This window comes from Camellia sinensis, chromosome 5 (genome assembly GCF_055761805.1).
Source record: "Camellia sinensis isolate YWXY chromosome 5, ASM5576180v1, whole genome shotgun sequence".
Classification (NCBI taxonomy): domain Eukaryota; kingdom Viridiplantae; phylum Streptophyta; class Magnoliopsida; order Ericales; family Theaceae; genus Camellia; species Camellia sinensis.
Window position 1 is genome coordinate 193,578,698 of NC_138965.1, and position 72,089 is coordinate 193,650,786.

General features: G+C 33.1%; 3 protein-coding genes and 1 long non-coding RNA gene across 9 annotated transcripts; 1 reads left to right on the top strand and 3 right to left on the bottom strand.

Annotated features, from left to right (window-relative positions):
- Positions 1–8,257: 8,257 nt before the first annotated feature.
- LOC114268104 (protein MIZU-KUSSEI 1) lies at positions 8,258–9,855 on the bottom strand. Its single transcript, XM_028209219.2, has one exon. The coding sequence runs from the start codon at positions 9,282–9,284 to the stop codon at positions 8,511–8,513; it is 774 nt and encodes a 257-aa protein (XP_028065020.1). The 5' UTR covers positions 9,285–9,855; the 3' UTR covers positions 8,258–8,510.
- A 4,929-nt stretch (positions 9,856–14,784) lies between these two features.
- On the bottom strand, positions 14,785–19,336 carry LOC114302710 (nudix hydrolase 1). Its single transcript, XM_028247780.2, has 2 exons — positions 18,859–19,336; positions 14,785–15,350 (listed from the first exon to the last, which is right to left on the bottom strand). Exons 1-2 carry the CDS (start codon positions 19,199–19,201, stop codon positions 15,031–15,033), a joined length of 663 nt encoding a protein of 220 aa, XP_028103581.1. The 5' UTR covers positions 19,202–19,336; the 3' UTR covers positions 14,785–15,030.
- Positions 19,337–24,133: 4,797 nt separating this feature from the next.
- LOC114302711 (uncharacterized) lies at positions 24,134–32,241 on the bottom strand. Of its 6 annotated transcripts, none has more exons than XR_014330753.1 (6): positions 31,858–32,215; positions 31,408–31,535; positions 26,299–26,328; positions 25,192–25,243; positions 24,455–24,659; positions 24,134–24,355 (listed from the first exon to the last, which is right to left on the bottom strand). It is a non-coding gene; the product is annotated as an uncharacterized LOC114302711 (long non-coding RNA). The 6 variants fall into 6 exon arrangements; XR_014330750.1 differs by having other exon boundaries at positions 25,756–26,328; XR_014330754.1 differs by having other exon boundaries at positions 31,854–32,138.
- Positions 32,242–47,596: 15,355 nt separating this feature from the next.
- LOC145791980 (uncharacterized) lies at positions 47,597–49,324 on the top strand. Its single transcript, XM_082872444.1, has 3 exons — positions 47,597–47,897; positions 48,651–48,778; positions 48,986–49,324. Exons 1-3 carry the CDS (start codon positions 47,597–47,599, stop codon positions 49,322–49,324), a joined length of 768 nt encoding a protein of 255 aa, XP_082728570.1.
- The last annotated feature ends 22,765 nt before the right edge of the window (positions 49,325–72,089 follow it).

Sequence of the window (72,089 nt, forward strand, 5' to 3'; positions counted from 1 at the left end):
AGGTACAAGCGACGGTGAGGGAGGATCGACGGTGACGGATGATCGGCGCTGTCGTTGTGTGAAAGAGAGAGAGAGGAAGGCGAAACCCTAGATGGAGAAAGAGAGAGAGCAGGAGAAGAGACGGCTCTATTGTTGTGTTTGTGTTGTGTGTGTTCTCAAACAAAACCCTACATGTTATATATAAACAGAGGTAAAAGGGTAATTTCATGTCGGGGGACAATTGGGCTGGGGCGGGTCAGGGGCTGAAACATGTATCCCCGTCCCCGGCCCGAATACCATCGGGGATCTAATTTTTAATACCATCCCTGACCCGTCGGGGGTATTTTTGGGGGAATAACCGCTTAATTCAGGGTCAGGGGATTGGGTCCCCGTGGGGCCGGGTTCCGATTGCCATCTCTAAGTGTGACTTTGGTTACAGGTACAACTGCTAAAGCTTGAGTTGTATTAGTTAGAGCTCGAGCTTTAGCTAAAGACTCTGATAGCTGCTGCTACTGTGGCTGTGTGAGATGTTACTTATCATGCTCCCTCAAGCTTAGTGGACTAGGAAGGACATTGAGTTAGTGTTGAAAATATTGAAATCAAGCCATAAATAAGGATTTTGTAAACACATCAGCAATCTGATCAGAAGTGGAAATATGACAAATATGAAGCTTCTTGGAGGCAACCTTTTCGCGAACAAAGTGATAATCGACTTCAATGTGTTTAGTACGGGCATGAAAAATAGGGTTGTTACTCATAGCAATTGTAAATAAGTTGTCACACCATAAAGTAGGCATAGGAACAGAGATATGAAGCTCAGCAAGCAGTATCCCAAGCCAGCTGAGTTTAGTTGAAGTTTGAGCTAAAGCCCGATATTCAGCCTCAGAAGATGATCTAGACATAGTTGGTTGTTTCTTGGGAGACCAAGAGATGAGGTTAGGACCAAGATATACATAGTAACTAGTGGTGGACTTTCGATCAAGCACATTACCTGCCCAATCTGAGTCTGAGTATGCATTGAGAATAAGAGGTCGAGGAGAGAAATGAAAGCCATGAGATGAGGTGCCTTTAAGACACCTTAGTAACCGTTTGACTGCGGTAAAATGACTAGTCAAGGGTGAGTACATGAACTGACAAAGATGATTAACCACAAAGGCTAAATTTGGTTTGGTAAGAGTAAGATATTGAAGTGCTCTTACCAAACTTATGTACAAAGCTGGCTGAGAAAAGGGACAATCATCTACTGTAGTAAGAGAAGTGAACGTGGACTTAGTAGCCATGGGAGAAGAATAAGATTTGCGGTCACTCATGCTAGCTTTGGCCAATAATTCTGAGGCATACTTTTGCTGAGAAAGGACATAACCAGAAGCAGTTTTAGTGACAAAGATACCCAAGAAATAATTGACAAAGCCAAGCTCTTTCATGGAAAAGGTTGTATGCATGTGGGTAATGAGAAAACTAATATAAAGATGATCACTTCCTATAAGAAGAATGTCATCTACATAGATGAGAATAATGGTGACAGCAGTAGAAGTTTTCTTGATAAAAAGAAAAGAGTCACAATGGCTTTGAACAAATTGATGAGTAAGAAGAAAATTGGAGAAAGTAGAGAACCAAGCTCTAGGAGCTTGCTTTAAACCATGCTCTAGGAGCTTGCTTTAAACCATAGAGGGCTTTGTGTAACTTGCAAACAAGCTGAGGCTTATTAGATTGAACAAAACCTTGAGGTTGAACTATGTAAACTTCTTCTTTAAGAACACCATGGAGAAAGGCATTAGATATGTCAAGCTGCATGATTGGCCAATCAAAATGAAGAGCAAGACATAAAAGAATTCTGATAGTTAGTTGCTTAGCCACAGGACTAAAGGTCTCATAATAGTCCACCCCTTCAGTTTGAAGAAAGCCCTCGGCAACTAGCCGAGCCTTATACCTAGCTACAGTACCATCTGAATTCTTCTTGATTCTATAAACCCATTTGCAGCCTATGGCTTGTTTGCTAGGTAGAAGAACAACCAAAGACCAAGTGCCTTGTTTTTGTAAGGCTTGAAATTCTTCAAGCATAGCAGATTTCCAAACAAAGGAAGAAGCTGCTTGCTGATAATTTTGTGGCTCAGACTGATCAGGAGAAAAAGGAAGACTAGCAGTGAGAAAAGAATGAGGAAAAGTTGATTTGGATCTGGTAATCATGGGGATGAGCATTGGAAGGAATATAAGGAAGATCAATATAAATTTTAGAAATAAGAATCTGATCAAAAGGAGCTGTGGATAGTAGAGGAACAGAAATAGGGGAAGAAGAGACTGGCTGAGCTGCTGAGTAAGTTTCAGCAGCAGAGGAAGAAGCTGGCCGGGATGCTGAGTGAGGGACAGCAGCATGAGAGGAAGTTGGTTGAGCTACTGAGCGAGTGACAACAGTAGGAAAAGAAGCTGGCTGGGCTGCTGAGGTACCTGTAGTATGGGATGAGGAGAAAGGAGAAGACCAGAAAAACTGCTGTAAAGAAGCAGATGTTGCAGAAAAAGACAACTTAGAAGAAGACTGGAAAAGAAAAGAAGACTCATCAAACACCACATGTCTGGAAATGTAGATTTTGCCTGTGATGGGATCAAGACACCTATAACCTTTAATTAAAGGTTGATAACCAAGAAAGACACATGCAATAGATCTAGGTTGGAGCTTATTAGCGGTGTATGGTTTGAGCCAAGGATAGCACCTACACCTAAAGGATCTCAAGATCATATAATCAGGTTTCTGTTTGAACAAGACCTCATAGGGAGTAAGATTATTAAGCTTGAGAGTAGAATGTTTATTGATCAAATAGACAGCAGTGGCAAGAGCATCAAACCAATAAATCAAAGGAAGAGAAGAATGATGCATGAGAGTAATAATAGTTTCAATGAGATGTCTATGTTTCCTTTCAGCTACACTATTTTGTGAAGGTGTATGTAGACAAGTTAATTGGTGATCAATACCTTTACTTTTGAGAAAAGTTTGAAATGGTGTACTTAGATATTCTCCCCCATTATCACTTCTAAGAATCTGAAGAGTAGTGTAAAATTGTGTCTCAACAAATACTTTAAATTCGAGGAATTTAGTGAAAACTTCACTCTTATAGTGAAGAGAAAATAGCTAAGTAAATTTTCTAAAATCATCAATGAAAAGTACATAGTACTTAAAGCCTGAAACAGAGGGAGCAAAAGGGCCCCAAACATCTGTATGGATAAGAGCTAAAGGCTTATTAACAGTAGAGTTAGACAAATGAAAAGGCAATCTATGGCTCTTTGAAACATAACAATGTTCACACAAACTAGAGCCTTTATTAGACAAAAGCTTAGAACCTAGATGATTATGAGAAAGAATATGATAAAGCTTCTTAGATGAAGGATAACCAAGTCTAAAATGCCAATTAGGTGAAGCTGCAGATGATGAAGAGCAAGAAGAGCAAGCTTGAGAAGTTACAGATGCAGCAGATATGAATGCAGCAGAAGCAGATGCACTGAATGGATAAAGTCTATTTGAGTAGCAGCCTTTATTCAAGATTTTCTGAGTGATCTTGCCCTGAATAACAAAAGAGCTCTCATCAAAAGTGATAGTGCGGTGATTATCCATGGCCAATTAGTGAACAAAGAGTAAATTGGAAGATAGTATAGCCACATGAAGTAGTTTTGTAAGATGAAAAGAAAAAGAAGGAGTTGGAAGAAGACCTATTCCAATGTGAGCAATGAAATGAGTAGAACCATTACCAACTACAACTTGATCTTGGCCATAGTATGGTTGAGGAAAAGATAGCTGACTTAGATCATGTGTCATTTGACTGGTGGCTCCGGAGTCAAGAAACCAGTTATCAGACTGTGGCTGATTTGAAGATGATGCAACATAAGCTTTGGACTGTGACTGAGTGGGAGAAGACTGCTGAAAAGTTGTGTCTAACCTATACCAGTGGTCTAGAGCAGTGTGATTACCTTTTCCACAGATTTGACAAATCACATTTGAAGAATTAGTATTAGTAACAGCTTGAGGATTGTAAGTATTGTAGCTGGATTTGGCTCTCCGAGATTGTGAGCCTCTTTGATAGTGACTCATCTATTCTCTAGGCCTATCTCCATCTCTGCCTCTGAAAGAACCTCTGTCTCTATAATAGCCTCTAGAACCTTCTCGATTAGAGTGATTTCCTCTGTGTGCAGTATAAGCAATAGAACCTGGAAGATCTGAGGCATGTGCATGTTTAAGAGAGGACTCCACATGAATAGACCCTGGACAGAGTAAAGAACATAGTTGATCGAAGGAAATAGGATCTGATCTTGTGCGTATAATGGTTTTTGCAGCATTGTACTCCTCAGACAGTCCATTCAAAATCAAGAGAACTAGGTCTTCATCATCAACAGGAGATGATGCCAGAGCAAGTTGATCAGATAAGATCTTGAATTGATTCAGATATTCTTCCATTGTTGTTCCTTTCTTAACAATCTTACTCAATTTGTTCTTTAATTGATGTATGTGAGATCTGGAAAGTGAAGTAAATCGTTTGGCAAGAACAGTCCAAATTTCATGACTGGTTTGGCAATGAATGACAGTAGCAAAAATAGATGGAGACATAGTTGCAATGATGCAACTTAATAGATGAGCATCAACAATAGTCCATAAGACATGATTTGGATTAGAAATTTCAAGGTTATTGGAATCTAACACAACTGCAGGAGGACATACCTCTGATCCGTCTACATAGCCAAGAAGCTTTGTTGCTCTCAAGATGTTCTGCAATTGATTCTTCCAAACTATGTAATTAGATGAATTAAGCTTTGTAGAAACAAAAGAATTGAGATTGGAAATCAATAATGTGAGATTAGAAGGTAAGGCAATAGATGAAGGCATTATGAAAGAAGAAGCAGCAGTTGCAGGTATGGAGTTTGAAGAAGCAGCAGTTGCAGGTATGGAGTTTGGAGAAGCCATTGATGAAGCTCTGAAGCTTTCTTGCTTGTAAGAGCCTAGGGCTTTGATACCATAAAGAGAATGAATATCTTTTGTATTGAATGAATATAATTGTTACAGAGAGAAGATTTATTTATACACTCAATGAAACCTAACCATAACTACCTAACCTTGAATCTAACTACTTAACCAAACTGCAGTTAACCTTTAATAGTTAACTTCTAACAAACTAACAACTTATGTACAGCTGTAGATTACTACACAAGTGTGACTTTGGCTGCAAGTGCAACTGCTGGAGCTTTAGCTGTATCAGTTGGAGCTCAAGCTTTAGCTGAAGACTCTGATAGCTGCTGCTGCTGCAATGGCTGTGTGAGCTGTTGCTTATCAATGCTTTGCTTAGTAAAATTGTATCCTTGGGTTAATGTAACCCCAAGTCCATTACTAGAGTTCAAGTAGTAAGAAGTTTGGTACAGATAAAAAATTAAACTTGGAAATCTTTTAGTTGAAATAAATGCTCGATAAAAAAAAAATATATATTCACAATAAATTGGGGGAGGGAGAAAATGAAGCATTTTGCCTCTTGGGCTTTTTACCGTCACTCCTTGTGCTTACAAAAAAACAAACAAAAAAAAAGTTTGGAACACACAGCAACACTTCTTTTGGGTGTGAATAAAAAAATTCTTACTTACAAAAAAAAACTGATAGGAGGAGCTTAGATGGGTTCGACAAAGAAAAGTTACTGCACATTAGAGATCTGCATGTATTCTTTTAAGATTTGCCTACGTTGTGTTTAATTGAGATATTTGAGAAGAAATTTAGAAAATAAAAATGAAAGAAAAAAAATTGAGAACTCTAAATTAAGAGCTCTAATCAGCTTGTTTGGTTTCGTTTTTCTAAAAATAGTTTTCAGAAAATTTTACCTTCTTATTTTTCGTGTTTTTTTGGTTTTTAATGAATTTTTTTAATATTTTAAACAATTTTTTTAATTTTTAGATATACCTAACATAAATATACCTAAAAAGTAAAAAAATTGTGAAAAAAATCTTTTAAAAATTCACTAAATACCAGAAATACAAAAAAAAATACGAGAATTCAGTACATTTTTTGTATTTTTATGTATTTATTAATTTTTTAAAATATTTTTTCACAAATTTTTTACTTTTTAGATACATCTAAGTAAAGTGCATCTAAAAAACTAAAAAAATGTTTAAAATTTTAAAAATATTCACTAAAAATAAAAAACACGAAAAACAAAAAACTCAGTTTTCAAAAAACTTAATTCAGAAAACTCAAACCAAACACACTGAATAGCTCTAATTGGTGTGTGGGTTCCATGTGATGTGATATTTTGACCTTGAATTTTTTTTACAAAAATGTTTAAGATCACTAAAAGTAGAGCTCTACTTATGTGGCAGTGGGTCCACTCATAAATGATTTGATGTATGTTTCTTTCTTTTTTTTTTTTTTTTTGCTCTATGCCACATCATTAAAGCCATTGTTAGAGTTCCAAATTTAGAGAGCTATGAATCATTGCTTTTCTTTCAACAATGATTCATCCCATTAAAAACATCACCACTAATAGCACTAATGCATTAAAAAAGTAAAAAAAAAAAATACAACTCCAAGACTAAAACATCACATCATTAATGACGGGACCCACTGCCACCTAATTAGTAGGAGCACTAATTAGTGCTCCCAAGCATTTTTCCTTTTCTTTTTCTTTTTCTTTTTTTGATTTTTCACATCATTAGTGCTTTTTTAGAGCTTTCAAATTAGAAAGATGTATCATTTCTGGAAAGGAAAAATCTAGGTGAAATATGAATAAAATATATTTACATTCCATATAATTTCACACACGTTTTCCCTTTTCCTTTCCAAATCCCTTCCTAAATTCATCAACCAAACACAACATTAGATTATAACTTAACTCTAGCATAAATGAATAAAATCTAAATCACTCTTATGAAGATTCAGAATCTAAAGCACTTAAAGGAATATTTAACATAACTATATAAGTGTATTTATTTAGATAAGTATAATTATTTGAGTCACATCACTTATATAATTTTTTATATTTCTTTTTGTAAAAGAAAAATGCTTCGGACTCCCACTGGGGGTCGACCCCCAGTGAGGTGGCGCGCCGTGATTGGACAAAAAAAAATTGTTTTATTTATTATTTTTTTTTTTTTGAGTTTCAGTCAGTGGGGGCTCGCCACCTCACTGGGGGTCTGCAGCATGGTTGTTTATAAAAAGTCAAAAAAATATACTTATTTAGATTATTCCAAATACTCTATTACTTACCAAACCCAATGAGAATGGCACAAACAACATCCTTTTAATTCATTATCTTACAGGTTGCAGGAAACAAATGTGCATTTTTTTCTAAACAAAGCATAAAAAGGGGCCAAGTATGAAGGACTCAAATACCAACAAATTTTATTTATTTATTTATTTGTCATTTTATTCTTCGGAGTTAGCGGAAAACAAAACTTTGTTTTAGATGTGTGTGGCTTTAGTTTCCTTGGATTTCATTCTCTCAACTCTCATTTTGGTGTTTCCAATACAAGTATTTTAGTCTTGTTTGAATTTAAATCCACAACACAACTAGAACCATTTCAGGATTGCAATTGTGCATCTCTTCTTAAAAACAGGAGTTTTGGGATGGTAAGTCTCTGAACAAAATGATTCTCCTCTCTATATGAAGGCTCTATCTGGGTGAAGTTAAAAATATTTTTTTTGAATTTTTTAAATCTAAATAAATTAAAAGGACAAAAATATGTTTGTTTCCACAAAAATAGTTAAGGACTCACTCAACTTCGCACTCAAGCCAAAAAATAAAACAAAACAAAAAAATAAATAAAAAATCAAACGCATCAAATTTTTTAAACAAAAAAGTAAATAATTCACATGACAAAATGCACCATAAATTGTAGTCATATTAGCAAACTCATTTTCATGGATAACACCAAATGAAGAGTTTGTCCTTGGAAAACTATAGAGATAGAATTTGAGTTAAGAAATATACTCAAAAGATTAACGTGTGAGATTTAATTGTGTTGTATAATTGCTTTTCATTTACTTGGTGTACAATTTTTTCTTCCTTCTCCATTAATTAACACGCATTAGTACTACTAAGTATATCTAATTTTTTCATTAATGATATATAAAAAAAAAAAAATTTACAAAATACATAGTCTAAATTGTCAAAATAAAATCCGTCATATACTGGCCAACCATAAATAATAATTTTAACATAAGGATTGAAGATGATATCATCCAACTTCATCCAAAACAAAGGTATTTATTCTGATAATTCAAAATAATTAATTCCAGCATCAAAGACAAAGAAAGATATTATTTTAACATTTGCCTATTATTTTTCAAAAAGTCAGTACAAAAAGTAGAACCCCAAATGTCCCATTCCCAAAATGAACCGAAAGGCAAAAAGCTTCATAACTCCATCATTTCAACGGAGTTCATATCATGATTACCTTAAGAACCAAAAGCTATAAATGTAAACATTAAAAACTTGATGAAAGAGCTCAAAACATGGCACACCAATTGGATCATACTCTCTTGCCTCCTCAGTTTGCCCCTTTTTTTCCCTTCAAACTCTAAGCAAGTAAATGCTAAGCTCAGGACCTCCATGCCCATCAGGGTTCATCATATAGAAAGCATCAGAGTCCTTAGACCCAACAACTCTCTCAAACTTAGCTCTCATGTACATGACTTCACCTTCAGACCCAGTTTCATTATTTCCAGTCTCTGGCAACACTCCGGCCCCCATCGACACCGGTCCCACTGCCCCCAACACCTTCCACTCCTCCGCCCCGCATTCTCGCCTCATCGCATATCCACATTTCTTTCCATTGCAATATGTTCTCCAAATTGGCTCCTCAATTAATTTCATTCCTTTCTTCTCTGTTTTCTTTTCGCATTCAAGCGCAATTCGAACCAGCCCCGAAGCCATTTCTCTCACCAACACACTTGTCGGTGTTGCGAGTTCCACCAGAAAGGCTGGGCTCGACTTGGGATCCTCCTGGAATGCCAGGTGGACGTGCCCGCGCCTGTACCCAAACAGGGTACCTACCACTCGCGTGCCTAGACGCGAGTGTGACCCGCTCTTGCTATTGCTGAAAATAGCAAGAGCGGATCGGAGCTTGGAGACTTTCTTTCTCGGTGCCTGTAGTGTTGTTGGCATTGGAAAGTCAAGCTCGTTAACTTTCAGCTCCTCCTCGTCGCATGCTAGCGAGGAGGAGCTGAAAGTTAAGATTTCTTCTTCGTTGTCTTCTCCGTCTTCGACCTTCTTCTTCCAGTGGAAGTATCTTCTAGAGAATGAGAAGGAAGAGTCATGAGGGGATTTTGCTGTGATTGTCTTCATGTGGATGAGAAAGTCAAAAGAAAGAAAGAACAGAAGAGAAGTCCTTGAAGATTGGGGGTTACTTCTAAGAAGAGGAAAAAGATTGTGATTTGGTTATTATGCTATTGTCTTCTATATAGTGGTTGTATATGCTGATTTTATTCTTGGCTTTTCTATAGGGACTGCAAAGGAGAATCCTGCGACAAAAGGAAGGTGAGCAGCCACATCTACCAGTATTAGAAAAATGGAGAGAGAGAGAGAGAGAGAGACAAGAACAGGAGTGGTGTGAGATGGGAGGAGCATAGTGGAATCTAAGGAGACAAAGGCTGTGTGTTGTTGTATGTAACTTACCTTGGGGGTGGGGCTTGACTGATGAGTAATATGACTTTGCATTGGAAATAGTTGAGGGCAGGTAAAGCCACACCAAACTGTACCCACCGGGACCAAACCAAACACACCCAACCTCAAGTGTCCCCACCCCACTGCATTTTCATAAACATATTCATGAACCACCATAGATTTTTTTTTTTTTTTTTAATTTATGATTGTTGGTATTACTTATTAGTTAGATTAATGCCTAGGAACACTAAAAAAAGAACACTAATGAAGTGGCTCTCTATTTGATGTGATGGTTGTCTTTTGTATTTTTTTTTTTTTTTTTTTTTTATATTTTCTAACTCATTAAAATTATTGGAGATGAAATTTTTAATGATCTTTATCATTGCTGTATTAGTTATTACCCACCAATTAGTCTGCTGGTCCGTCCTATGTAATGTGCACAACCTATAGTTTCCCTAGAGAGGTTAGTGGACTCTAGAAAATTATTGGAGGGAAGAGATATTCTTTTAATATACAAGATTATTTATTAAAATGATAGGACAATAGTCAAATTAATAGATTATTTTATTCTAAATATTTATTAAAATGATAGGACAATAGTCAAATTAATAGATTATTTTATTCTAAAGTGATTGATTCATAAACCGTCATAAGTATCGTTTATTCTAAAGTATTTTTCCTTATGTTTGTATAGTATTAGATATTAAATACTTTGGGATAGAGAAATTAGTCAGTGCTTTTACTAATTGACACTATAACTATTACTTTTAAGTATCACTTAAACCTGCTGCAAGGAATATTGAGTAATTTCTCTTTTGGAATATCATGTGTTATTTCTTATCTTCATTGACAAGTGAAAATATGAAATCTTGAACTCTATTTTTATTAATTTAATTAATCATAATTAATCAAAAACAAGTCTAATGTATGATCCGCAATTACTAAATAATTTTTTTTCCTGAAAATTTGTCCACTGCCCTTTGCCTCTCATACTGCCATTGCACCAGTTCACACATATTAATGAGCCACCGTAGTGTTTTGTATAGTTTGGCCACTTAGTTAGGACTAAAAAAATATTAAAAAAATAAAATATATTAAATAAGTTAATAAAATAAAATGTTACATTTGAATCATAATTATTTTACTTTTTTTCTCATAAAAGTTAAAAAAATTAAAAAAACTAATCTAAACGAATTTTTTAATCACAAATTAAAAATTCTCTAACTTAAAAAAACTAATTAATTTTTTTTTTATCAGACAATAACTTTATTAATCATATTTCAAGAGTGAATTGCACAAGCTCTAGTTTAGCTAGATTCAGAGGTTTGTGGACTCTGAGCTGTCTTTAGTGTCTACAAGCCTATCCAAATACAACAATGATTTAGACCACTAAAAAATGTATCACTAATAGCACTAATATATTGGGAATGGCAAAACAAATAATAAAAAAATAAAAACAAGGCATAGAAAGTGAGTGGGGCCCACTGCCACATCATTAGTGTTCCCTCTAGTGATCCCTTTTTAGTGCTCCCAAGCATTTTTCATCGAAATACCCACAACACTCTGCTCTTTTCCTTCTACCCTTTTAGAGCATCTAGTGGTGAAATGTTTTTTATTTTATTTATAAAAATACCAAATTTAATTTTATTTGTAGCCTCCTCATTAAGATATAAATACAGTCTAGACTTTTGTGAAAATTTGACAATTTAGCAAAAATTTAAAAATTTGTGCCAAATACATAAGATTCAAAATTTAGCAATTCCAATGAAACTTGCGTAGTATTTTTTAACCTCAAATTACTACATTTTATCAAGGGCAGGTTATAGAAAAATTATATTCATAAAATTTCATAGAAAATGATGTAACAATATTGTTGTTGTAAATAAATTCATCTTTATATTTGTTTGGTTGTAAGTGAATGATCCTCCTTAAACCTACTATTCAATATTTCTCAAATGTTTCTGGATCAAGTGTAGTGTTATTTCAAATTAATAAATATTGATTCAAACTAAAAATTCATTATTTTGGTATTTGAATTTTAAGAGATAATGGGAGTGTTCAGAAAGAAGGTTGGGTTAAAATAACCCACTAAAAGATAAATAAGTTAAAATAGTCAATAAGATAAAATGTCACATTCAATTCATAACCATTTTATTTTTTCTTTCATCAAATTAATTAAAAAAAAACTAACTAACTTCTCAAACGCAACTATCTTAGTCAGATTAAAATAATCAAAAAAATCAAATAAGTAACTCAAATAATCAATTTCTCAAACAAGATGAATATAAAAAACATCAATCCATTTACTTTTTCTAAAAAAAAAAAAAAAGCTTTTACAGACTAGAATGTCAAAAAAAAAAAAAAAAAAAAAAGTGGGCTAATGATGATTAATCTACATTGAGCCAATAAACATTACCTAAAATAGAACATGCCAGATAGTGATAAATTCCAAAGAAAAAATTAAAAATTAAGAATTAGTACGAAGAAAGGAAAGTAATTATGAGACCTAATCTAGATTAGCATATGGTTAAATAAAAAAAATTTAAAAATTTAAAAAAAAAAAAAAAGAGGGGGAAGAGATTAGCATATGGTTAAATAAAGACCAATTGATTTGATTTTGTTGCACCGTCCTACGTATGCACCCACCAAATTTGGTGTGACACAACGCCTCATAATCAAGACTTGCTGAATTTTAAGAATGCATGACCATGGATCCCCAATATAAAAATATCTATATATTTATTTAATAAAAAATAATATATAGAACCCAAATAATAAGATAATGTTTTATCATGTGAACTATCAAGTTCACAGATCAACTAATCATGAGCTAAAACCAGCTAAAAAGTAATAATTTATTAAGCAGCTTTAATCCCCCCCACGAAACCTACAAATTTTCATCAGAAAAGCTATGCAATCAAAATATAAATCTACAATTTTGTATCAAAAATTTAAGGGGGATTTACATGAAGGTTCTAATAAATAAATTTATTGTCCAATAGTTTTTATAATAATCAATGAAGTTTTTTTATTAAACACTATTAAAAAACGTCACTAATTGTTAATTTTCAGCGACAATTTAAAATTTTTGTTGCAAAAAAATCACTAATTATATGTTTTAGTGATAGTTTAAAAAATTGTCACAAAAAACGATGCTACTTTTCAATTTTCAATGACAATTTGAAAATTTTGTCGCATAAAATTTTTACTAATTGTAATTTTTAGTGATATATGAAAAAAAAGTCATAAAAAATGATTTTTAGCAACAATTTTATTAAGAATAATTTTAATTAAGATTTAATAAGAATTAAATTTAATTATTAGAACCTATTGATAGTCCCTTCAAAATTTACGTGTGGTCCAAATTTAATTTTTGGATAGTGGAATCATCATATAAAATGAATACCCACTATGGATTTTTTGAATAAATTTTTTCTTTAAATTTCTAAAATTTGTATATTGCTGAATTTTATATTTGAAAATCTATCACCAATGACCATGGCTAAACTTAGGTCCGTTTGTTTTCATAGATAGAATGGAGGAAATTGATAGTGAAGGAATTTATAGTAAGGAGATTGTTAGTGAGGAGATTAAATTCAATAAAATTGAACTTATTTTTATCTTTTTATTTTTTTTTTATTTTTTAGTTTTCAGTCCAATTTAGATGGACTAAAAAAAAAAAAAACACTAACATAATTTTTTAAGAAAGTAATTAAAGACAGAAATAAAATAAAATAAAAAATTTAAGGGCAAATTACACAAATAGTCTCTATAGTTTGGGGCTTGTGTCACTTTGGTCCCTGACTTTTCAATTGTGACACATTTGACCCTGAATTTTGAATGTTGTTCCAAATAAGGACAATTGAAGATATTATTAGATTTTTCAAGGGTAAAATTGTCAATTTAATAAAATATAAACTAATTTCACAAAAATAAATGCCAAACAAATATTTTTGAATTTTTAAAAATTATTTCTACCTACTAAAAATAAAATTATGTAAAATTGATAAATCTTTTATACATTTATTTATTTTTACCACATTAATTTTTATTATGTGTTTGGATGATGATTATGTAAAATTAATTTAAAAAAATTAATCATGTAATTTTTATTAATTTTACATAATTTTATCATTGATGGATAAAAATAATTTTTAAAAAATTAAAAATATTTTTTTGACATTTATTTTTGTCAAATTAGTTTATATTTTATCAAATTGACGATTTTACCCTTGAAAAATCTAATGATATTTTCAATTGTGCTTATTTGAAACAAGATTCAAAATTCATGGTCAAATGTGTCACAAATGAAAAGTTAGGGACCAAAGTGACACAAGCCCCCAAACTACAGAGACTATTAGTGTAATTAACCCAAAATTTAAAATCAATTCAAAACTGATGACAGAAGAAATCTACGGCTCAATAGAATAAGATGGCAATTAGGAAATAAGTAAATAAATTTTCTGTAATCACTATCATAGACAGATTTCGCCTACATAATTGGCAAGTTGGTTCAACTTCAACCCATTAACAATATTCAAGCTGTCAATATCCAAGAAAATCATGAGATTGACATTAACCTAGCAATATTCAAACATTCAAAATCCGAGAAAATCACAAAGATTGGAATTAACTTCATGGGAAATGTTCTAATATGCACCACTTCAAAGGGATGCATTTATAAGAAGAGTTTAGTTTTTGTGATTGAAGTTACTAATTTTTGTTATAGAAGTTATTATTTTTACGGTAAAGTTAGAAATTGTGAAGGTATAGTGTGGACGCTAAGGTTATATATGACAAAATTATACACTTTTTTTATGGTAAAAATTATACTTTTTGTATAAGGTGCATACCATATATAACTAAAAATTATATAATTTCTACCACAAAATGTATAATTTTTAATACAAAAAATATAACTTTTTACTCATTACAAAAATATAACCTTTTGCCTATCACAAGAAGTATAAATTTATTATTCATAACACCATAACTTCGCTATTTATAACTTTTACCACAAAAATTATAACTTCCACCACAAAAATTGATAACCTTCACTACAAAAATTGCAACTTTTCCTACAATGTGATTGTACCATTTCCTGATAGCCTTTCCCTAACTTCGTTAGTCTTTGCACTCCATAGCATACAGTACAAAAATTTGAGCTGCATAAGAAGAGCACTAGGGTGTCAAGGAAATATTCCACTAACATTTTTAATCAGCTGGAAAGGGATTAAAACCACCCTGCAACACATTTTCTAGCTAGCCAAACAGTGGTTTCGGAAGGTTGTTCCAATCATACCAATCCAGACTGTCAAAATCCAAGAAAACCATAAGATTGACATTAACTTGGCAATATTCAAACTGCTAAAATCCAAGAAAAACATAAGATTGACATTTAACTTCATTAGCCCTTTGCGCTCCCATATCATTTTTGATCAGCTGGAAAGGGATTAAAACCACCCTGCAGCATATTTTCTAGCTGGCCAAACAGTGGTTTTGGGAGGTCGTTCCAGTCATACCAGTCCCAGCCACCACACTTCTCAGGCTCATGATTTTGGGGCACTTGATCATGATCAGGAACTGGCAAGATTGGTAGTGCACGCATGAAGATGACAACACGATGTTCTGGTGGATTTGCTCCATCAGAGAAGATGTCGTTGGCGACAGTTAAGAACTCTATGTTGTGTATGTCTAAACCAGTCTCCTCCTTCACCTCTCTTGCTGCACATTCCTCAAAGCTCTCCCCTGAACCCAAATGTGAAATTTCACTGAGTAAACTAGCACATTACAAAGTGCATTACAATTGCAAATTGGCAAAAGAGATGTGAGAATGAGTGTGAGGACGGAACAAATATTGGGGGTGATGGTGGCAATTCTACGTGATAGTATTGATTAATGACACCGTCGACCAAAAAGAAAAAGAACTTCACATGAAATATCAATTTAATTTGCTATAGTAAGCATACAATGAAGCATTACATGATACATGACAAAAAAAACTCACAAACTAACAAACTAACAATATTCTTATTTATGTGAGTAGTTCTTATCATATTATTTGTGTAGTTTTCATTTTAAATACCAAAGTTTCATAACTTCATCCAGCGGCAGAGCAACAAAATTGAACTAGGAGCAAAAACAATTTAAAAGAAAAGTACAATGCACTTCACATTCTAACTATAATATAGAATCTAACTCTTCCTCGTCACCTAAACCCTCCTATTCCAAAACACTTGAACCAGCAACTTTCCCCGTTTAGTTTTTGATCGATGTCACTCATTTTTGTCATGTTCTTTATGCCATTGGAGAATGAAACAAAGGTTCATTTACTTGGAAAGTTTGGGTGGGGCTGCTGAATTGATGGGGGAATCAACAATGTGTTTGCCCTCATTCTTTAATGGGAGGGCTTATGCAATGTTGATTTTATAATCAGTATTTTGGACAGGAAAAAGTCCTTGTGGGAAGCTATTTTCTATGCAACTGCGTGGACAATATGGAAAGTTAGGAATGATTTTGCAGTTCAACAATGTTTTGCCAAAGTGGGATGAAATTTTGGAGCTAATGAAAGTAACAGTGGGATTCTGGACAAAAGCCCATAATACGCTGGTGATGCTGCTCTTCCTTAGGCTGGATTTACGAGCAAAAAACGAGTGACGCCTCTTCTAACTAGGTGCTTTCCTCTATGTTTTGCTTTTGGTTGATGGTTCTGATTCTTAATCTGTTTTATTGATGGATGGGAGGTCTTTTGTTTCTTTTGGTTTTAGATGGTGGCTGCATTGACTGTTGCGGTCGCCCCTAGTCAACCCCCTTTGGGTGCATCGTATGTAAGGTTTTAAAAAGCGGCCGCAACCGTTACGTAACGCCGTTACGTAACGGTTGTGGTGGTTACCGCCACCCGTTACGGCTGCTTTTGCAGTGTGATTGAGATTCACTGATGTGTCGGCCGTAGCGGCCACTATAGCGGTCGTAATGGTGCCGTAACGGCCTGTTATGCACCTTTATGTAACGGTTCTGAATTGCTTCTTTTGAAAAAAAAAAAAAAAAAAATTGAAAATGGGAGAAGAGAGATAGAGAGAGAAGAGGGAAGATAAAGAAGGAAGGTGGAGGAGCAAGAGATAGAGAGAAAGAAGAGGGAAGATGAAAAACATGCTATTGATTTGTTGAAGCTGTAAGACCTATACTATTCTATTCAGCTGCTATCACTCAACCATTTTGTTTCTGTGTAATAATAATAATAATAATAATAATAATAATAATAATAATAATAATAAGTGTGGTCATTATCTATTTGGCTTGATTAAAATATATATATATATATATATATATATTTAGGCTTTTATTTATTCTCTTACTTTTGCCATTGTTTATCTTATATATAATAGTTAGTGATTGATTTTTTGTAAAATATAAAGTCATTAATTATTAAAATAAAATGTAAAAAACTCAGTTTATAGTGATTTAAAAATATGAAATATATTAGATCAAACTTAAAAATTTACAAAATTGATCAATATTTATTTTAAAACCCAATAGATATGATCATGGAAAAAAATGTGCACATCAGTAAATTTTTTTCAAATTGTGCGAAAAATAAAAAAATTCACGGTTCCGATAACCGCAACAGTTACGCTACGACCTTTACACCCCGCAACCGCAACCGTGCCACCGCCACCGTTACGACGACCGCAACCACTTTTCAAAACCTTGATCGTATGTATCGGACATGATACTTGTTGGACACTTCTTGAAACGTGCGAGTCATTCATCGAAAGGTCCTATTTTTTTTCAAAAATTAAAAAAATAGATACAGATATGTTTCACACACTTAAGGTAAACATGTGTCTATCACATAAGCACATAGGAGTATAAGTTTAAATAAAACTAGCGGGTGACACACGCAATGCATGTGCGATTCAGATAACTAATAATAACCACAAATAATAAAGAATTTAATGTCATAATATGCATGTTGCTTAACAAATAATGAAGAATTTAATATCATAATATGTATGTTGCTTAAGTTATAAGTATGTTCTTAATGAAATCTAAAGTCTTGAATATGTCCCAAATAAAACATAAAGTTTTGGGTTCAAAACTTACTTACGCTGTGCATAATAATTTTCTTATTTTAACATATATAAAGTTGTCACGTGACATGAGAAGAAAAAGATTTCACTAAACTAATTTAGGCTTCACTTAATAATAGTATAAATAATTTAGAATACAATTATAAAGGAAAAAATAATATATATTTATAAAAATTAATATCATGTTAAATTTTGTTATATTCTTAGAAAGATATATTCATATACATAATATATAATACAAATATAAAATTATATGTTTTATTTATGCTTCCCACTTGTGTGTCTTGAAATAAATATTCGTATAATAATGATACAAAAGGGCAGCATCATTGCAAGGACTGGATGACTAGACTAGTAAGAGAGAGATAGAGGATGTGAATCTAATCCATTTAAAAAAATTTATTAGTTGATAATTGCCGTTACACTTAATATTCATTCTGGGCCTTGAATTTTAAAAAATCGGTGGTGTTAAAGACACTAAATAACATATAACTAATGAGGTGATAAAAAAAAAAAAAAACAAAAACAAAAAAATAGTAACTCTAATTTCCCACTCATTTTCCTTAAAAAATTATCATATATGTATGTATACGAGTCTCATGTGTCGTGTTTGTGTCCTATCACGTGTTTGTGTTCTTCTTCGACTCAAACTTTGATTTGCTGTCATTTATGATGAATCTTGACAAACAGGGACACGGAAGAAAAGAAGAAGGAAGAGAAAAAGACAGATGGGTAGATGAGATGAGACCATAGATGAGAAGAAAAAACAAATAAAGAAGGGAGAGATACAAACAGGTAAATTAGAAAGTAAAAAATAAAATGAGAGAAATCTAAACGAAGAGTGTGTAAGATTTTAGTACAATAAATAATTATTTAAACAAAGTAAATTGCAACAAATTTGTTTATTTAAAAATAAATAAATAAATTTGAGAGGAATATATTATACTAGTATGTAATTGTAGAGGTGGGGATCTGAACCATAATATCTCATAACTAGTAGGGACAAGGAAGTAAAATCAAATGATGATCATAGCATTACTGTTTTGGAAATCGAAGATCAATCCAATTGCATTTGAACCAAAACTTGAAACCACAAAACAACAAAGTAAAATCACTACAAACCCCAATTGAAGAGAGAGAGAGAGAAAGAGAGAGAGAGAAGTGACCAAACTCAAGGTGGCCGCCAGGGGGAAAATAGGAATCACGGCCGATGGGGGTAAGGCGCCGCCCCAAAAGCAGTTTATTCCCCTTAATCAGGAACACCGCCACCCCAACCTGCGGCGCAGCCACCGTCGACGGCGATACAGTCCCCAATTTCGATGTATTGTTGTTGTTATAGCAGTATCTGATGATAGAGCCAGAGGGGTTGTTGTTTTCACACTTCAAATTCAACTGGCCTTGCCTTTGCCTAATCTCTCTCCTTGTTCCCACGACGAGACTCGCATTTGGGATCCCCCCAGCGTAGTTTATTCCCTGCCCTAGTACCAGAGCTTGCTGATTGGGCACCATGTCTCTCTTCTTTTCTTATCTGCTTTTTCTATAAACTTTTCTACCGTAACCTTTTTTTTTAAAAAACATTTTTCTGTATCTATATCTATATCTATATCTATAAATAAATAGTACTAGTCATTTTAAAAGTGAAACGTGGAAAACATTTTATTTATTTTATTGTTATTGGCGTTGTCGATCAATCACCAAAATATTGGCAGCCTAGTCCTGTTGTTCAGCGGCAGGGGCAATAATTTTTCCTGCAGTTCTACTGCTGCTACTATATATATTTTTGTCTGAAACCGAGCACATATTCTCCCTTGCGCCCTCTCCTTGCACTCTCTCGTTGTAGAGTTTTCGGACTCATTTTTTGGTTTAATTTTGGTATTGCGCTCTCTTCTTGCACTTTCTCCTTGTAGAGTTTTCGGACTCATTTTTAGGTTTAATTTTGATAATTCGAATCATTCATATTTTAAGATTTATTCAGTATATCATACCTGTAAAAAATTAAGTTAATCGGATATCAGAAAATATGTGTTCAGAAAAATCAAACTAAAAAATATTTTTTAAAAAAATTTAATAAACAGTTTTCGAACACATGCTTTATGATATCCGATTAATTTGATTTTTTACAGGTATGATATACTGAATAAATTTTAAAATATAAACGATTCGAATTATCAAAATTAGACCTAAAAATAAATCCGAAGGCGCTGCAAGTAAGGAGTACAGGTTGAGAGTGCAAGGGGAGGATCCCAATTCCTACCTTACTTGCCTACGTAAAAACGTTGGGCTTTTGTGCTGGGCCTATAAATACTGCCTTCAAGTTTGCCGTATAAATGTTAGAATTCCTTAATGGCCTCGTACATTACATGTATTTATTAAGCCCAACACCTTATTCCATAACTAAAAATAATTAGGGCATTTATCAATAAATCTCATATATAAAGTTTAAAATTCATCTAATCCTAAAATAAAATATTTATACTAATTAATCTTACATATTTTTAATTGTTATCAAAAACTCTTTTTATTTTTTATTTTTATAACTTTAAAAATGCTGCTACATCAAACAACTTTCATTAGATTTACTGAAGACTTGCCAAAGTATTCAACATTACTAGGAAGTCGCTGAAGCATCACTGGAAGTTCGCCGGAGCGTTCTGAATGTCACTGGAAAATGTGAAGAACATTATCAGAGACTCACCGGAATATTCAGAATATTGCCAGAAAAAAAAAACAAACAAACAAATAGAGAAATTATAGCTAAAAAACATAACAACAAACAAACAATAATGAGAAAAAATATATATTATTTTTCAATTTTTCTAGAGTTTAAACAAACAATTTGTAATATTGATCAAACTGAAAAGTAAGCTTTGAAAGTGTAAAATGTTACAGTTTCAAAGTATTATTCTATTAAGCTGGAAAATATATTATGAAATTATAAAATTTTACAGTTCTAAAGAATGTTATGGAATTGCAAAATTTTACAATTTTTAAGTATGATTCATTTCAGCACCAAAAAAAGCTAAAACTATAAAATTTTACAGTTTTAAAAGCTTGTAACTAAAATTTAAAAATAACTTATTTAGAACATAAAATTCTTCTCTATTAAAATAGAAAAATAGACGTGTGTAACAGAGAGAATATAAAAAAATTGAGAAATCGAAAGAAAAAATAGATATAGAAAGAATATTGTAATTCGGCAACTATTTTTTGTTTAGATCTAATCAGATCTCATATAGATTTACTCAAATCTGATATAGATCTCATCTTCTTTGCCGTCAGTGAGGATGAAGTCACGAGTTGATGTCGGTAGTTGTCGATGAACCCCAATCAATAGTGGTCATCGGTGACTATATATTAGAAAGAGAAAGAGAATAAGGGAGGTGTGGTCATCGGTCGTCGGACATGATAAAGAGAAGGAAAAGAAAACGCAGAAAAAAAAGAGATAGAGGAAAACATAAAGAATGAGACAAAAAGCAAAGAGAGAGAGAAAAAGAGGGAAACATGTAGGACTTTTGAGTCTACTCAAAAAGTTATTAGATTAAATAGTGTACACATATTTCAAACAGGACCTACGAGTAATTTTTCCAAAATAGTTTTGGGTCATAATCCAAATCACAATGATCTCATAACTAATTTTTTTATTTTTTATTTTATTTTTTTTGATATAGTCAGACCAGCTTGCGCGCACCTTGATTAATTCTAGAGCTCTAAAGTTAACGACCGGACAAACAACAGTGGTTCCAAGGTTTGAAATGTGTGGTCTTTGTGAGATTTGAATTTACAACCTTTTGAGTGGCAAGTCTTAACGCTATGTTTGGTTTGAAAATTTGAGAAGGAATTTGAAAAGGGAAAAGAAAATGTAGATGAAATGTGAATAAAATATACCTATATTTTACTTAATTTCACACCCCTTTTCTCTTTCTCTTTCAAAATGTCTTTTCAAATCTTCCAACCAAACACGAGAGATTTGGTTTAATGGGAAGAAAATGCTACACATTGGGAGCTGATAATAAGTGAAACTTAAAAATTACCCTTTTCTCTAATTTCAGGGAATTTGTTATTTTAATTTATTTAGCTATTTTAAAATCATATGCAAAGATTAAAATTAAACAAATAACATGAATTCTCAAAATAAAAAAGTATAAGCATCTCTTAAAACTGCACTAAACAAACTCCTATCTCATAGTTAATATCACTTTATTGAGTTAACATTATTTTATATTATAATTAATACTACTTTAGTTCAGAGTCTGTTTTTTCATCTCTCAAAAAATCGCAAAAAATAAATAAAAAATAAAAACTAACTAGGGAAATATTGCATTTTAAAAGTAAACCATATTTTTAAAGTCCAATTTCATGGTAACCTAGCCACTCACCAGCATGGCAAGAGGTGCTTGAGATGCGATTCGTAATTTCAAGTTTCAATTTTAGTAAAATTGCATTTTCAATGTGATTTCATGATGATACAAAATCACTTAATCACACTTTGACTTTATTATACTCACTTTAGTAACCTTTATCATACTATATTTTATTAGACTTGGCTAGAGTCATGCAATTAAGAATGTAAAAATGGCTCGCGGTCTATGGGCAGTTCGTGGTTTGAGATGGACCCAACTCGTTTGGACCCAGGCCTGAGCCTAGTTCGATACCCTGAGCCTAAGCCATCATTTTGAAGCCTGGTCCATCGGCCTGTTTAAGGCCCACTCAAGGCCCGGCCCGCCTGAGGCCCAATGTTCTTTTTAGTAGAAAATAATAAAATTTTGATAGAAAAAATTAAAAAAATAATAAAATTTGTTCAAGCCCGCCCATAGGCCCAAATACTCCTTGAGCTTGGATCTAATTTTCTGACCCGTGAGTCAGCTCGGTCCAACCTGAATTTTGAAAAGAGCTTGCGAGACCCGACATAGGCCAGGACGGGCCAAATTTACACCCCTACATGCAATGAACTATCGAATCATGCATTGACTTGTCAAATTATTAGGGAGAGACTTATTCCATCATGTTGTGACTTGACAAATCAGGTAGTGACCTATTGAATCATATAATGACTTGTAAAATAAAAAAAAAAAAGTAAATGACTGATCAAATCAAGTAATAAATTGACAAATCAAATTAGTAATTTGTCCATTTCGTATGTCACATGGGCCCTTGGATAGAAAAAAATGTGCCAAAATAATCGGCTCTTTTGTTACAAAAGCTTGGAGAAGTAACTATTTTCAACAATAATTGTAGTATTAAAAATTATAAAATAGAAAATAAATGAGTGAGGAAAGTAGAAACGCAAGTCACATGGATAAACATTTTTGCATTTGTATGAAAATGGAAGGATCATGCATACTTTGTCCGTATAGAATGTTCTTGACATGCTCTAACAATTGTTGTAACAATTTTGCATGACTTTGATTTATTGATGTCAATATGATAAATACAATTTATCCTTAAGTTGCTTATGATTTCACCTATGCAATTTCATTACTTGAAATTGAAATGTAATTGTATGTTGAAAATATAATAATTTCCCAATGTCGTTATTTCCTTTAAAAAAAAAAATCTCATCCAACACATAACCAAACACCTTTTAAGGGTATTGTCTGATAGTAGGGACTATAACACAATCTATATATAATTGTAGAATTAAAACCCAATCAAAACACATGCTATATACATTTACATTATTGGAAAAAAGTTTGAGATCTTAAAACATGATTTTTTAATTTATTCATAATGATGTGGACTACTTTTATTTATTATTGATTTGTTTAAAAATGAATCACCACTATAAGAAATTGCACGTTTGGCGATTAAATTTTTAATCGCCAAAAGTCAAATTTTAGTCATTGAAAAATTTTCCTAACTAAAATAGTTTGGTCACCGGCTTGATCACGAGAAGATTGTCAAGGAAAGTATCGGCGACTAAAAAATATTTAGTCACCAAAAGTCCTAAATTGGCAACTAAACAATTAGTCGCCAATAAGAAAGGTATTGGCAACTAGTTTTTTTAGTCATCGAAAGTCAGTAATTGGTGACTAAAAATTTAGTTGCCCAAAAGTTTTCAATAAACGCTTTTTTTGTTTTAGCGACCAAAATATTTAGTCGCTAAAAGCGTGACACTCCTTTTTGGCTATCAATTTTTTTGTCACTAAAATCATGGTGCTCCTTTTTAGCTACTAATTACTACTAAATTTTTAGTCGCCAAAAACTTTTTTTTTTTTGGCTACTAACTAGTCGCCAACAAGTTCCTTTTTTATTTTTTGGCTACTAAATGTTTTGTCGCCAAAAGCTCTATTTATTAATTTTTTTTAAAATGCATAAATTGAATATTTTTCATTAATTTTTAAATTATATGCATTATCCATTATCAATGCAACCTATAACTTGTACATATACAGAATAATATATCTATCAATTATTATCTAAATCCATTATCAATAAGGCCCATTTCATTATCAACTATCCAAAAACTTTAACTTGTAACATCATATTCCAAATATCATATAAATCCACACCAACCAAGTATAATCCATCTAAATTAAATATTACATACAAAAACACTGAATTTTCAAAATAGAGGGTTGTAGAAAAATAAATGTCTCCCATATACAGAACATATGTTCTTCGTACACAAAAATAAATATCCACAATAGCCCACGCAAAAACAATCTGTAAAAAATAAAACAAAAAAAGAACCATTAGCACTTATTCAATAAAATTAACATTTCAAATTATAACAATTATAAAAAGAAAACTGAATTAGAATACCTTTAATGGGTTAACATGGTGCACCCAAAGAGGAGATAACATGATAAGTTTTCACTAGGCAGCAAAATTAGGTTTGGTAAAGCACAGCAGAGAAATAGTTTAAGAAAGTATTCAGCAGACTCCAAAAAATGAAATAAAATAATCAGGAAATGAATTAATTTGTAATTCTCTAAGACTGGAAGAAGTGAGTCTTCTTATTAAGCCTCTGCACAAGAAAATCAATAGTTTAACAACTCAACAAATAAAACTTACATACAGAAGAACATTATAATTAAGAAGTGTGTGAGATCCATGCATGAAGAAGCCAATAGTAGAAAACCTTTGCTTCTAAGACAACACCAACTATACATCAAACAGCAAGGCCTATCTATTAAAAAATTCCATAAAATTGAAAACAAAAAATATTGCCAAGGCCATATGATTATTAACAAAACCTTAGACATCAATCATCATCACACCACTCACAGTTGTAGTATATATAACATTAGCAATAGAGAATTTCTCACCAAAAATGATTTACACCCAAGTCGCTTGAGACTTTAAAAGGATAAGACAAAGCAAAGCTTCACAAGTTGTCTAACTAAAAAAAGCCTTCATAACTTATGCACAAGGCTGAAGAAAACCTCCATTTTCACAATACCTTTTTTTAGTCCAGGTGAAACATCATGAAAGATAAAATAAAATATAAAAGAATAATATATTTGAGTAATATAAAGCTCAAGTAGTGAACAAAGTACCTCAACATGTAATCAAGACTTCCTCCAGCTCTGTTTTTGTGCCTTTTGAATCCTGTTAATTCATTATTGCCAGATTTAACATATAAGGGCATCAACCAATTTTCTTAATGTGAATGTAATTAATTTCCCCTTAAAGTAATTTGTAACATGAGCAATTTTCACATCCCAACACAATCTATTTCTGTTCAATAAGTATCCTAGACCTTTTCCCCATTGGCCAAAAGTTTACAAAAACTGATTTGTTTACTTTGTGTTTTTCTTAACAATCACCAAGGCTGGCAACAATCTAATTATGCTGGTAATAATAATATGACAAAATAAGAAATAATTAGGTTCCAATTCAGAAGACTAGGAACCACTATTATTAAGCAATAAAGGTAATAGCTAAATTAGTTAACTTCAAGAAACAAAAGCAGTGGTAATCTGAATAGTGATATCTCAAATACTAACATAAGGTCATATCTCTATAACCACTAGACATGATGAAACTTGTTGTTTTGATCCATATTGTCAATTAATATTGCAATTTCTATCAAAAAATTATAAAACTAATAATAGTCCTACCTTAAGCTTGCATCACTAGTTGCTAATGAATCCGATCCGACAAATAGACCACAAATATTCTTCTGCAAAATCACTAAAAATCTCATTGTATGTTAATAATCATTCATGATGTGTTCCATTTATTATTTTCTTTACATCAACTTTTGCTATCATTGTATTAAACTAATATAAAAAATATAAATCCCAATACTGAATAAAATTTCATCTATTAACATAACTATGCCACCAAGGACCACACATTTTACAAAAATCATGTAAATCAATTCCATATCCAAATCTGGCTTCATTAACCACTAATGGATCACACGTATAAACTTTGTGCTCAAAGAGTATTTCTCCGGAAAACAAATTTTTAAACACACACAATTCTTGAAACAAATCATGATGAATACATCTATATGTAACCAAAAACGTACCTGTAACTTGCACAAGTTGGCGAGAATTTTGTTGGAAAGTCTAAGAGACATTTTATCAAACAGTTTGGAGGCAAGAAAAAAAAAAAAGAAAAAAAAAAAAGAGTATTCAACAGAAAGGATTCCATACCCTATATTCAACTTTTGTCCCATCTTTATTCTGAAAGGAAAAGAAAAATGACTAAGCACATCAACAAACAAGTAATGAACAAGCATTACTCAATAGCCAGTTAGAAAAGTGTCACATTGGTCAATCAAGAAACAAACACAGCAAGTAACTAAAAGAATTATAACTCAAGGTGAATGGAAATTCCAATGTAAATCAATAGCTATGAAATTACAAAACCCCAACTTGAACCCAACAAGAATCCTATACTCACAGGCATTAAGCTCATATCTACAAAAAGGTTAATCAACACTGCTTCAGTCCTCCAAAAGCCAAATCTTTGAAGCATAAATATGTGTCTTTCACATTGTATATTTGTAATACTTCATTCAGTAGCAGAATTTGCAAATACAAAGGGTTTAGTTGCAGCTTATTCTCAATTATCTCTAATCCACACTAAAGTTTCAATCAGGAAAACAGGTAGATACAACAAATCTTTCTCAAATCTTATGATGAAGGCATTTGCAAAGGGATGAATCTATTTCATAAAGAATTTAGAATGAAGCGAAAATTCTTGCATTAACAGTTATGATCCTCCTACTGTATTGGTATCTTTTCCCTCATTGTAAATAATATTTATTATCAGCAATCAAGAGAGTTTGTCATGAGAAGATAACCTGTTATGTTTAAACTTATTGATGTTTCCTTCTGGTCACCCAACAACCGCATTGCTTTAGAAATGTCCATGGGGTGATTTAATGCTTTAGTGCTATGCTTTTGTAAACTGTAAAAATTTATGTATTATTGATTGATTTATATTGATATCAATTACAATGATTCATGATTCCTATATATAGAAGAGGGTGAGTGTGTAGTAGGTAAGGAGTAGGTGAAGTGGAGGTGGTAGTGGTGTAGTGGGTTAGGTTTAGTGGAGTAGGTGAGGTGGTAGTGGTGTAGTGGGTTAGGTTTAGTGGAGTAGGTTTAAGTGGGTGAAGTAGGTGGAGAGTAGGTGGATTTTAACAGCCCCCCGCAAACTCAAGGGGGATAGGAACTAACCAACTTGAGTTTGGAGAGAGTAACAAAACAAGAAAATACATAAAAATAAAAGAGGATAAGAGACACTGTATGGTCGTGTCAGACCATTGGTGAAGACACTGGATGGTGGTGTCATAACGTTGTAGAGGACACTGTATGGGGGTGTCATAACCATGTAGAGGACACTGTATGGTGGTGTCATAACGGTGTAGAGGACACTGGATGGCGGTGTCAGACCGATGTAGAAGACAGTTTATGGGGTCATGTCGGACCGTTGTAGCAGACAATGTTGTGACAGTTGTGGTGACAGTTTACGGAGTCTTGCTGGACCCTTGTAGAAACTAACCGGAATCAATGTCGGGACAGTTTACAGAGTCTTGTCGGACCCATAAAGGAGCTAACCGGAATCAATGTCGGGACAGTTTACAGAGTCTTGTCGGACCCTTATAAAGTCGCACCCTCAAAAGGTGTGCCCAATCTTTCAAAAGGCGTGCCATCAAAAGGCGTGCCCAATCCATAAAAAGGCGTGCCATCAAAAGTTGCGCCCTCAAAAGGCGCGCCCACTTCATCAAAAGTCGTGCCCGACAGAAAGCGTCGAGCCATCAAAAGGTGAGCCGGAGACGCGGCGAGGCACGTGAGCGACAGAGTGGCGTGTCGGCCGCGTCGTCAGTGTCGATATAAACCAATGCGGAGGCTGTGCTTGAGGCAGAAGCGAAGAAAAAAAACCTGGGAAAAAACTTCTGAAAAACTCTTCATTTCTGAGAGAGATATTAGTTTTTCTGAGAGATTGCCTCTAAGAGCTGCAAATCTTGAAACACTCCCCTTCCGAACATTATCAGTCTGAAATTGCTATTTCGCTGAAACACTCAGCAACCCAAAAAACATGGCCTCTTCTTCCCGTTCAGCTACCCAGAATATGGCCTCCTCTTCCCGTGGTCTGCTCACGCTCTTTCCAGAATTGAACGAGTCCACAAGAGAAATAACTGGTGCGGTGGCCAGTGAACCGCAACCAAACACCTCTAATTTTGCTCCGTTGAACTTTCCGATGCGGTCGGTGGAGCAAAAAATGGCGGTGCAAACTGATATTGAGGCCAATCAGTATACTCTGAAGTCATGTGTGGAAACCATGACTGCGGTCACAAACCTGTCGCACCGGCTGCAGAGCAGGACAAATGAGGTGCAACAGTTAAACTCCCAGCTGGCTCTGCTCCAACGCATGTATAAGGATGCGCGAGCAGAGATAAGTGTGCTAAAGACAGAAAACAAGGAGCTGAAGCGGAAGGCCACCGTGATGTTCCGATTTGGAGGTCCACCGTATGCTGTAGTGGAGGAGCAGGGAGGAGGCAACTTGCTTGGTGGTCTAGGAAGCACGGAGGCAACACCGGCAAGGACCACCCAGGACGGAGGCAAGAAGAAAAGACCGGCGGCTGAGTAGAGAAGAAAAATCCCACTGTGGGTGTGGTAGTTTTGTTTTTGTTTGTGTGGGTTTTTTTTTTTTTTTTTTTTTGATGTAAAAGTGTGATCGGGGTTGATCCCCTGATATGAATAAAATGACAAGGTTGTGGAATGTTGTTGGTGTTATTTTGTGGTGTTGTTTTGTTTAATAAGAAAAATAAAATAAAAGAAAATAATGGATAAAGAAAATAGAGAAAAATATTTGTGGATGGGTGATAAGAAAAACAGCAGTGTGATTTTTTTTTTTTTTTTTTGGTGGAATATAAAATAAATAATAATAAGATAATGGAAAACGGGTGATGCTTACTAACAAGGGATAGGGAAAATATATTATAATAAAATATATATATATATATATATATATTAAAATAAAAGAAAAGGGTGAAAGAACGTGGATGAAATAAATTAAGAGAAAGGAGAGATATGATTAAAGTGGGTTTGAAAGTGGGAAAAGATGAGAGAGAGGGAGATAGAGTGGGTGCATGATGATGATTTTGGGTCCATGGAGAGAGAGAGAGAGGGATGTCCAAGAAGCTTGTGCTTTTGATAGTTACACATTACCCAAGCTGTATGTGAAGATGCATGTTACTGTCTTACACTTCTGCAGGCTTGGTATTCTTTGTGGGGCACTTGCAACACGTGACATTGAAAATTGTATTCGAAAATGATGACATCTCCAACATGAAACGTCTTGGAAGCAGCCCAGGCCTTGTAATCAATATTCCCAATGATGGTTCAACCAGCGGAGTCCCCAACCTTGTACACTGCTGCCATTGGAACCTTCAAGCCAGCAAACATGGCTACCAACAACAGAGCCACAGCTCTACACCCCACACCCAAATCCATGGCTAAGAGAGAGAGAGCAAATCGGGAAAAAAAACAGCAGTGACGAGCAGAAAAGCAGCGCCAGAAACGCCAACGACGACGACGAGTAAGAGTACAACCACGGATATGTGAGAGGCGAGGTGAACGGCGATAGAGGCTAGACGATGATGCGGGTGCCGCCGCCGACATAGCGGAGGAGGGGTGTAAGAAAATGTTGAAGAAGTCAAGGTATGTGTAGAAAATAAGCGGAATAGGTTGAGGTCCGGCGGGCGGCCAAGGCGAGGTTGCCGCCCGCCGGTGAAGCGAGAAATACTAAGGTCTTAACCTTGCTCTGATACCATGTAAAAATTTATGTATTATTGATTGATTTATATTGATATCAATTACAATGATTCATGATTCCTATATATAGAAGAGGGTGAGTGTGTAGTAGGTAAGGAGTAGGTGAAGTGGAGGTGGTAGTGGTGTAGTGGGTTAGGTTTAGTGGAGTAGGTGAGGTGGTAGTGGTGTAGTGGGTTAGGTTTAGTGGAGTAGGTTTAAGTGGGTGAAGTAGGTGGAGAGTAGGTGGATTTTAAACATTTTGATGACTCCTTCTCATATGCGGCATGGTTTGTGAAAGCCAATATTGCCATAAAAAACGTCATAGTAGCATGAACATAGGCTTGCGCGGCAACTTAAGGTTCTTGTTATTGCTACTAATTATTACTCAAAAAGCTTAAGCTATTAGGGATTAGGGCTGGTATAAATTCAAGTATTGTTTTCATCCACATGCCATCTCATGTGTGGTCAGACTTCCTTTCCTGTGGACTGTGTTTCATGGACTCATCTATTTCACCCCCGTGTCCACCGAATATCACAAGGGTAGAAGTGTGGGATGTGTTTGACACCCATATCCAATTTAGACACTTAGATCCTCTAAATTTTTATGATGTTTGAAAAAGAGGAAACTCTCATTTACTAGTAAATAAACATTTCTAATCTCTGACATGGATGGGAGATAAAAAAATTTATATTTTCCTAAATTCTATTTAAGTACATTTCTACACAATTTATAATATCTTATCTAAGAATATTACAAAAAATGCAATATATAAGTGTGTTGTTCATGACATGTCTCCATACCCATATCCAACTTTTAAATACATCTCCCAATATCTTAAGTTTATGAAGGTCAGACGATGGGCACTAACCTATACCCGATACTCGTACCTAGGTACATGTAATATAGCTGGTGGGCAAAACCTGTGCTTGCATTATAATTATTAGTAAAGTACCAGGGACAAGGCTTAGAGGAGTTAACTTAAGCATGCCACCGGTCATATCATGCGTTTACATTCTAATAAGTGCTGTTTTGCTAGGACTTAAGCGGGACATAGTTCTCTAGTTATTTAATTCTCACTTTCACAAAACTCAAACCAAAAGAGAGCTCCATAGTTAGGTTTTTTCCTTTCGCTAAATGTTTAGAATATATTGAATTGTATGCTCAAGTAATCTTTATTGATATTTCGATTAAGCACCCAAAAAATGTTAAAAAATTTATGCACTTCCTTTTATAGAGTGGGTGAGTAGATATTTTATGTTCTCATCTCAATTGTATCGTTCTGTAGGTTGCAAAACAACTTTTCCCAAATCTTTCTCCCAAACAGCTTTTCATTAATTTTTAAACCTAACTCAATTTCTTCATCCTCTTTCTAATTTACCTATATGACATGCAAATAAAATCTAATTTGTTTCCAATTACATGAAATTTAGCCTAATCATTTCTTGATTTTAATTATTAGATGATTAATCTACAAGAATCAAGCATGCAATCCTTACCTAGAGGTCTTTATTGATAATCTCTTGAGTAAAAGGGATCTACATCACCTCTTGAGCTCCCAGCACAAACACACGCCCGTGCACTCCGTGGGTGATGGAGATGCTTCAAAAGTCCATAACTTTTCAATCTTGAACCAGAACAGGGCACACATTCACAAATATTCACTAGTATGTATGTAGAATTTTTAAAAAAAAAAACTGAAGAAGTTAATGCTATTAGATTCAATGTTTGATTAAGAAACACAAATAGAAGTCCAAAACATTGAAATTAGAATGTAGACTAAATCAGAATCCAAAACCTAAAATCTGTAGACCATAATATAACATATCTCTAAAAATCCAAAACCTAAATTCACCATTTCTTTTCAATGAAGAGCTTGACAAGTGTAGATTTCCAAAAATCCAATACATACATAGACAAATTGAAAGAGAGAGAGAGAGGTTACTGACTGAATAAGATCTCGGAGCTGTTGAGCGCGAGAGCGACGGTTAATGCCCTTATGGAGGACATTGTGGTGCAAATGAAGTCCGTTGGCCTCGATCTAATCCTTCACCCATCTTACATCCTCTGTCGTTGGTGAGATCATCTCTCATCCAGACACGGCAGCTCCGGCGGTGGTTAAGGCCGCGGGAGAGGGGCAAGAACAAGAACGAGGAGGAGGAGAAGGAGAAAAAGAAAGAGGAGACAAGAGGACAAAGAAGAAGGTCGCGGCCGCAGCAGTAGCAGCAGCTGAGAGCTCCAGAACAGGCACCGAAGAGGGAGACAGACGCGGAAGAGAGAGAGAGAGAGAGAGGCGCTGGTTTGTTTGGTTTGGAAACCAAATATATATATATATATATTTATTACACCATTAGCGACTAAATATTTTTAGTCGCCAATTAGTTTATTTTTTTAACCCTCCAGAATTTAAAAGGTCTCCCTCCAAATATTTTAGTTTTTTAGCAATTAAATTTTTTTTTTGGTCCCTGAAATTATGTTTTTGGCAACCAAACTTTTGGTCGCCAAAAATAAAAACTATTTTTTTATTTTCCATTCGACGACTAAATGATTTTAGTAGTCAAAACTCACTATACGACGATTAATATATTTTTTTGTTGTTGAAAATATGTTTTGGTCGCCAACGATAACAAATAATTTTTTTATTTTTCATTTGGCGATTAGATGGTTTTAGTAGCCAAAACTCAATATATGATGACAAAAATATTTTTTTGTCGCTGAAAATATGTTTTTGATAAAAAAAAAATTATTTTACATTCGGCGACTAAAATAAATTTTTTGTTGCCAATTCTAATATTTTTAGCGACCAAATTTTTTTGTAGTCGCCAATAATTGATATACTCCGACTTAAAAAAATTAGTAGCTAAATATTGTACTTTTGCTGATTACAAAAATTTTTAGTCGCCAATTCCACAACTTTTGACGACTAAATAATTTTTAGTCGCCAATTTTAATTGCCAAAAGTACATTTTGTTATAGTGCACTTAAGACTCAACTCCATGTCACATTAATAAAAAAAGCATTTACGAATTAATTTTTAGAGATCTCTAATGTTTTTCTTACATTATTATAGTAGTATATCAAAATAAGATAAATTTGTTTGTCTCCCTATTAGTGAGTTTAAAAGTGGAGGGAATATATGAGACTCACCTGATTGTTAGTCTAGTGTTTAATTAGGGAATATAAATAAATAGATTAAAGATGGGGAACATGTGAGCTATACCCAATAATTCAATTCAGTGTAATCATAGATAGCGTAGTATTAGAAAAATTAGGCCTGTCCGAATTTTTTTCCCTCCATCCCACGATTAAAAATAATTATATATTTTTATTTTATTATAATCAAATATAATATTTCACTTATTTTATCTAATCATATATTATTTATATATTATCAAAAGTATTATTGTTTCTCTCTTGCTTAGGTGGCAAAATCTAAAAGTTTATTTTTTTCTAAAAAAATCTATATCAGTATGTTTTTTTCATTTACATATAAAATTCTACACAAATTCAATTTCAATTATAATAACTAATTTTATATGGACTCTATTTGAGAAATATATATTTTCCATATATATAATTATAATTTAATTATTGTAAAATTTTGAAAAAAATTATCTCGATATCCCACATCGAAAAAATAAGAAAAAAGTGAAATTTTGAAAAATTCTACACAAATTCAATTTCAATTATAATAACTAATTTTATATGGACTCTATTTGAGAAATATATATTTTCCATATATATAATTATAATTTAATTATTGTGAAATTTTGAAAAAAATTATCTCGATATCCCACATCGAAAAAATAAGAAAAAAGTGAATTGTTTCACTTATATAAAATGAACGTTATACTCCTATTTAATATTGTAGTGTTATGCATGTTTCAGTTCAATATAGTTTAAATTTTAAATAAAAATAACATTTAAAAGTTTTAATTAATTAATTTTTGTATAAGTTAATTGGTCTTTTGACCTAACCGATTAGGCTAAACCGTTTTAGGTTTAACTGATTCGCTGGTTTAACCGTAATCTTAGCAATTTTATCAAAATACATTGGTTAGATTTATTTGTTTCGAAATAAATTAAAGATTGACCTAATTAAAGATTAAATGGCTGATATAATTTGATTCAAAATAAACTTTTAGTCCGAACAATTGTTAATTTTTATTTTATATAATTCTACATAAGGATAAGAATGAAAAAGTGAGTTGTTTCACTTATATAAAGAAACATATAGTTCTATTTAATATTGTAGTGTTGTGCATATTTCAGTTGAACACAGTTTAAATTTTAAAATAAAATAAAATTTAAAAGTTTTAATTAATTAATTTTTGTGTAAGTTGGTTGATCTTTTGACCGATTTTAATGATTTTATCAAAATAAATATAATGTTTTATTTCTGAAAGGTATGTTTAAATTCTATGACAAACTTCAACATAGAAAAAAAAATAAAACTAAAAAAATTATAAATATACTTTTTTTAAAAATTTATTCTATTTTTTTCATCTTTACCAATTAAATTATGACAACTATTTCTTATTGTGGACTTAAAATATACAATTAAAGACATAACAACTGCGATATCTATTCTAATAAAATGGTTAAAATTTAATTGATTCTAAATTATTTTTATATATTTTTTAAATAAATTTTATGTTATTATTTAATTTTAAAATTATTTTTAATTATTTATTTAGCTCATGCATTTCACGGGTTCATATCATATTAAATATATATTATTAAAAGTAGCATTTTTCTTTTGTTTAGGTGGCAAAATCTAAAAGCTTACTTCTTCTTCTTTTCCCAAAAAATCCACATCAATATGCATTTTTCATTTACATATAAAGTTCTACATAAATTCAATTTCAATTGTAATAACCAATTTTATATGGATTCTATTTGAAAAATACTTATTTTCCATATATATAATCATAATTTCATTATTATGATATTTGAAAAAAATTATCTCAATATCTCCCATCGGAAAAGAATAAAAAAGTGAGTTGCTTATGTGACACATTCTAAAGATTTCAATTTTTTTCTAAAAAATCCATATCGGCATGCCTTTTCGATTTATATATAAAATTTTACACAAACTCAATTTCAATTATAATAACCAAATTTGTATGGACTATTTTTCTTTTATGTTTTTTTATTTTTTGCCTATCTCATTGATGCCTTAATATTAATTTATATTTAATTTATATATATATATATAAGTAGTGTTTAACCTCAAAATTTTTCTCTCTCCTATGTGGCATATCTCTCTTTTGTTTGTTTGTTTATTTTTTTTTGTTTCTAAGTGCCACGTAACATAACCTCATACTTAATTATTTCTAAAATCAAATAATTAACAGATTTCTACTTAATCCAAACTATCCATAAATAAAATTTAAAATAATTATATGTACTAAAAAATATTTTACGAATTAATTTTCTTCTACTTCTTCACTTTTGTTCAAGTATTCAATTTTTATATTAAAATTAAAAATATTTTTAATTTTTTTTGTCTATCTTATTTATATGTTATTATTAATTTATATTGAGTTTCCTATTTAACATGAAGTTTTTTGTTAGGAAAAATTTATAATTAATTTAAACTTTATATACATATATATAATATGCATAAACAATTTTAAAATAGATATTAAAGAAAAATTAATACTCAACGTAATTAATTTATCTATTTTTCCCTTAATCTAACCACAACACACTTATATTTAATTTTTTAAAATAATTTTTCTTATAACTTCCATTCCTATTTTTTTTATTATTATTTCCAACTGAATAAAATAAATAAATAAATAGAATCGTTTTTAATTGTATGTTACTATTTTTTTCTTTTCAATTTAACTATTATTATTAATGTCAAATTGAGTATTTATTTTACCATGTCATAAATTAATATCATATATAATCATTATATATTTATTTCAGTTATACTTTTATAGCACAATAGGGTTAAAATTATTAAAATACACATAAATAATTGAAATAAAATTATTTTATATATTTGTTTAGATAAAAATTTTATAGAACGATAAAGATAAGATTATCAAAATAAATAATTATAATTATTCTTTAATTTTAAATGACTTTTTTTTTCCAATTTAATCATTATTTTTAATATTAAAATGAATATTTATTTTATTATATTGAAATTAAGTACAAAAGTATCACATATATATATATATATATATACACATTTAAACTACACTTTCATAGTTTAACAGAACGAAAATTACACTGTTTATTTCATAATAGATTTTTTTAAATAATTATATATATACATAAATATATATTATTCTTTCGTAATACATACATTGCAACATATTTTTAAAACTAATTTATATATAGACATATAAAAATAATTTAATTTAATTTTATAAAATATTATTTAACAAGAAAAAAATTAACCCGTGTATTGCACGGGCCAACTACTAGTATATTATTAAAAATAGTGGTTTTCTCAAACTTGGGCGGCACAATATAATGGCTTACTTTTTTCTAAAAAAGCCACATCAGTATATATTTTCGGTTCTACACAAATCCAAACGTGATTTAAATTATACTAACTTTACCTATTTTATATGGACTCTATTTGACAATTTTTTTTTTCATATATTTTTCACCGTAAATTGAGATAATCCACAAACCTAATACCAATTTTGCGTTTCACGTTTTTCTTCTTAATTCTTTCAAGGGTATTAAGATTTTTTTTTTAATGTTAAATTGCCTTTTTTTTTATTTTTCTTCTTATTTTTCTATGTATTATTCTATACCCAATACCAATTCTATATTAAAATATATTATGAATTTGTCGTTTAAGTTTTATAGTAATTCCATATATGAAATTATTTTCATTTCTTACATTATTTTATATATTCACAACTCACAGGAGGAAAAACATACACAATGATGATACTCTCGAGAAACTTTTAAAGTTTAGATTTACTGCTTGAGTTACCTTTTCAATTGTTATAAGTGCTTTTATATTTTGACTTGATATTACAACGGTTAATTACTTCACACTCTGAGATTTATCTGTGGTTTGGATATTTTCATTATTTTCTTTTTCGGGTTTAGATATTGTTATATGATTCTTTCTTAGTTAGTTGTTATTGAATTTCTTTTATATAGTTGATATTTTAATTTAATTAAGAGAATTTATTTTACAATTTTATAATTTAATATATATATATATATATCATATAAAATCATTATATGATAATCCAATTACAACATATTTATATTTAATTTTTTTAATAAATTTTATATAATTTCTATTTCTACATATTTTTATTTTTCAAATGAATATAAGGGAAAATTAAATAGTTAGAATTACTTTTAATTTTATATTACTAATTTTTCTTTCTAATTTAACTATTATTTTTAATATCAAAATGAGTATTTATTTTACTATTTTATAATTTAATATGTATCATACAAAATTATTATATGATAATTACACTTTTATAATGCGATATAACTAAAATTATCAAAATATAGGAATAATTTAACTAAAATTAATTTATATAATTATTCAAGCAACAATTTTATAGAAAAATAGTGCTAATATTATCAAAATAAATAATTAAAATCATACTTTAATTTTAATTTTAAATTAAAATTATTCATTTATAATACACATTATATCATCAAATATTTTTTGAAAAAAAATAGCACGTGCATTATATGGGTCAATTGCTAGTATTATTAAAAGTATTGTTTTTTTCATGTTTAGGTGGCACATTATAAGTGCTTTTTTTTTTTTTAAGAGAGTCACGCCAGTATATTTTTTTTAATTACATATAGAGTTCTACACAAACCTAAACCTAATTTAAATTTTATTAGTTTTACCTATTTTATATGGACCGTATTTGACAAATATTTTTTTTTCATATATTTTTCATTGTAAATTGAGATCATCCACAAATCCAATACTAATTTTGCATTACATTTTTTTTTTCTTAATTCTTTCCAGAGCATTAAAAAAAATTTAATGCTAAATTTTCTTTTTTTTTTTCCTTATTTTTTCGTGCATTATTCTATATCCAATGTCAATTATATATTATTCTATATGATGGATTTGTCGTTTAAATTTTATAGTGATTTCATATATGAAATTATACTTTATTTTTTATAATCACAACTCACAGGAGGAAAAACCTGTATAATAATGATATTCTTGAAAAATCTCTAAAGTTTGGATTTATTGCTTGAGTTACTTTTCAATTGTGTTTTACTTTAAATTAAAATTAATATTATTCTTTTATAACACATATCATAATATAATACACCATGAATTGTAACCAAGTCATAATTTGTATGTTATAGAATTTTACTTTGTTTTTATTTTTTTCAAAATTTTTTTTTTTTTGATATAACTGAAATTCATGATTTTTGATAAATTTGATTAACACAATTGAGGATTTGATTTCAGGTTGAGAATACACTTTTTTTATTATAATTTTGAAAGAAATTATTTTTATGAGCCTTTTACATAACATCACACATAATGAGGAAAATTTTTATCAACCATTAGTAAATCTATTTTATTTGACTTTCAATTTTTTAAATTTTTTACACGTAAAATATTAAGATTCAAAATTAATTTTTCATTTTAAAAATAGGGGTTTTTACGTGTAGTTCTTAATAAGTAAACTTATTGTCTAATAGGTCCTATGGAAAAAATTTGTCATAAAAAAAGTCAGCAATTGTAAGTTTTAGCGACAATTTGTAAAAATCATGACAAAAAAAAGTCACTAATTGTCAATTTTTAGCAACATATATAAAAAATTGTCACAAAAAATTATTTTTAGCGATAATTTTATCACGACTTATTTTTAACAGAACTTGATGGGAATTAAGTCCAATTATTAAGACCTATTGATAGTTTATCCATATTTTATTTATTTTTTTATTTTATTTATTTATATTAGGGATCCATGGTCCTGCAGTCTTAAAATTCAGGCCAACTTTGGCAAGTTGTCAAAAAGTCAAAAAGTTAAAAAGTTACTCAAAAAAGTTAAAAAGTTATCACTATTCACCAAAAGTCAAAAATTACGGCTGTATAACTCTCAATCCTAATTTTTCCCTACACACTAATTTATACAATTTTTTAATACATATTTTTTCATAAAAAATCAAAAAGTTAACCCAAATATCCATATTTTTTTCTCAATTTTTTAGTCTAAAAAGATAAAAAGTACACTTATTTAGGACACCCCAAACAACCCCTCAGCCAGTCTTGATTATGAGGCCTTGTGTCACATCAAATTTGGTGGGTGCATATGTAGAAATTTATTTATTTATTAACTATTTACAGATCTTCCATCAAAGTTTTTACTATTTGCAGAACTTCCATAAAAATTGAGAGTTAAATGCACCCCTCTCTAAAAAAGTTAAATTTTTATTTTTATTCACACCTTGAACAAAATAATTTTTTTTCTTGCAAAGGGTTGTTTTAGTGTTTTTTCACACTTCCGTGGATGGATTATACGGAACCAGCCATTTAAGAGTATTTTTTAATTATTTTTTATGAAATTAGATAAGATTTTGAGGGGATAAAATTATATTATGAAATTCCATATGATGAAGGATATGATAGAATTAATAAATAACTAAGTAGGTGGCCGTGCTATGCACGGGGAATTTATTTTTAAGAGTAAATTATCAATAGATCTTAATAGTTGGACTTGAGCAAAGTTTGGAAAGATAAGAAAAAGTTAAAAGTTCAAAAAGTTACTCAAAAAGTTAAAAAGTTAACACTATTCACTAAAAGTTAACAATTACGGCTGTACAACTCTCAATCCTAATTTTCCCCTACAAACTAATTTTTACAATTTTTTAATACACGTTTTTTTATAAAAAGTCAAAAAGTTAACCCAAACATCCATATTTTTTTCCTCAATTTTTTAGTCAAAAAAGACAAAAAGTGCACTTATTTAGGACATCCCAAACAATCCCTTAATTCTCATCAAGTCCTGTTAAAAATAAGTCTTGGTAAAATTATAGCTAAAAATAATTTTTTTGTGATAATTTTTTAAATATGTAGCTAAAAATTGATAATTAGTGACTTTTTTGTCATGATTTTTATAAATTGTTGTTAAAACTTACAATTAGTGACTTTTTATGATAAATTTTTTCCATAAGACCTATTAGATAATAAGTCTACTTATTAGGACCTATACGTAAATATCCCTAAAAATATCTATATATTTATTTAATAAAAAATAATATATAGAACCCAAATAATAAGATAATGCTTTATCATGTGACCTAATCAAGTTCACAGATCAACTAACCATGAGCTAAAACTAGCTATAAAATAATATTTTGGTTTCAACGTTTATTATAAAAGTGCACCATAAAAAATATATATATATATATATATATATGGTTTCAACGTTTAGTATAAAAGTGTGCCAAAAAAAAAAAAAAACAAAACAAAACAAATACTTGATAGGATTCAATGAGAGTGTAGTAGGGCTGAGTAAGGAATTCGTAAAATTCGTAATTCGATTCGGTCCAGTCTAATATGATAGGTTTGGATTGGATTTTGAATCCATGATTCGATTCCGAATTGAAAAATTAAAAATTTGTAGTCCACAGATAGATTCCAGATTAAAACCCACGATCCCGGATTGGAATCGATCCGGACCATATACAAATAACCTATATTTATATTCAAAAATGCTTCGGACCCCTATTTCAGTGACCCCCACAAACCCCCAGCTGACGTGGATAGAGTCACGTGAATGAAAGCCCACGTATCCACGCACCCATCTCATCCTTCATCTCTTTCTGTTCTCTCTCATCTGTGAAACCATTCAGCCCTCCTCTCTCTCTTCTCTCTTCACCATTGCTCCGGCCACCTCCGCCGCCGCCGAAGTATCGTGACGATGACAAGGAGATCCGACCACCACCATTCGTCACCGGTCGTCGCGTCACCGTTCATCAGTATAGAGAGAGAGAAGAGCTTCGTGTTTGCTGGGTTTGGTGTCGGCATTGGAAGAAGGGGGTTGGGGAGGGAAATCAACGGTCGGCATCGGCGGTGGATAAGAGAGAAAGAGAGAGAGAGAGAAGAAGAGGAGAGAGAGAGAGAAAGAGGGGAAAAGAGTTTTTAGAGAGAGAAGGTAGGGAGGGTATATGTCATATGATATAGAGAGAGAGTAGAGAGAAAGTAGTGAGATAGAAACAGAGATCAGAAAAGTTTCGTGGTGGGGAATGCTGGAGTTTTCGGTCCATGGTTGAAAGCCTTTGATTACCAACCTGCATTCATTCATTCTTCATAACTAACAACTCAATTTTATCACATTTATATGATATAAATGATATGCATATCACCAAATTCAACCAAATGTTGATTAGAATTCTTGCCATTTCTGAATAGCTCTTCTTTCCCTTCTCATTTTGGGTTTTCATAAAGTTAGTCTTGGATTGGAATAGAATGGAAAGAAAGCAAAACATATATATATATATATATATATATATATTGAAGGAAATTGAGATAAAGAGCTGTATGTGATTTGAACATAATTTTGATTTGTGGCTGTGAGATTTAATTTATGGTGGCTGTGTGGGTTTGATTTTGGGTTTGGGTTTGATTTTGGATTTGGTTTGTGGTGGTTATGCAACTCCTCCTTTCTCTTCCTCTTTTTTTTTTTTTTTTTTTTTTTGTAGTTTACAAATCTGGTGGAGAGGAGGCTGGTAAGAGAGAGAGAGATGGAGAAGAGAGAGAGAGAGGGGGGAGAGAGAAGGTGAAGGTAGCAGAGCACACCACTATATTTTTGTTCTTTCAGAATGCGTGAACACGCTTTGCTTATTGCAAAAGTCTAAAGCAACTCTGACTCACAAGCCACGTCACTGGGGGTGGTGGGGGTGAACTTTTGGTGGGGGTCTGTAGCGGGACTGTATTTATATTATACACACTCTCACATATTATTTTTTCTTATTCCATATAAAACCTAAACTCGCATAGTATTTTCTTTTATTACTTTTGTTTGTTAATTTTTAGTTTTAATTTATAATGGTCTAAATATTTATGATGAAGTAGTTTTTTTTATGGTTGTTTAAATTCTAGAACAATATGTCGTTATTATGAAAAGACATATTGCTATTATAGAACTAATATGATATTATGTTTATTTTTTTATGAAATTAAAATGTTCTATATTTTTTATTATTATTTAATTATGTGAATCTGTGGTCTTAACCCGATCCAATCCGTGTTTAAATGAATTGGTTCGGATTGGTTTCACGATTAAAACGGATTGAATTAGTTTCAATTTTTTAAAAATTATAAATAACGAATTGATTTTGATTTTACTCCAATTCAGACCGATTCAAACCATGCCCACCCTAAAGTGTAGTGTGAGACCCTTATTTTTTAAGATTTTTTATCCATATTACCCCTAATTTGGAAAAAGAAAATGGTGAGATTCCTCCCTTATTTGGGCAAGGTCGAAGCATGAGGATTGAATTGCAACTTATAAGTTGGGTTATTTTTTAAACTATTTTTTTTAATGATTTTTTTTTTCCTTTAAACTTTGAGCTAAACTATTTTACTTTTTTAAGTCCATTGAGATTAGATGATTCCAAAAATTAGCAATTTTTTAAAAATGCAATATAGACAATTTTATAAAAATATAAAAAAAAATAAAATTTAACTTATTTTTGCCTTTTTGATTTTTGACTTTTTAGTTTTTGGTCCAATTTAGATGGACTCAAAAAAAAAAAAAAAAACATAATTTTTTAAAAAATTAATTAACGATGAAAATAAAAAATTTGAAAACTGGTGACAAAAGAAATCTATGCACTGCTGAAAATCCACTTTTAGTCGCGTTTAAAAAACGTCACAAATTCTTTTTGTGACTTTCGTACCAAACGCTGACAATGTGGCCGTCGCTATAGTTTTATGGCGTTTGAAAAATGTCGTTATATTAGTATAGACGGCGTTTTTAAAAATGCCGCCAAATGTCTTACCTAACAGTGCTATGACGTCATTATAATATTTAGTTACGTTTTTGTAACACCGTCATATTCTTTTTTGAAAAATCTGACCGTTAGATTTAAGGTTTAGATGGCGTTTTAAGAAACGCCGTGATATCCTTTTTTTTTTTTTTTTGTGAAATTGTACTAATTTTATGTGATTGAACTAAAAAAATATCTATAATAAAACTAAATAACACTAATATAAAATAATAACTCTCATTCAAATAGTAAAATCTATCAAATGACAGCCCACAATCATTGTGCCCAAAAAAAAAAATCTTAATATTCTTTTAATCACATTAGTCATAGTATTTGGAGCACTGAAAAAGGAATGGAATCTGCAACATGGAAAAGGATACATGTTATCATATGCTGGTCTAGGTACAATAATTTCTAGACATTTATGCCAACTTGATATTCATATTCCCATTCATAATAACCACATTCACACACAAATCTTTTTCCTACCCTATCAACTTAGTTCACCAAAATAGGATGCCCCTCTATGCAGTGTCATGCGTCTCTGCAATTACATTAGGCAAAGGCAAATAAGTCTGAAGCTGAGTTTTGTTTACTAGTTAAGAATGCCCCTAGTCTCCACTAAACAAGACAAAAGAAGAGTGGAATAGTGGAGGAAACAAAGAAAATAAGGAAAACTTCAGATAATCTCTTTACTTACTTTTCACTCATCTAGTGTTCTTGTCACCGTTAGAAGCGGGCATTCTTTACAGACTAAATTTTGAGCCAAGATACTGAGATTCTCATTATCTGTGTGATAGATCGATCATCTCCTTATTCTCTTTCTTGGATGGGTCTTGGATTATGCCCTGATTTTGACATGTAATCCAACCTCTCCATTTCTGTCTCCGATGCACTTTTTCCATTTATCTCTGTTGTTCCCTAAACTTAAAAACATGTATACAATTGGGGTTGGGGGGGGGGAACTAGACAAAAGATTTCACCTACAAAAAAATTTAAAATCAATTCCAAACTGGTGACAAAAGAAATCTACGGCTCAATATAGAATAAGATGGCAATTAGGAAATAAGTAAAAAAAATTTGTGCAATCACTATCATAAACAGATTTCAGGTTGGTTCAACTTCAACCCATTAACAATATTCAAACTGTAAATAGTCAAGAAAATCATGAGATTGACATTAACCTAGCAATATTCAAACATTCAAAATCCAAGAAAATCACAAGATTGGAATTAATTTCATGGGAAATGTTCTAATATGCACCTCTTAAAAAAGATGCATTTATAAGAAAAGTTAAGTTTTTACGGTAGAAGTTACAAATTTTTGTGATAGAAGTTGTTATTTTTATGGTAAAGTTAGAAATTGTGAAATTGTAGTGTGGACGCTAAGGTTATATATGACAAAATTATACACTTTTTATGATAAACATTATACTTTTTGTATAAGGTGCGTACCATATTAACTAAAAATTATATAATTTCTACTACAAAATGTATAATTTTTAATACAAAAAATTTAACTTTTTACTCATCACAAAAATATAACTTTTTGCCTATCACAAGAAGTATAAATTTGTTATTCATAATAACTTTAGAGGTGCATACCATACTTTATAACTTTCACCACAAAAATTATAACTTCCATCACAAAAATTGATAACTTTCACTACAAAAATTGCAACTTTTCCTACAATGTGATTGTGCCATTTCTTGATAGCCTTTCCCTAACTTCGTTAGTCTTTGCACTCCATAGCATACAGTACAAAAATTTGAGCTGCATAAGAAGAGCACTAGGGTGTCAAGGAATATTCCATTAACATTTTTAATCTGCTGGAAAGGGATTAAAACCACCCTGCAACACATTTTCTAGCTAGCCAAACAGTGGCTTCGGAAGGTTGTTCCAATCATACCAATCCAAACTGTCAAAATCCAAGAAAACCATAAGATTGACATTAACTTGGCAACATTCAAACTGCTAAAATCCAAGAAAAACATAAGATTGACATTTAACTTCATTAGCCCTTTGCGCTCCCATATCATTTTTGATCAGCTGGAAAGGGATTAAAACCACCCTGCAGCATATTTTCTAGCTGGCCAAACAGTGGTTTTGGGAGGTTGTTCCAGTCATACCAGTCCCAGCCACCACACTTCTCAAGCTCATGATTTTGGGGCACTTGATCATGATCAGGTAGTGCACGCATGAAGATGCCAACATGATGTTCTGGTCAATTTGCTCCATCAGAGAAGATGTTGTTGGTGACAGTTAAGAACTCTATGTTGTGTATGTCTAAACCAGTCTCCTCCTTCACCTCTCTCGCTGCACATTCCTCAAAGCTCTCCCCTGAACCCAAATGTGAAATTTCACTGAGTAAACTCACACATTACAAAGTGCATTACAATTGCAAATTGGCAAAAGAGATGTGAGAGTGAGTGTGAGGACAGAACAAATATTGGGGGTAATGGTGGCAATTCTACGTAATAGCATTGATTAATGACACCATCGACCGATAAGAAAAAGAACTTCACATGAAAGATCAATTTAATTTGCTATAGTAAGTGAAGAGACTAAAAAAGAAATGGATCGGACCCAAGCCTTGGGCCGGTCCAATCCCTCAAGCCCAAATCCAAATGGGTCAGATGAGCATGTGGACAACCCAACTAAGCCCAGTTCCATTACTAACAGTCCACCAAAATCCTCAAGCACTTGGGCCCAACTCGCAGTGAAAAGGCCAGCCCAGCTGCAATACTGGGCTAGGGCCGAGCTGAAGGACCCATTCTATGGGCCGAACTGATGGGTCGAACCCATCATCAAAACCAAAGTAGGTCGAATCCGTACACAAATATCCGAATGGGCCAGCCCATCCTAACAGTAGCCTCGCAAAGGCCGAGCCGAGGCACAACGGTGCTGAGCTGAGAGAACCTCTTAAAGAAACGTGGAAGCTATGAGTATATGCATGTGCAAGTTGCCACCTCAGCTGGTCCCCTATACCTAGAATCACGGAAGCAGTTAAACCAGAGGAATGTGGTTTGTTATCTGCATGACTACAATGAGTATAAGCACCTTTAGGCAACTACCAGATGGTCCTCTACCTAGGGCTATGCTAAAAGGAAGCTTGGCAGCACCAGAGCTCCATGAAACCATCTTGGGAAACAAGCAAAGAACTCTATATATACTACATAAACTTCACATTGAAGGTAACAGATCTAAGCTGAACCCCACTTACAAAAAACTCAACTTTCTACACCTCTTCTCCAATCACTGATTCTCACACCGGAGGGGTTATCCGGCCAACCCCGGCTGGGCAGCTCTTACGGTGCTTCTTCCTGCAGGATCCTCAATCCTTGGATAGTCCAGCCGAATGCGGAGCCCCGATCCACTTTCATCTAGTGCGGAATCCGGAACGCACAATTGGTGCGGTGAACATGGATCACTTTGTCTCTGAGCTCTGTACTCAGTTCCGGCGATGGAGATTGAGGACATCCCACCTTCCACACATACTCCACAGATGGAGAAGACAAAGGACAAAGGCTTGGCACTCTCAACAGTCCTAGAAGAACAAACTGGAAACAATAACCGAACCCCCGAATCCATCGAGCATCGATTACCCTTCGCTGGAGGTTTTTCTCATCACTTTCTTCTGGAAAAGGATTACAAAGATCGAATCATAGACTCTATGGAGATGGAGATACAGGAGTTGAAAGCGCAACTTAAAAGGGTGATGGGTGATCCAACGAAAAAGAAGACTGAAGCAGAGCCTTCTCGTTTACGACGGAGGAGCTTATCTAGAGAACCACTAGTGAAGAAGTTCCCCAGAAACGGGTTTGGGCAACAAAGCCAGCCAATCTCGGTACAGAGTGAAGCAGCGAGCAGCCACACTCATGTATCACGTCGAAGAAGGGCTAAAAGGCAGAAGACGGTTAGCCAACAGACTGAGTACCCTCCTCAAGACCTTCGTACTTGGTTGATTGGCAACAAGTCGAACGAACAACATCGGGGTCATTTAGACCATACCATTCACCAGAGAGAACACTGAGCGCTGGATAGGCCTGTCTCCTCCCCATTCTCCCTGGAAATTGAGGCCATGAGACCCCCCAAGAAACTCACCCCGCCAAAGTTCACGTCGTACGATGGGAAATCAGACACATTGACGCATATTAGCCATTATAGACAGATGATGTCTCTATGGAGTCAAAATGGGGCACTGATGTGCAAAGCCTTCTCGTCCAACTTGGGAGAAACCGAACTCCGATGGCTCGATCGACTTCCCGCTGGATCAATTTATGACTGGAAGCAGCTTTCGAAGAGTTCTTAGCTAGGTTTGTCTCCAAAACGAAGATCCCGAAAGAGCTGGATACACTATCCGGTCTCCGAAAGGAGCAGGAAGAAACGCTGCGCAGTTATGTTAGGAGGTATTGGGAAGAGTACAATGACTTAGAAGAAAACGTTTCCAATGAGTAGATGGCTGTTATGTCCTTCAAACATGGTCCGCACCCAGAAAGTTAGTTGAGATAGTCACTTACCAAGCGCCCGCCCACAGCATTGAAAGATTTACGTGCCAGGATTAAGCAGTACGCTCGCCTCGAGGATGACCAGATCCCCATCGAGGAAGCATCAGCAGAGCAAACAGCTCGGTACAAGAAGAGAACGGACTAAAAGGAACACTGAGGGCTCATAGTGAACGAGGTGGATAAGTCCAAATCTCATGAAGCAGTCATGACAGTATTTAAGGAACCCATCTATCGTATCCTAGAAAAGATCAAGAGGGAGCCCTTCTTTCTCTGGCCGTCGAAAATGTTGGAAGATCCAGCTCGGTGTAATCTGAAGCTCAGATGCACCTGTCACCAAGACAGGGGGCATATGACTCAGAACTGCAAAGCACTGAAGCAACACTTGGAAGGCCTAGTAGCAACTGGGCACCTCTGGGATTACATTGATCAGGATAAAACAGTGATTGAATCGGGGAACCCACCACCAGAACCGAACACTGAGCACCCACCTCGGCTGATAATAAGGGGTTATTTGGGGTGTCCTAAATAAGTGCACTTTTTGTCTTTTTGGACTAAAAAGTTGAAGAAAAAAATATGGATGTTTGGGTTAACTTTTTGATTTTTTATGGAAAAATGTGTATTAAAAAAATGTATAAATTAGTGTATAGGAGAAGATTGTGATGAAAGTGATGGAATAGCTGTACGGTGAGGGACAGTGTGTGCAGAGCGGGGGGAGGGGAAATGATTCCCTGCTTGTCGGGCAGTGAATTAAAGGTGTTGTTCGGCCCGTAAAGGCCTACCACGGGTTCCGTTTTGCTAATCAAAACCGTCCGATGTATAGAACTCGTCGAGTACTATATGCTTGTAAAAAATTACATTGATCGAACATCGATAACTATCTGATCGGATTGTTTTTTTTTTTCAACCGTTAACTATAACATCATCCATTTTATAAATTTTAACTGATTTGATCATATAGTTACCGATATCCGATCAACGTAATTTTTGATAGGTATATAATACTCGACGAGTTTTACATATTTTATGGTTCAGATTATTAAAACGGGACCCATGATGGCTCTCACGGGCCGAACAACACCGTATTATGTGTACACCTAATAAGTGCAATTTTTTCCACAACAATGCTCTGTCTGCTCTGCCTTTATGATTGTTTGAAAAGAAAGATTGTGTAAAATTAATTTTTTAATATTTTTTTGGGTGAATAGTGATAACTTTTTAACTTTTTGAGTAATTTTTTGGCTTTTTGGCTTTTTTTGGAGTACCCAAACTAGGCCTAAATGTGATCCATGGAACAGCAACCCAGGAACATGAAGAGGCACTGAAAGAAGAAATTGCTAAGGCTGTGCAAATTCAACAGGTCATGTCAGTAGAGCCAATGTCGAAAAAGGTACGCACGGTACCCAAATCCCCCTTGTGCACTGTTTCATTTACTAGAAAGGATTTAAAAGGCATACAACACCCATATACTGGTGCATTGATTATAACTGTGGGAATTGGGAAATGGTTTGACGTAAAACGAGTCCTGGTAGATCAAGGTAGTGCAGCAGACATATTGTATTATGATTTGTTTAGAAAGTTTGGTCTCTCCGAGTAGCACCTCACCCCAGCGGCAGCTCCATTAGTCGACTTCAATTTACAGCCAGAATGGCCACTTGGCAGAATAGTGTTGCCAGTTGTGGCAGGAACGAAGACCCTCAAGATAGAATTTCTAGTTATTAATACACCTTCCCCTTACAACGCCATACTTGGCTATCCATGGATTCACCGAATAGAAGCGGTTCCTTCAACCTACCACCAGCTCATCCATTTCCCAACAGAACACGGAGTAGAGCAGATCTCAGGGGATCAAGTTGCGTCCAAATATTACTTCATGGAGGCATTGAAGGCTAAGCAACTTTGTAACCGGGTACAGACAGTGGAAGTGGCCGAATAGCCAGTCTTGGAAAATGTAGGGAGAGCCCCAGAGGAAAAGATGGTAGAGGATTTAGAGAAAGTCCTGGTAAAGGAGGATAATCCAGAAAAGTACTTCCTTATCGGTACCTCGCTAGGCGCTGATGAGAAACTTCAACTGCTTGAACTGCTGAGGGAAAATATGGAGGTATTCGCGTGGTCAGCATATGATACTCCAGGGCTGAACCCAGAATTTGCTTGCCACAAACTCAACATCAACCCTTCAGCTTGGCCTGTTGTACAGAAAAGTCGGAGGTCCTTAATTGAGCACACTGAAGTCGGAGGTCCTTAATTGAGCACACTGAAGCATGACTACAATGAGTATAAGCACCTCTAGGCAACTACCAGATGGTCCCTCACTTGGGGCCATGCTAAAAAGAAGCTTGGCAGCACCAGAGCTCCATGAAACCATCTTGGGAAACAAGCAAGGAACTTATATACAATATAAACTTCACATTGAAGGTAATAGATCTAAGCTGAACCCCACTTACAAAAAACTCAACTCTCTACACCTCTTTTTCGATCACTGATTCCCATACCGGAGGGGTTATCCGGCCAACCCCGGCCGGGCAGCTCTTACAGTGCTTCTTGCTGCAGAAACCTTAATTCTTGGATAGTCCAGCCGAGTGCAGAGCCCCAATCCACTTTCATCTAGTGCGGAATCCGGTACGCACAGTAAGCATACAATGAAGCATTACATGATACATCACATAAAAAACTAACAAACCAACAATATTCTTATTTATATGAGTAGTTATTATCATATTATTTGTGTAGTTTTCATTTTAAAAACCGAAGTTTCATAACTTCATCCAGTGTCAGAGCAACAAAATTGAACTAGGAGCAAAAACAATTTAAAAGAAAAGTACAATGCATTTCACATTCTGACTATAATATATAATCTAACTCTTCCTCATCACCTAAGCCCTCATATTCCAAAACACTTGAACCAGCAACTTTACTCCTTGTAGTTTTTGATCAATGTCACTCATTTTTGTCATGTTCTTTATTCCATTGGAGAATGAAATAGAGGTTCATTTACTTGTCCAGTGTCCCTTTACTTGGAAAGTTTGGGTAGGGCTGCTGAATTGATGGGGGGAATAAACAATGGGTTTGCCCTTATTCTTTAATGGGAAGGCTTATGCAATGATGATTTTATAGTCAGTATTTTGGGCATGAAAAAGTCCTTGTGGGAAACTATTTTTTATGCAATGTGTGGACAATATGAAAAGTTCGGAATGATGTGCAGTTCAACAATGTTTTGCCAAAGTGGAATGAAATTTTGGAGCTAATGAAAGTAACAGTGGGATTTTGGACAAAAACCCATAATTTGTTGGTGATGCTGCTCTTTCTTAGGCTAGATTTACGAGCAAAAACGAGTGATGCCTGTACGGGAGGAAAATATTCTTCGCCTTCCGTACTCCTTGCTACCAAGCTGGGTCTGCTCCGATAGAACTCCGTTGCACTGCGAACATACAAAGGTGAGCTACCCGGCTGAAAAACCCCTCTGACGGTCAAGTTAGCTTTGTTGGGGGAAACGAGAGGATACAGAGCACTGTAGAGAGAGAGTGTGGGTAAAGATTGCTTACCCTTTATAGTCTGCCTGCACCTTCTTTTCTAGGCTGGCTATGCAGTCCTAGATTGTGTGTGCACTACCTCTGTTGTCCTTTGCTGGACGTGTGACTATGTTGCCCTCTCCATTCCTTACATGTATATATGTGCATATTGTAAAACAGTATTGGCCAAACTACCAAACGGTATTGACGTACACCCTGAGTGGTTTCCTCTCCATTGGTCCACGTGGAGTACCTAACCGTGCTGTTACTTGTGAACCACAAGCATCACTATGACCACCTTGATGCCAAGCCGAGTTAAGCCAATCTCCAAAGAGGAAATGTGCTCGATCAAAGCCTCAATGACATCATTTAGGACTGGCCAAGAGTGGATGCGCCGCTTGTTATCTCGGCCACGTACCGCGGTCTTACGGCTTAACCCTTTCTCAACGGTCCTAGCCCAAACCGTCAATAGCTCAGCCGCGTGTGGCATTACTATTACTCCTAGAGCCACAACATTAGAGGTAGCTCGGCCTAGGGTCGTGCGCTACTAGTTTAGCTCGGACCAAAACCACATCTTGTGTGGGCCCAGCTCAGCAAAACACCAAATTTGAGACGGGTTTAGCTTGGCCCAACATTCGATATAAATCCCCCTCTCAATACCTCTTCTAACTAGGATTTTTCTTCTATGTTTTGCTGTTGGTTGATGGTTCTGATTCTTAGTAGTGCACTTTTTTTTGCATACATACACTTATTTGAGTCACATCAATTAACATCTATCAACATCTCCTCTCTACTTTTATACCTATTTTATTTACTTTTTTACACATTTTTTTTAATAAAAAGTCAAAAGGTACACTAATTTAGAACATCCCAAACCATTCCTTAGTTTGTTTCATTGATGAATGAGAGGTCTTTTGTTTCTTTTGGTTTTAGATAGTGGCTGCATTGACTATTGCGGTCACCTCTAGTCACCTTCATTTGGGTGCATCTTATTATCTAAACATGTCCTATTATTTTCTTTTTTTAAAAAAATTAATAGATACAGACATGTTTCGAACACTTGAGATAAACGTGTGTCAATTACTAGGGCTGAGCAAGGAATCCGTGAAATCCGTAATCCGATCCAGTCCAGTCCAATCCGATAGGTTTGGGTTGGTTTTTCGAATCCATGGTTCGGTCCCGGATTGAAGAATTAAAAATCCGTAGTCCATGGATTGGTTCCGAATTGAACCCCACTGTTCAGAATTGGAACTGATTTGGACCGTATGTAAATAGTCTATATTTTTATTATACATACTCCCTCATAGTATCTTCTCTTATTTCATATAAAACCTAAACTCAAATTTAAACCCGTATAATATCTTCTTTTATTACTTTTATTTGTTAGTTTTTAGTTTTAATTTATAATGGTATAAATTTTTATGGTGAAACCAGTTTTCTTATTGTTGTTTAAATTTTAGAACAGTATGTTGCTATTATAGAAAAACATGTTGCTATTATGGAACTAATATAGCACTATGTTTATGTTTTTATGAAATTAAAATATTATATATTTATTTTTTTGTTATTTAATTATGTGAATCTGTGGTCCTAAACTGATCCAATTCGTGTTTAAATAGATGGGTTCGGATTGGTTCCGTGATTTAAACGGATTGGATTGGTTTCAATTTTTCAGGAATCGTAGATAACGGATTGGTCCTGGTTTTATCCCAATCCGGTCCAATCCGGACCATGCTCACTCCTATCTATCACATAAGCACATAGGAGTATAAGTTTAAATAAAATAATTTAAAATATAATTATAAAGAAAAAAATAATGTAAATTTATAGAAATTAATATTATGCTAAATTTGGTTATATTCTTGGAATGATATATTCATATACATAATATATAATACAGATATAAAATTACGGCTTTATTTGGTTTGCTTTTGAAAACAAATTTTGGAGAAAATTTTTCAAAATTTTGTTTGGTTTAGTGATTTTGAAAAAAAAAAATTCAAAATCACTTTCTCTCTCCTACACATCAATCAATCACTTTTTCTTTCTTTTCTCTCATTCTCAATCACTTTTTTTTCTTACACACATCTATTCAATTACAATAAAATATCAAATCATCTCAAACTCCCATACTCCAAAACTATTTTCAAAATATACAACTAAACAAACCAAACAAAGTGGGTGTTTGGGAAGTGACTATTTTTTAAGCTTTTTGGCTTTTTGACTATTTTAATAGGCTATTTTAGTTTTTGTATTTGAGAAGATGGATTGAATTTTTTGTTTGATGGTTGTATTGAAAAATATGTTTGAAATGATGTTGAGATAAAAAATAATTAAATTATTCCCAAAAAGTTGTGCCTGACGTGGACTATGATTATGTTGGGATATGAAATGACTAAATTGTCCCTGTGTGTTGGAATGCTAAGTTGGTGGGTTAGTCAAAAATTAAAAGGGATCTTAATTTCAAATCTGCCCTGCACAGTCATAACGCTTTTGCCAAATCTGTCTACATTAGTTTCTGATAAAAAAAAAAAAAAAACCTCAGCTACAATACAATTTTTTTGGCTATTTGTTTGAATAAGGCTAAAATAGCCTCCTCAACCTCCTTCCCAAACACCGCCAAACTCATATTCCAATATATACAACTAAACAAACCAAAATATTTTAAAATTATGGCCAAATTGTTGGAAATGGTAGAAAAATTCTGGGTAAAACCATAATTTTTTCTCAAGTTTGGTCTATTTTTTAGGTGGGCCCCGAGTGTCGATTTACTCAGGTCAAAGTGGTAACGCGTTCTATGCCGCGTTGTGATTCACGTGGTATATTTGGTTGCTCAAAACCATTACCGAGTGAATGAGAAATTGAAGCCAAAGTGTGTTCCATGGAAATGGAGTTTTGGTGGAAATTCCTTAAGGTTGTAAATTGGCTTCTCCCACATTGATTTGGTAGGAAGTTTTGAAAGGGTTTATAAGGCTTGGGTGAGATACTTGGGGTGTGCCCCAAGGGGTACCCAAGTGTTTTAGAGGGAGAGGTTATGGGCAAAATGGGCTAGACACATTGGACCCAAAAATTACCACACGCGCGCGCCGCCGTCCGTCCGGACGGGCTCGGGTGCGTGGTTAGGTTGGGCTTGTTCGGCCCAATACTAATATTTTTGGGCCAAAAACATTTGAATTAAATTTATTTTTAGTAAAATAAAATCCAGAATTCAAATTAAACTAATTTGGATTTTCTATACATCCAAACAGGACTCTTCCCGTTTTCAAACAGAAATAAACTAGTTTGGAATTAGTGCACACCCAAACAGGGCCCTTCCCCCTTTTTTGTTATCTGTTTGAATTATTAACAGATTCAAATCTGTTTAAATTCAAAACCAATAGGTATCATACCTGTTCAATTTAAAACCAAGAGCCACCTTTACATCTATAAATAGGACCACCCTCATTTGATGTTGTTCATTCAGAAATTTCGTATTTCACCTCTGCTTATTCTATTCTTCATTTTGGTGCATTTTATTTCTGAAAGAAAGAGTATAAACAGTTAGTGTGTTCGTAAGGCAAACAATTTGTAGTGCTGCTATTGTTTGTGGTAGATCATTTCATCTTGGGAGATAGACGTCCAAATTCTGATAGCACCGTGGAGAGGACAAATCTGTCTTAAAGACACAGTGTCAAACACTGGACTTGATCAGAAAATAATTCGAAGAAATTAAATCAAGTAAGTTATTTAATTTATTTTCAGTATTGTTTTTATTTATTAAAATCAGATTTAAATTTTGTTTTTGTAACAAAATAAAATCTGTTATTTATTTATTTATTTATTATTTTGAGTTTGATTTTTGTAATCAAACAAATTCTCTCATTTTCTTTATTTCTTTATATTCTTGTTGTTGTTTTGTACACAACAAAATTTAATCTATTTAAATACAGTGAAGATTGCCCAACACAAATTATATTAACGGTTCCTATAGTTTGGACTTGTATCACTTTAGTTTCTAACTTTTCAATTGTGACACATTTGACCTTAAATTTTGATTCTTATTCCAAATAAGGACAATTGAAGATACCATTGCTCAATTTCAAGGGCAAAATTGCCAATTTGATAAAATATAAACGAATTTAACAAAAATAAATGTTAAAAAAATATTTTTTGTTTAAAAATTATTTTTACCCACCAAAGATAAAATTGTGTAAAATTGATAAATCTTTAACACATTTATTTATTTATTTTATCAAATTAATTTTTATTATGTGTTTGGATAATGATCATGTAATGGGTAACTGTTGGACTTTTAATGTATAATTGATATATTTAATATATGAAATGTTTTTAGTTTTGAATTTTTTGATTTAATGAATTGGTTTAATAATGATATCAAAGTTGTCGTCACTTGACTTTTGAAAAAACAAAAACAAATTTAATGAAAATAAAAACAATCACCCATTACATGATCATCATCCAAACATATAATAAAAATTAATTTGGTAAAAAAATAAAAAAAATAAATGTGTAAAAAATTTATCAATTTTATATAATCTTATCTTTGACGAGTACAAATAATTTTTAAAAATTTAAAAATTTCTTTTTGACATTTATTTTTGTTAAATTAGTTTATATTTTATCAAATTGACTATTTTGTCCTTCAAATTGATCAATGGTATATTCAATTGTCTTTATTTTTACAAGACTTAAAAATTGATCAATGGTTTATATTTTATCAAATTGACGATTTTGACAAGATTTAAAATTTAGAGTCAAATGTGTCACAATTAAAAAGTTAGGGATCAAAGTGACACGAGCCCCAAACTATAGGGATTATTAGTATAATTCGTCCGAAGAAAATAATTATTGAGTTGGTTGAGATTAACTTACTAACTTAAATAAATTTGTAATTTTGTCTATAAAATTATAACAGATGCTACCCATGTGTGTATTTTCAATAAAAAAAATTAGCAATTATAACAATTGGAAAAAATTGAAACAAAGTGGGTGATTGGGAAATGAGTTTTTATGTAGGTTTTTTTAGTTGTAGAATATTATTGGAGAATTTTTTTTTTTGTGTTTGGGAAGATAGTTGGGTTTTTTTGTGGTTGGATGTGATGTTTGTGAGAGAAAAAGTAAAATGATTATGAGATTTGATGTAATATTTTGTTTGGATTTGTTTTTTTTTTTTTGTTTTGCAAAAACTGTCTTTTAGTGAAAAAATAAAAAACCCAAAAAAAATTGTTGCCAAACACCGCCAAAATTATAAATTTAGGATCAAAATCGAGCAATTAAAATTGCAAGGACAAAAATAATACAAGAATTAAAATATAGGGGCTACCAATGTAATTTATTCTTTTAAGAATAATTACATAATTTCTTAATTAATTTTAAAATTGTTAATAAATATACCAAACAAATATGTACATATTTCCTATTTTCTTTATAATTTTTTAAAAATATATTTATTAATTAAAAATTAAATAAATAGGTGGATCTACTAACTCATGGATTGGACATGAATTAGACAATTCTCTAGGGACCAGACTTAAATCAAGAATTATTGGCAAAGAAATCGACTTAACTAAATTTTTTTGACTACTTTTTAATGTTTAATCTAATATGAAAGCTCCCAAATTATAGTCAAAAACTGATAACTATGATAAAATTCAAATTTATTAGGACTAGCAAATGACCTACAATTTATGGTGGCTCTATCTTAGATAATTTTTTCATATATAAATGTATACAACTATTCATTTAATTGTTTTAAACATAAATATATAGTTTTTTTAAAACTAAGTTCAAATTTTTTAATAAGTATGCATAAAATATGTCCATATTTCTTATTTTTATTATAAAAAATACTTACAAATATCTATTTACTAATTTAATAAATAGATAGGTCAAATGATTCATATAAGTTACGAGTAGACCAAGATAATTTTTAATGATTAGGTGAATGATAAGTTATCGTAAAAAGATGGATTATATAGGTTATGCCAAACGAGGCCTAATATCACAAGTGAATTCTAATCCATTTTTATGTAAATCTTATAACATAAGAAAAATTATAATTTTGATACTAAACAAATTTTAGACTTTACAAAAATAAAAAATTAATATATTGGCAAATGTAATTTACCACTATTATATGATAAATTAAATTTACAAAACTCATAAGACAAAATGTATTTATATTTTACCATAAATATAATTTTTGTGATTTATTTTTTAATTTTTACCAATTAAATTATGACATGTATTTGTTATTAAGAACTTATAACACATAATTAATAACATAAGAATAAATAAAAAAATTCTCTTATATGTAATTGTGATAAAAATGAATAAAATTTAATTGATTTTAAATAATTTTTATTAAATATAATAGATAATTTTTTAAAATTATTATTTAATTTTAAAAATTATTATTATAGATCAATTATGTTGAACCAAAACTTGAAAGGGCTATTTTGAAAAGATGGTTATAATAAGTTTTTTGGTTAAAAATTGAGTTATAATTTGGGAAGTGGATTATAACCCCCTTCTCAAAAGATTCCAAAGCCATTGTTTAGCATATCAAAATTTTGAATTTTTGACTATTTTACATAAAATAAGTTTTTAAATTTAATAAGACAAAACATAACATTCAAATTATAATCATTTCGTCTTTTTTTACAAAGTTAAAAAAACCTATTTCAAATGAAAATTTTTAACTCTAGACTAAAATAACTAAAAGCCAAAAAACTAGAATAATATTAGGAATATCAAATTTTTTATTAAATAAATGATCAAATATCTCATATGAATGTGAGATTTGTAATTTTGTAAATTCTACACTCACATGAGGCATTTAATTATTTATTTAATAAAAAATTTAAAATCTATAACATTCTTTAAAAAATAATCCACATTCCAAACGAATTTAAAGTAAAATCACTACAAACCCCAACTGAAGAGAGAGAGAGAGACAGAAAAGTGACCAAGCTCATGGTGGCCGCCAGGGGGAAAATAGGAGTCACGGCCGATGGGGGTAAGGCGCCGTCCCAAAAGCAGTTTATTCCCCTTAATCAGGAACACCGGCACCACAACCTGCGGCACAGCCACCGGGGACGGCGATACAGTCCCCAATTTCGATGTATTGTTGTTATTATAGGAGTATCTGATAATAGAGTCAGAGGAGTTGTTGTTTTCACACTTGAAATTCAATTGGCCTTGCCTTTGACTTTGCCTAATCTCTCTCCTTGGGATTGATGATATTCCCACGACGAGACTCGCATTTGGGATTCCCCCAGCGTAGTTTATTCCCTGCCCTGGTACTAGAGCTTGCTGATTGGGCACCATTTCTCTCTTCTTATCTGTTTTTTCCACAAACTTTCTGGTATAACCTTTTTGAAAAATGAGTGAGAACTTTAAAAAGAGTCCTCTAATGGAGTATTAATTAAATTTTTTTTATATTTTATTTTTTATCTTATTTTTTTTATTTATTATTATTTATTTATGTGGTGTCAGCTCATTAAAGCTACTTTAGAGCAGTTCTAATTAGAGCTCTGTAGCAAAATTATAACCTTTTTTTTTAAAAACATTTTTATGTATCTATATCTATAAATACTAGTCATTTTAAAAGTGAAATATGGAAAACATTTTATTTATATTGGTGTTGTCCATCAATCACCAAAATATTAGCAGGTCGAGACTCAGGCCAAGTTTGGGGACTTTAAAAAAAGTCAAAAAGCCAAAAAGTTATTCAAAAAGTTAAAAAGTTAACACTATTCACCAAAAGTCAACAATTACGGCTGCACAACTCCCAATTCAAATTTTTCCCTACAAATCAATTTTTACAATTTTTTATTACACATTTTTCAATAAAAAGTCAAAAAGTTAACCCAAACATCCATATTTTCAACCTCAATTTTTTAGTCCAAAAAGACAAAAAGTACACTTTTTTAATCTTCCCAAACTTGACCTCAGTCTTGTTGTTCAGCAGCAGGGGCAATAATTTATCTTGCAGTTCTAGTACTATGCCAATTAAGGTTGGTACCCATTCTTGGGAATCCCACCATCCAATGATTGGTTAATTTTTTATTTTTTATTTTTTTTCTCTCTTATCTCTGTAGTTGATATGTGTCGAGAGTTGTGGAGATAAAAAAAAAAAAAAAGTCTCTATACCAATGCACCATGATAGCAACACATCGGTGGATCTGCCATGCGGGCAATCCCATCTCCCCGCCTTGAGAAGCAGTAATGCTGTCAACTTGATTCAATTTTTTTTAAAACATTTCAACTTCTCGCTATTAACATTCAAAACTCAGAAGTTTGGAATTGTTTTTAACTTTCAAAGTCAAGTAAAATGAGTCTGATCGTTCTCTCTCCCTCTCTCCTAGTTGATCTCTCCATCGCCATTAAGGGATTCTGATACTTGTAACGTAAACTTGAAGACTGTTTTTATTGGCCCAGCACAAAAGCCCAATGTTTATACGTAGGCAAGTAAGATGATTCAGATAAAAAATATACAACAATGATATACCTCTTAATTTTGGAATTCTAATTGAATTTAAATGATGTGAAAATTAAAAAAAAAAAAAAATTAATGTCAAAATATCATATCAATAGATGGAGTCCCACCCCCTAGAACTCGTTTAAAACTCATATTTTAGATCTCATAAACATTTTCCAAAAGATTAATATTATATGTACTAATTAGTATATCAAGTAGTGTATCAATTGATGATGTGTTATAATTTAAGATATTTTTGTTATTTGTAATTTATATAATGAGTGAGGTCAATAATAATGACATAACTAGTGTTGGTACACTAACTGATGCATGTAACACCACTCTTTTCAAAAACATATACTCCCTCCGTCCCATAATATTAGTCCCTTATTCCATTTTTCATTGTCCCAAAATATTAGTCCCTCTTCAAAAATCAAGTACAAAAATAATATAAATTTCCCATTTTGCCCTTCTTTTAAATTCATAAATAATATAAAAAGTACAATCATAACATTGATATTCTAAAAAAAGTGTACTATCAAAGGGTAATTTTGGAAAACTAACTTTTTAAAAGTACAATAATTGTACTACCAAAAAAAGTTGGATTCCCCAAAAGGGACCATTATTTTGGGACGGAGGGAGTAAAGAAAATTATTCAGTATTCTTAGAATACCACGTATTTGTACTCCTAACCAATCATTATTCATTATACCCATCATATCCCTCAATCACTCAACATAATACCCCACCTACTTACTTTCTCCACGAATCACAATATTGTAAAATACCACATGTTATACTCTAAAATTACTAAATAATTACTCATCATATAGTTATAGTACTGAGAAATTATTCACTATTCTAGGAGTTCCATCTCATCAATCCTATGTGGCGATCTGCACCATTCAGAGTGCTCTTTTTCGACTTAGTGTCAGTGGGCCCGCCAGGTTAGCAACTGACTTAACCGGTAGGCAAATGTTAACGTCCATTAACCTAGAGAGAAGAATGTCTGTTAACTTTTAGAGAGAAAAAAAATTTATGTGTTTGGTTTGAGTTTTTGTATTAAATTTTTTAAAAACTAAGGCTCTATTTGGTTGTGATTTGTAAACGTGTTTCTACACGTGCGTTTGAGTATGATGTTTGGTTGTTGTTTTGAAATCAATTTTCACGAGCTCTGCAGAGAGCTCTGTGCATCAGTCGCTGCTTTTGTGAAAATTTTGCTTAGGGAAGACCGCCCGGATGTCCACCGGGTCATCCGCCCGGACGTCCTTGGGGACATCCACCCGGATGTCCTCCGCTGTATAGAATTTTTTTTTTTTTGCAATTGATTTATATAATTGAGAAAAATATTTTCTGAAATTTTTAATGTGCTTTAAAATAATTTTGAGTTGTATGTTTAGTTATGAATTATAAATTTTTGTATCACATATCAAATATCACATCAACAATTCCCCACTCAAATCAAACCTCTTTTCCAAAACTATTTTCAAAACTCTTTACCAAACAAATTTTCTACACTCAAATCATAATTCTACTACACACAAGCTCAAAATACAACTCATACTCTCAAATCACATTTACAAAACACAACCAAACGCAGGCTAAGTTTTTTGATTTTTGTGTTTTTTTGTTTTTAGTAAATATTTTTAAAATTTTAAATATTTTTTTTTACTTTTTTAGATGCACCTTACTTAGATGTATCTAAAAAGTAAAAAATTAGTGAAAAAATATTTTAAAAAATTAATAAATACATAAAAATATAAAAAATGTACTGAATTCTTATATTTTTTTTGTATTTTTGGTATCTAGTGAATTTTTAAAAGGTTTTTTCTATAATTTTTTTACTTTTTAGGTGTATTTATGTTAGGTGTGTCTAAAAAGTAAAAAAATTGTTGAAAATATTAAAAAAATTCAGTAAAAATAAAAAAATACGAAAAATAAGAAAGTAAAATTTTTTAAAAAGTGTTTTTGAAAAATAAAAACAAACAATGTGATATTATTTTATTTTCAAGATGATAATTCCCGCTCAAGAATCAAGATGATATTTTCATCTTCGTATTCCCTCATCACGATTGTCATCGGATGGAGCTCACTTGCGCATCAGATTCCTCTATACCATTTTTCATTTTCATATTCCCTCTTCACCATTGTCATCGGATGTCTAAACTAAAATTCAAAGCTCCTCATCCACTTCAAGAGGAGAAAAAAGTGAGAGTTGAAACCCAACTAACCCTCGCTCTCTCTCCTCCATTTAACCCATGCCTAGTATCTACGATAACCCAGATCACTCCACGACCACGACAATGAGGAGAGCAATTTTGCTTGATGTTTTGTTTCTGAAGGTATTTTTCCATAACATTTTTCTATTATTTTTGTTGAATTAGTAACAAATTGTGTGTTTGTGTGTGTTTATAGCATAGTTCTAAATTGCGGTATCGGGAAAAGTAACGGTATCGATCGCGGAGTATCGGTATCGCTAGTATCGACCGGTACGTATCGGGTATCGGGCGTCGCGGCTGTGAAATTTTAAAAATTATTAACAATTCCTCTAAAACTCAATTTTATGCATTTTTTTGACTTTTTTAATCTTAATTTATCACATTTTAATCAAAATTTTGATATGTAGAGGCACTTTTGACTCATTTTCAACTAAATGATATGTATTTATTTTAGTCTCAAGCTTTTATTTGGCATATATGTTAAACTTTTAATATAAAATTGATGTGAAAATATTTTTTTACTTATTTTCAACAATGAAATACTTCCACATACACAACAAATTAATAAGAAAAAGAGGGACGTGAAAATAAATCATTCGCTTCAGTCATAATCGCATATAAACAATCTACTGCAAATCAACAACTCTAAAACTTAGTAATAAAAAGAATTATGTGGTGGTACAGAAGAATCTCCATATCTCACATCACTTTGATCATCACTATGAATTGGTTGGCGTATTTCTCCATATTGATATTCCTGGTAGTAGTTATTGAAAGTGCATTAATCATAATTAGTGTTGTTGCTGCCACTGCTACTTAAAAATAAAAAATCTAAAATATTAAACCTCTTTAAAAAAAAAATTGAACAATCAAGCTGTTGACAGACAAAAGTTTTGAAAACTATAGTGAAAATCAGTCAAGTAGATTCGATACATGGGCCGAATTATACACTGCTACCTACCACTTAATTTATTGGTTTTAATAGGTCCATGAATATTGAGTCTAATAAATCAACTTAAAAAAATGAAGAAGTAAAATAAATATAAAACATACTCTACAGGTACATTGCTAAGAAAAAAAATAAAATAATGTATATAAAAAATTATGTGCATTTAAAATATATTGAGCTTCTGAACTTATCTATTGTGCATTTAAAAACAATTGCTCCAGAGTTCTATGTCAATAAAGTTAAGGTACTAATACAATATATATATATATATATATATTGAAGAATCATAAATATATATATTGAAGAATCATAAATACTTCCCATTTACCATATTGTGTGGGGCATTCAAAGCGCGCTGTTTTGGGATTTGTCAAGGAGCGCGTATGGTCTCGTCTAAATGGTTGGAAGGAAAAATTTCTATCGGTGGCGGGTAGAGAGGTCCTCATTAAGTCTGTTGCTCAAGCTATACCCACCTATATTATGTCCTGCTTTCGCCTCCCAGATGGAGTGTGTCATGAAATCGAATCTATGGTGTGCAATTTCTGGTGGGGACAAAAAGAGGAAACCCGTAAAATTCATTGGACTAGCTGGAAACAATTGTGTAAATCTAAATTACGGGGTGGTATGGGATTCCGGTGCCTTCAATATTTCAATTCAGCCTTATTGGCCAAACAGGGATGGCGATTACTGCAACGGCCTCAATCTTTGGTTGCGCGGGTTTTTAAGGCTAGGTACTTTCCACAAACTTCATTTCTTAATGCTGTGGTTGGGAGCAATCCATCCTTCACCTGGAGGAGCATAGTCGGATCTCGAAGCCTATTAAATGCTGGGCTTCGATGGCGTGTTGGAAATGGTGCAAGCATCTCGGTTAAGAATGATAAATGGGTTCCACGGCCTCATTCCTTTAAGGTAATTTTGCCACCTTCGACTCTTTCGGATGATGCGCGGGTTTGTGATTTAATTGATTCTGAAAAGGGAGCATGGCATGATGAGATGCTTACGCAAAATTTTTTGGGCATGGATGTGGAGGCTATCCGATGCATTCCTCTTTGCCCCACGTTACCTTCGGACAAATTGGTCTGGCATTTTACCCGAAATGGCGAGTTTTCGGTTCGATCGGCATATCATTTGTGTAAGGATATGGCATCTATGGATGGCCACGGTGATACCTCCACCAGTGGGCAGTCGCAGAGGAAATTCTGGCGAGATCTTTGGCAGCTTAATTTACCGACCAAACTTAAGATTTTTGGCTGGAAAATGTGCCTCGGGTTGCTAGCGGTAAGGGCCAATCTGCGGCAACGTCGTATTATCAATATGGACTTATGTCCTGGGTGTGGAGTGGAGATTGAAACGGTTTGCCATTGTTTTCACAATTGTGATTTTGCCATGCAAGTGTGGAGATCGAGCTCACTTAATTTGATTATCAACCCTAATCCTGTTAACAATTGTTTTGAGTGGATCTGCCAACTCATGGCCTCAAATGGTCCAGAACCCATGCAATTATTTATTACTATTTGTTGGTGCATTTGGAATAATAGAAACTCCATTCTGTTTGGCAATAAATCAAGGAAGGTGGAGGAAGTTGTTTCTTTCGCGGTGAATTATGTTTCTGAATATGTTCAAGCACAAGAGCGTGGCCATATTCCTTTGACCCAGGTTCGGATGCGAAGGTGGGTTGCGCCACGGGAGGGTGTCTTCAAACTGAATTTTGACGGCTCTGTTAGGACGGCCCATGCCAGTGCTGGTGTTGGCATTATTATTCGGGACTGTCATGGAGAAGTCATTGCGTCTATGGTTGAGCGGATCCAATATATGGAGGATGTTGATTGTGTGGAAGCTACGGGTGCGATAAAAGCTCTTCAATTGGGTTGTGATCTGGGATTGGGACATATTCATCTGGAAGGTGATTCTCAAAATGTGGTGGCTGCTATTCAAGGTAAGGCGGATAACTTATCTTGCTATGGTCATTTTGTAGATGTGGCTCAAGCGCTCCTGTTGAGGTTCCTTTCTTCAGAAGTTTCGCATGTCTGTCGAGATGGCAATTCGGTAGCCCATTGTTTAAGTAGGCTAGCCTTTGAGTTTGAGTCGCCACGTATTTGGATGGAGGAGGTTCCGTCCTCTTTACTGGCGTTGGTGATGTCTGAGGCGCCTTCTTCTATGTAATTGCTTATTCTCTCTAAAAAAGAATCATAAATATATAAATATAAATATAAATATATATTAAAATATATTTCATTCCCATACCAACCATACCATACCATAATATAAATAAAACCACACAACTTAACACAACTTAACAGAAACAGAACATAACAGAAATAAAACCACAGAAACAGAACAAACAGAGGCAAATATATATATATATATATATATATATATAAACCGAGCACAACTTAATAAGCAAAACATGACCTATTCAGCCAAAGGAAAAAAAAACAGAGCATGACTTTATACAAACAGAGCAAACAAGGGCAAAAATATATATATATATATAAACCGAACTGTATCGAAAATTTTGCTGGTGCTTTGCTCTATATATAAACAGAGCATGACTTCTCTATATATAAACAGAGCATGACTTTTTGCAGGTGCTCTGCTCCACTTTTGCAGGTGCTTTGCTTTGCTTTGGTCGATTACTTTTTGCTCCGTACCAGACTGTATCGGAAATATATCGCTCACGTATCGGATTTAGGCCGATACGTAGTAGGAATCGGCCGCTACAGACGTGAAATTCATTTCCACCGGTATACCGATGAGTATCCGACTCGCCACTCTAATATTCCGGTACGAACCGGCCGGTACGGATCGTACCGGCCGATATTTAGAACCTTGGTTTATAGGCGAATTGTGAAATTTAAATTGTGAATCTTTAACATTTTTTATTAGTATTTTGGCCAATATACAAGGAGGTATGCTTTGATAAGTAGCACGCAGCATTGCTCCAAAGCTAGCAATAATTTTTCCTAAAATATAAATTGGATAAAACTTGATTTTGTATACATCTGAGTCAATGAATGAAAAGGAATTTTCAATGTTTTTTTAAATTTTGTGTCCAGATTTTTAATAAGGATTGGATATTTGGTATTTTCTATTGGCAGATGCTTTTTTCCAGTGGGATTGCATCACATTTAAAAAAAAAAAAAAAAAAAAAATCTTATGACTTCCAAATATCCTAGCATCTAGCAGCAAATTAATCAATTATAAAACAGTAAGATACACTTGTGTCAATTGTGCACTGTCACATCAATGCAGGCAAAATAAATCCACGGCAGTAGTGATAGTGGAGGTGCTCAAAAAGGAGCTCTATTGAATTGGCAATGCAGAAAAAAGAAAAAAGAAAAAAAAAGAAAAAGGAAAAAAAAGAGGCTGTTTTAAAGCTCCTTTTAGGACTCTAAAATATTTTTTTATAAATCAAATTATGGTTTCAGAAAACCCAACAGAAGCACACTAATTTGCATCCTGGAATGAAAAGTGAAATTAAACATTTATTCTTTTGCTTAAAGGGCATACGTATTATGTAAATAAATCCATTATCTCTGAAACATCTTCAGCAAAATGAAGAAAAAAGAAAATACAGGCAACTTCATTTTTGAGCTACTTTTGAAAATTTTAGTCCTCTACTTGCATCTGTCCAGTCAATCTAGCCTTCCTGGCAACCTCTTATCCCAAGCAGCAAGTAAGTCTTCTTTAATCAACAAGTCTGGTACACAAAAAAGAAAAATTGATCAGAGCTTGCAAATGGAATAAAAGAGAGAAATTTGATCAATGCCAAAGTTGATCAATGTCTTCTCTAATCAAAGAGAGAAATTTGATCAGAGCTTGCAATGGAATAAAATAAAATACGGGCAACTTCATTTACATTTATTTACATGTTAAATCATGAATAGTAAACAATCAATGCCAAAGTTGCCTGCCAAAATCAAAGGAACAGTCATCATGCATGTAAGAATGTGTACAAAAGGAATTTTTATTATGGAGAGGGACGCATTCTTATAAGCATTTCTACAAACAACTGGTGTGTAGGATACAAATGAAGGAACTATCTATGTTTTTAGCACTGAATTCAAGCAAAATTGATGCAAGAATGTGAAATTCCTTCGAAAAATGTTGCCAGTTTAATGATTGTCATAAAAAATTGGTGAAGAGAGAGAGAGAGAGAGAGAGAGAGAGCATGAAGAGTTGCATTGTGATGGAGCTTGTGTGAAGTGGTTGTGCCCACACTGGCTGTTAGCACCGGTGGTCGTTGGTTGGGCCGATCAACAATGGTGATAGACAGGGACGGACGCAAGATTCTAATATCGGGGGAGCGAGTGTATATGTAATCAAAAAAATTTGTAGTGAGCATGTGATACACAAAATCAATTTCTACCCAAATATCACAAAAATATATAATTAGATGTTTCCATTTATCGTATATAATTACAAAATATTATCAAAATACAATTATATATATTCTAGTAAATCCATATTAATTTTAAAAAAAGCAATTATTTGCTTTACATATCTACTTAGGCATCTAAAATTAAACTCGACGTTCTTTCATAACATAAAAAGTATCTATGATGGAATTTACATCAAAATCTCGAGCAATGTCTTTCTCAACATATGTTAACAAGTAGCTTGAAAGAAAATCATCCTCCATCCTATTACGCAATCTAGTCTTAACAATTTTCATGGCTGAAAATATACGTTCTGTTGTCGCCGTAGAAATTGGTAAAGTTAGAACAAGACGAATTAATCTATCGACAAGAGGATAAATTGTTGACTTCCTTGTTGTTACTAACATATGCCACAATTCAGAAATTGTCAACAATTGCTGAAACTCAAGATGTTTAAGGATGTCAATCTCGTAATTTTGCACTTGGAATTTCAAATGTATTTTTTTTTTGCTCTGTAAAGTCATTAGGATAAAATTGATTTGCAAGCTTGCATCTATCTTCAAGTTTGAACGAACTGTAATCATCCATAGGATTTAAAGCAGAGCTAATAAGCAACTCCATCACATCTTCTGTGAATCTGTTGTTCAATTCTTGCAATTGAGAATCACATATAATTGTAAAAATATCAACCCGAAAATGATGCTCAATAGTAATGTGATCTCTTTGGTGACAAGCACGACCTTTACCAGATGTGTAACGAGCACTCATATCAAGAATATCTATGTCATATTTTTCACAAAATAGTTGAACATTCTCCAACAAAGGAATCTATCCACCTTCTCTATATTTTTGAACAAGTGCTTTTGTAGTTGACACTAGATGCATTGCATTCAATATATCTTGGGATTTACGTTGCAAAGCATGGCAAAAATCATTAGTAGTCCCCATAATATCTCTCATAAGATGTAAGATAAACACAAACTCAAAAGATGTAATCTTATCATAAACTCCATCTGCATCTGCATGTTGAGTAGAGATGGCTCTATCATTGATGACATTACTTAAGACTGAACAAGTTGCACCAAACATATTTATCAAACTGGAAATAGATCCCAAGTGAGAACCCTATCGAGTATCTCCAGCTCGTTTCAATATCCTAACTTGATTTTTGCCTTTACCAGTTTCAACTTCATCAATGGCAAGTTTTGCTGCAATTTCTTTAGTTTGAGCAACTTTCAACTGATCATGCCTTTTACAAGAAGAGCCACATAGATTAAATGTGAGAGCCAAATAAGAAAAAAAATTGGGCAACGTGTATAACCTCTCTTGCTGTCACTACCAATGCTAATTGGAGTCGATGAGCAAAGCAATGAACATAATACACAAAATGACAGTCATGAAGAAATAAGGCCTGCAACCCAGTCCACTCTCCACGCATATTACTAGCACCATCATACTCTTGACCACGAATATTTTGTACACTAAGATTATGACAAGATAGGACAATACATATTTCTTCTTTCAAAGTTGCTCATGTTGTATCTGATACATGAACTATGTAAAAAAAATGCTCCTTTATAAAACTATCTTTATAAAAAAATCTTAGAACAATAGCCATTTGCTCCCTCTTTGATTCATCTCAAGACAAAATTTTGCTTCATCAATCTCCTCACGAATGAATCTTTGTATTTTGTCAAAGAAAATACTAAGAATCTCTTTTTGAATTCGATGCGAGTAGCATGAAGCATTTTGAGAAGCTTTGTGTAACACAACATCTGCCACATCCCCATTATAAGATGCCAAAAGCTTTATTAATTCAATAACATTCCCTCAATTATTAGAATCATGACTTTCATCACGACCTCTAAATACACAAGCTTGAAATGTAGGCCATTTGACAGCATCTATTGTAGTCTTCAACCGCAAATGGTTTTTTGTAACTTGTTGAGAAGTTTGTTTCTCAACTATCTACTCAATGTGTTGCGCTTGATTTGTTAAATCATGGCAAGATCTAACAGCAATTCTGTGCGATGAATTAGGACCCTTTCCCATATGAGTTAAGAAAGCATAATTCTTCCTACTATTGACTTTCTTCTATGAAGAAAATCCATTAGAAATGAAAGCGCTAGAAGTAGTGCGTCCATTTGGTTTTGTAAAAAGATAGCAAGGAAGACGAAAGGCACAATGTTTGGTTGGAGAATATTCTAGCCAATCTGGAAATAACTTGTACCAAGAAGCTAGAAAATGACGCACATTCTTCTCTTCAAAAGGTTGGTTGTTAGGTTGGTATGGTCCAAATTTGATGTAAACTCGTCGAATCTTATTACGTTGAGATATCAAATAATTCCAAATTTGTGATCGTAGTCCTGGATCCCTTACTAAAGAAGATGTATCAATTTCTTTGGATTCTATTCTAGGCACTTTACAAGGACGTTGTTCAGGAATTGAAGCTTCAACATTATCAGTGGAAGGCTTTGTAGTTGCATTAACTTCTATATCTTGAGAGCCTCTTTTCTTAAAGAAAAAATCAATTTTTTTGTTCACCATAATTCATCTAACATTCAACTCAATTTTATTTAAGAAACTGAAATTTATTAAACAATTTTTGTTACTCACTAGGTAAGAAGCACACTAACAATATAATCTAATCTAACAAAGGTCATGTCATTTTCAATGGGTAAACAATAAGAATCTTCAGAGTAATAGAATTTTTAACCCTAACGCGGTGAATAGCATCCAAATTAAAATAAATTGCAACAAAATTAAAGATATTTAAGCCTATTCATCTCTGAGAAATTAAAAATATTTATTATTATTATTATTATTATTATTATTATTATTATTATTATTATTATTATTATTATTATTATTATTATTATTATTATTATTTAAGCCTACAGTAAATGCTTGGTTTTGCAACCAAAGCAAGGGAAGATTTCGATTTCATTTTCATTAGTTTTTCTCCAGTTTCTCAGCAACCAAATAGAATATATTCAGATTTTTGTTATTTCAAAAAATGAGATTAATCATTTAAAAAAAATTAGACAATAAATGAGCAAATAAATTTGAAATTTTTTTGGAAGAGATTAGTATTACCTAGAAGTGAAAAAGTGAAAAAGGAATCATTCATTTGTTGTTTTAGTGCGATGCGAGGCCTACAAGTTCTTTTCAAAACTTTCATATCATTTACACAGAGAGAGAGAGAGAGAGAGAGAGAGAGAGAGAGAGTAAAGTGGAGAAGGGGCTTAAACAATTAGGTTAATAAGAATTTGGAGACCTTTTAAACTCAAGTGTGGGCAGGTTACATGTGAGTATTATTTTTTTATTTTATTTTATTTAGTTATAACCAAACAACTAAAAAATTTGGGCACTAATTTGACGAAAAGGATTTTAACATATTAACAAATAAATTCTCAATTATTTTAACATTACTAAATTTAAAATAAAAAGTGAGAGGGAAATTTATATGTAAATTGGGCCAAGCTGAGTAGTGGGCCGTTGTGGGCCACGGTAAGAAGGGCTGAGTATAAAGGACTTGGAGATAGCCCGGCCCAAGATAGCCTTGGAGTTAGCCTGGTCCAAAATGACCTTCAAGTTAGTCCGATCTAAGAGTTAGCTTGGTCGCCACGCTCAGAGTTAGCCTAGTCATGGTGTATTATTGTTAGCTCGGTCAGAACCTTGCTATTAGTTAGCTCGGTCCAAGCACACCATGGTTTGTACAGGGAAAACCGAGGTAAGAGCAGTGAAAGGAAGAACCAAACTAGGCATAGTTTGGTCTACTCTGCGGTTTTAGCATGGCCATGCTTACCTCGGTCATATTGGAATCTGACCATGGTAAAACCATCTCACTTGGTTTAAGCAGTGAGGGGGGTGTTAAAGGATAAGCATTATCTTTCAGGAGTATGACTCCTAGGAGGACTCTATATGGAGGAGTAAAAGTCCTACTAGGATTATGCCACGTGGAACCTATAAAAGCTCATAACATCACCTATGGAGAGGGAACACAACTTTGATTCTCGAATACACAGAGCTTTTGTCTATTTGCTGACTTAGGCATCGGAGAGGTATTCGGCACACACCCGCCGGCTAGCTCACGTTTGTGTTTTCAGGGAGTAAAGCGACGTCGTACGGAGGAGCGCAAACTTGATCAATAGGATTATACGAGAAGGTTTATTTCTTTCCCATACAATTGACGCCGTTTGTGGAAATACCAGACAAAGAACAAAACCTCTTGATCAAGTTTCCCTCGCTAATTGAATGGCGCACAACGAAGATTTGCCACAGTCCGCCATTGATGGACAAACCCCAGAGGGGGGTGGGAGGCGCGAAGGATTGCCCTCTATCCCTCCCATGGCGGACTTAGAGCCCCAGCGACAGAATCCCCGGAGGGATGCAAGGGGGAGGCGGAACAACAGCCCTCGTCACTCACACTCACAAAGTCCTGAAAGGCAAAGGCGAAGAATCGACCCTTAAGCTTTGAAGGATCGTGTAAAAGAGCAAGATGAACTAATAAGGAAGATGGCGGCGGACATGGAGGCCATGAAGCGCCAGATCAAGGGAAAATGGGTGGCGACAGGAGATGGGCGCAAAGGCAATACGCCTCCTCGCCACTCAGAAGATCGTGGTAGGCATACCACGCCATCGCAAGCAGAGAGTAGAGCCTCAGAACAGGCGACACTCAATCAAGGACTTCCAGAACTCGTTACTCCAGGTCTGAGAGAACGAGATCATTAAGGTCTTACACTAAGGGAAGTACTTATCGGCCCTCACATACGCACCAGACATCATCCAGGCAAACGGAGTTGCCTAGATCGTCCGACTTAAGGACTGTGCTTGAAGAAAGGGCGCGACAGAAGGAGGATGCCAGGGCACGCGACCCACACAGAGTTTCAGCCTTTCAGCGGTTGGCTCCTCGGACGCATGGAAGCGTCGAGGTTAGAATGCCAATACCGCACCTTGCCTACGAACCAACAGATAAAGCGTTAGCAAGACTGCATAGCTCGCCGTTCGTTCCGGCGATTGAGAACGCACCATTACCCTCAGGCTTCATCCAGCCTAAATTTACCACGTATGAAGGGAAGACATACATGCACTTAAGCCACTTTCGCCAGGTTATGGCTGTATACCGGCGGAACGAAGCTTTGATGTGCATCCTATTCCCAT

What these genes read in the sequence shown, in the direction of transcription:
- LOC114268104 (XM_028209219.2), bottom strand. Translation starts at nt 9,284, where the DNA reads ATGAAGACAATCACAGCAAAATCCCCTCATGACTCTTCCTTCTCATTC.
- LOC114302710 (XM_028247780.2), bottom strand. Translation starts at nt 19,201, where the DNA reads ATGGTGCCCAATCAGCAAGCTCTGGTACTAGGGCAGGGAATAAACTAC. An exon ending in TGGCGGCCACCTTGAGTTTG is followed by an intron (nt 15,351 to 18,858) that starts GTCACTTCTCTC and finishes ATTTGGGTTCAG; the next exon opens with GGGAGAGCTTTGAGGAATGT.
- LOC145791980 (XM_082872444.1), top strand. Translation starts at nt 47,597, where the DNA reads ATGACAGTATTTAAGGAACCCATCTATCGTATCCTAGAAAAGATCAAG. An exon ending in ACCTCGGCTGATAATAAGGG is followed by an intron (nt 47,898 to 48,650) that starts GTTATTTGGGGT and finishes CTTTTTTTGGAG; the next exon opens with TACCCAAACTAGGCCTAAAT. An exon ending in TAGAGCCAATGTCGAAAAAG is followed by an intron (nt 48,779 to 48,985) that starts GTACGCACGGTA and finishes CTCTCCGAGTAG; the next exon opens with CACCTCACCCCAGCGGCAGC.